At 42.7% G+C, this 60,347-nt stretch overlaps 3 protein-coding genes and 1 pseudogene across 3 annotated transcripts; 3 read left to right on the forward strand and 1 right to left on the reverse strand.

The window, feature by feature from the left end:
- Positions 1-17,032: 17,032 nt before the first annotated feature.
- LOC136176364 (small EDRK-rich factor 2-like) lies at positions 17,033-18,690 on the reverse strand (annotated as a pseudogene).
- Positions 18,691-20,066: 1,376 nt separating this feature from the next.
- Positions 20,067-22,602, forward strand: LOC136176366 (protein FAM90A5-like). The gene is made up of 4 exons (XM_065946527.1): positions 20,067-20,186; positions 20,632-20,831; positions 21,256-21,361; positions 21,895-22,602. Exons 1-4 carry the CDS (start codon positions 20,067-20,069, stop codon positions 22,600-22,602), a joined length of 1,134 nt encoding a protein of 377 aa, XP_065802599.1.
- Positions 22,603-25,363: 2,761 nt separating this feature from the next.
- Positions 25,364-30,351, forward strand: DEFB108B (defensin beta 108B). Its single transcript, XM_065946528.1, has 3 exons — positions 25,364-25,373; positions 25,655-26,047; positions 28,931-30,351. Exons 1-3 carry the CDS (start codon positions 25,364-25,366, stop codon positions 29,092-29,094), a joined length of 567 nt encoding a protein of 188 aa, XP_065802600.1. The 3' UTR covers positions 29,095-30,351.
- Positions 30,352-35,209: 4,858 nt separating this feature from the next.
- LOC136176412 (beta-defensin 109-like) lies at positions 35,210-39,614 on the forward strand. The gene is made up of 2 exons (XM_065946595.1): positions 35,210-35,300; positions 39,409-39,614. The coding sequence occupies exons 1-2, from the start codon at positions 35,210-35,212 to the stop codon at positions 39,612-39,614; spliced, it is 297 nt and encodes a 98-aa protein (XP_065802667.1).
- The last annotated feature ends 20,733 nt before the right edge of the window (positions 39,615-60,347 follow it).

Genomic DNA, 60,347 nt, shown 5'->3' on the forward strand with positions numbered 1-60,347 from the left:
TAGGGGCCTGCAGCAGCCCAGTTCTGTTATTTGAGTCTTTTTTTTTAATCCTATAGAAGGACTTGACAAAGGATTTTCACCCCTCACCTTTTCTGGTTTATTTCCAAATCGCACTGTGATATGAACCTAGTGTCCACATGCTTTCACCCGACGTGGGAGGGGAGGCCTTGGAGTGCAGAGATCCAGGGCAGGCCCGGGGGCCAACCTAGCCCACCTGCAGCCATGCCCCGCTATGGTCCACACATCAGACCTGACCAGAAACATGCTTTGCTGCTTAGAGGAAACTTATCTACAAATCTACAAGCTCACTAAGAGACTTTCTAGCAGATTCCAGGGAGCCAGAGGCAGAGGTCTGAACACAGACCTACCCAGACTTCTCCCTCCTGCATTTATCCTTCACCCTCATAGAGGTGAGTCATTCTTCTCTGGATCCAGGAGCACCTGCTTCCTCACACGTGGAGACACCTGACCTGAGCCAGGTGAGGCCCCACAAAAGTGCCCAAAGGAAGTGACTTGGGCCCTTTGCCTGCTGCAGCAGTTTTGAGCTGCTCCTCTTAGTGGGGCAAAGTGGCCCCATTCTTGCTGGGGTGGAGACTTAAGGGCAGAAATCCCAGGTGTGAGGATGACTGTCATTCCATACAGCAAGCCTGCTACCTTATTATATGAAATGCGAAATTGCAAAGCATGTAAAAAACATGCTCTTGGCCTTCAGTGACCTTGCTCTGCCCTTGACAATATAATCCTCCTCTGTGAGCCTGGGCTGAAATCACTTTTTACTTCACTTTAAAACTTGTGCTACCATAATTATCCACCCAAGAAACAGACCTTTCATTCACACATGGTCAAAGGGGAAAAAATACAGTTGCTGGTATCCCTGGAGGCTATTTAACAATGAATGTAATAGAGAGCTCATCTTCCTCCAGCTCTTTGGAGCTAATAGGTCTGTTTGGCTATATGACTGTGGGAAAAGCCGACTGTCAGTCTCCTCTGTCACTGTTACCTGTGCCTCCTTGGGACACGAGTTCTCCTGGGAAGGAGAGGCCAGTGAGAACCAGATCGTTCTGGGTCAGAGAAATGGAAGATATATCCTGAGGGGTTTTGATGTGAAACTGCACCTTCCCCCAGGCTGAATTTAGAGGTGCACGCTCTAGTTTCATCTAAATAAAGTGGATCTCCCAGGAGGCACTAGTGGTAAAGAACCCGCCTGCCAATGCAGGTGACATAGGACACCCGGGTTTGATCTTTGGGTTCAGAAGATCCCCTGGAGAAGGGCATGGCAACCCACTCCAGCGTTCTTGCCTGGAGAATCCCCATGGACAGAGGAGCCTGGCGGGCTACAGTCCATGGGGTCCAAAAGAGTTGGACATGACTGAAGTGACTTAGCATGAAAAAGTTTCCAACTGCTGCCAGAGGCTTGGTCCTGGAGGCAGGAAGTTTCCAGATGAAGGTGTAGGTGGGTTTGTTTTCTCCTGAGGCCGCCATCCTTAGAGTGTAGACACCACTCACCTGCTGCGTCCTTCTTGGCCTGCCCCTCCTCAGGCTCTGGTGTGTCCTGCTTTTCTTCTAAGGTCACCAGTCTGCTGGGACGAGGGACCCACCCTCAGGGGAAAACTTTAACCTAGTCAATGTTTTATCTGCCCCTTCCCCATAGACAGCCCCATTCTGGGCTCTTCAATTTTTATTTATTTATTTTTAATTTTTGGCCACACCCTGCAGCATGTGAGATCTTAATTCCCTGACCAGGGATCAAACCTGCTGTCTCTGCATGGGAAAGTGAAATCTTAACCACTAGAACCCCCATCAGGGATGTCGCATTCTGTCTCTTCAACGTGAGGGATTCAACATACGAATTTGGGGGAGGGGACACAATCCAGTTTATAAAGTTCATTCATTTTTTGTGTTTTTTTGGTTTGTTTTTAAACCTGCTCTTATTTTTTTATTGATTTTTTTAAAAATAGAAGTACAGTTGACTTACAGGATATTACTTTCAGGTGTACAATTTACTACTTTGATATTTGGATGATGATAATAGATCATGTTGTTGTTCAGTTGCCCAGTCATGTCCGACTCTTTGTGATCCAATGGACTGTAGCACACCAGGCCTCTCTGTCCCTCACCATCTCCCGAAGTTTGCTCAAGTTCAGGTCCGTTGCATTGGTGATGCCATCCAACTGTCCCATCCTCTGACACCCTCTTTTCCTCCTGTCCTCAGTCTTTCCCAGTATCAGGGACTTTTCCAATGAGTCAGCTATTCGAATCAGATGACCAGAATACTGGAGTTGCAACTTCAGCATTAGTCCTTCCAATGAGTATTCAGGGTGATTTCCCTTAAATTTGACTCGTTTGATTTCCTTGCTGTTCAAGGGACTCTCAGGAGTCCATAATGGATCATACTCCATATAAAGTAATTATAAAATATTGGCTATATTCCCTATGCTGTGCATTGCATCCCTGTTAGTTATCTGTTTCATACCAGTTTCATACCTTGATTATCTGTTAGTAGAATCAAGTGTTAATTCTGCTCCTGGAGGCCAGTTTGGAATATTTCAGGAAGCTCCTCAGGAGAGAAATACCATGTGGTACAGCTGGAAACACTTCCCCAGAGAGCATGTCCCCTCAGTGTTGTATATTAACAACCACAATATAATAGTAATAGGAATAATGGGAATAATGAAGATTAACAACAATAACAGTAATGACGATGATGAATGTGTGGAGGGAGATGTGCTTATTATATTAATGATGGTGATAAACCTATAGCAAAGAGGATTAAGGGACAGGCTTCCCCAAGTGCGTGACAAGGTCATGATATCAGTCCTCGGGGGCAGCAGAGGTCTAGACTTAACAGGGAAATATGTTCTGGGGGAAAAGCCTAGGACCAGGAAGAGAAAGGAATCCACGTCCACAAGAGGGCATGGGGGCTCTAACCCTGTTGCCAGTCATGGAAGGAGGGGCTTCTGGGCACAGAGAGGCCTGGTCTGGGACCCCCACAGGACACCACCAGCTCTCTGGAGTGAGGACAGCTGGCTGGCAGGGCGGCTGCCTCCTGGGACGTGCAGTTCCCAGTTTTGTTTCCCCCTACCCCCACCCCCCCAATCGCAGCTGAATTCCGGCCATCTGCCCTGACTGGGCCTGCGAGGGTCTGACATCAAGACTGCCCACTCTGGCCACAGAGAACGGAGGATGTTGTCCTCAAAACTCTCTGAGCTGCAAGGTGATAGGGACTGTGGGACCCACACTCCCTGGGGGATTTTACCAGTCAGCACACGCAGGGGGTGACTCATCAGCAAAGAGCCACCAGTCTCAAGGTGACACCCTCCCTCGCGGGGCTGACCACAGGGATGGAGGTCCGGCCCTGGACATTTTGGTCCGAATAAGGACACACACGAAGGGCCATGTAGGCGCAGTGGTCACTGTGCTTGGCCAGCGCTTGCTGTCGGGCTGAGGTGAAGCCAGGCTTCCTGACTGCATGGATTTCTTCCTCCTCATCCTTTCCCAACATGTTCATCTTGAGATCACTCCCTAATAAATACCCAGCACACGAAGCTCCATCTCCTCTGCTCTCTGGTATCCAAAACTGTGACAAAAGTGATAAGATTCCAGGGAAAATCAGGCTCACAACAGAAGGAATCAACTTCTGCTCAGGATGGAAATAACATGAAGACTGATGGCATCTCATGAGACTTGAATTTTGATCGGACATTAGCTTTGCTGGCAAGAATCATATCTATGAATTAACGGGGACAAAACACAAGATTGTTTGAGGTGGGGAGAAATGCTAATAAGCTCTACCCTCAACCTGGATTAAAGAGGGGATGAGAGGGAAACCATTAGAAATAAATGGAATCCAAATTGTTTGCTTATCTTTTTTTATTTCATTTAAAATTTTAGGTTGGGTGATGCCATAACATATTTAAATGCTAAGAGGAGGGTTCAGAGAGAAGGAGCAGTTTAAAGTGTATATGGTTGGTTTGCAACTCATACAACTCAATATCAAAAAAACCAAACCAAATAACAATTGAGCAGAAGTCTAAACATTTTTATAAAGAAGAAATATGCTTGGCCACAGGCACATGAAAAGATGCTCAACAATGTTAATCAAAGAAATGGAAGTCCACTCCACAATGAGATTTCACCTCACACGTGTCATGGCTATCATCGAAATTCTATGTCTAGCAGGTGTTGGCTAGAATAAGGAGAGAAGGGAATCCTCCTACACTGTTGGTGGGAATGCAAATTGGTGTAGCCACTGTGGAGAACAGTATGGAGGCTCTTCAGAATACTAAACAGAACTACTGTATGATCCAAAATCCCTCTCCTGAGTAAAATCTGAGAAAAGGAAAACGTGAATTCTGATAGATACATGCACCTCTCATGTTCACATTAGTATTGTTTACAAGAGCCCAGATATGGAAGCAGCTAAGTGTCCATCCACAGATGAACCAATAATACTCTCCAGTCCACCCTTGTTGCTGCAAATGGCAAATTGCTTTTATTTTTATGACTAATATTGCACTGTATATTATGCCAAGTGAAATAACTCAGAGAAAGACAAATACTGTGTGTTATCATTTATGTGTGTAATTTGAAATAAAATAAAACAGAAACACACAGATAGAGACTACAAAGTAGTGGTTACCACTGGGGAAGGGGAGCTAGGAGGGGAAAGTTAGGGGTTGGAAATTAAGAGGAATATGAACTGCCATGTATAGAATAAATGAGCTGCTGGTATATATTACAAAACACAGTGAATACAGATAATATTTTACAATAACTTTGGTGGGGCATAATCTATAAAATACTGCATCACCATACTACATCTGAAATGAATATCATACTTTACATCAACTATCTTTAAAAACTAGATGAAAATAAAATACAGTGCGTACATTTTAATAACATACATTGTGATTGCCAGGAGAAAATAGGGGAAAACACAGGTAGAGAAATAAATTCCCGAGTGAGATGAAAGGCAGTTCCTTTCCTTTTATGTGGGAGATGGCATAAAAAACGAATGACCCTACAAGAGTTCTTTAAATCTTGTGGTGGAAAGTGTCCACTCTTAAAATGATCTATTTCATTTAGGAAATGGTCTACACAGAATCTGATGACCATAAGGGAAAAGGATGAGCCCTTTGGAGATTGAGTGGTAATGGTAAAAGTTTAAAATATTCTTTTTTTTTAAATTATAGTGGATTTACCTCAGTATACTAGCTTCAGATGAAATTTCTTTAATGAACATGGGAGATGGAATTGAAATGCATGAAATAATAGGATTCCCAGGCATTATATGAGGTATAAGCAAAATGTCCTCAGATACAATGAAATACTATGTCCTCCGGTTTAATTTTTTCCATTTGGGAACCAGGAACTTTTAGCTTAAAGAACCATTGCCACACCAGTAATATTTCTACTCCAATATAGAAATCAACTGTGCATGGCATGGAAGTAAAATAAATTACAATAGTTTACTATGTAGAAACATTTTTTGTTGATTTCCCCACTAACCAAGAAATAGAGTATAAAATTGTCTTCCCATTTTCTGTGCACAGTTAATAAATTTTTAACATGGTTTTGAAGGCCCTGTGTGACCAGTACTTTAATGAGTCATGCTCTGCAGTCCAGCAGTAGGTTTTATACGGTCACCTCGTTATTTATCTTTCAAGTGTTCATCGTTCTTCATCTTGCATTTTATTTTTAATTTCCCCCAGAGAATCCCAGCTTCATTTCCTCAGAATCCCAGTGTGTCTGATATCCTGTTTGTTTTGAAGACACAGTATGGTTCCTGGTGCAGAAAATGCACTCAAAATATTTATGGATGAAGAAGGAAATGATGGATCTTCTCACTGTCCCTGGACAATGTCATTACATCCTTGCTCTTCAACATACCTGAGGGTTATACTTTCCTATTAGTATGGAAAACCTAATCAAATTGAAGAGGGTTCCTGATAGGTGATTGGATTATAGCCTTGATTGGATTATAGGCTGTTATTCAGGTATAAAAGGAAGTCAAACAGGCAGATGGATGCATTTGTTCAGAGAAGAAGCTGGACTGCTTGGGACCGTGAAGAAAGAGAAATCAGCTGCTTGCTGTGGAGTCCTCAGAATCCACTTGGCTTCACCGGCTCATCCCATCTGGGGTTTTGGTGAGTCCTCCAAACTGAGATAGAAGTGTTTCTTTCCCTAAAATGTTATGTTTTAACTGTTTCTAGACACTGGTGTCAAAGCAGCCTCTTATGGTCTCTGAATCATACTGTATCAAAATTTTCTTTGCCACTCTCTTTTTCAACCTTTGACTGTTCACATCCCTGTTTTTCAGCTCTAACACTGTTGTCTTAAACCTATGTAATTATTTCATCTGCCTAACTGAAGATCCTAACCATGTGCTCTCCAATACAGCCCTGTGTGGCTGCAACATTTAAATTCATGTAACTGAATAGCTAAATTTCACATCGTTGGTAGTGCCATCCAGATTTCAAGTCTTCTGTCATGATACATGTGTGGCACGGCAGTTTCTGTATCATACAACGCTGGTATGGAGCATGCCCTCCGTCTTGGAAAGTTCTACTGGCTGTTGATCTCCATCTGATGTTTTTAGTAATTTGTTTCTAATTACTTCATTTTCTGCCTCTCTGAATTACTCTCCTTTTATGGGTTTCATCAAGCGATTTTCTTCATTTCAATTCTTATGTGACTTGAGATAGATTTTTATGTTGAAATAATTATTTCAAGATGGAATATCTCTTGAAATGTCTCCACTGGTGTGGCTGCCCTTTTGCATATGACTGGGGTTTCCTTCGATATCACAGGAATTTACCTGTTCCTCTTATCAGTAGAAGGAAAATTCTAGGAGTGAGAAAGAACATGTCACTTCACTCTGAAATTGTCTTTAAGTCAAAATGAAAGGCAAATCTTGATTAGTTTTCCTGGACGGCCCCTTATGATCCATGGGGTTGCAGAGTTGGACATGACTAAAGTGACTTAGCAAGACGCAAAGACAGTTCATCCCACCTGGTTTCCCCAGGTGGTCCGGATAATCCAATCAGTGATTCAGTCACTCTCTTGAGTGAATTTGGGGGCTTGTGCTTTGTCCTAGACACTTGATTCCTCTCCACAGTTCGCAGAGGCATGGATCCAGGAATTCATTTCTGATAGGAAATGATCCCTAGGCTTTCACTTTGATTGTGAAGGGAGGACTGGAGAGCAGGAGCCTGAGAGTAAATATCTTTAGGGAGATTTCTGTTTCAAAACAGAGGGGATGTGATGAAGGGATCGACTGGATATATGGAGAGGTTCCCCCCGTGGGTGAAAAACATGAAGAGAGGTTACAGGGAGCTTCTTCTGATTGTTAATGTTAGAGGTCATATGACAGGTAAAACCAGGGAGACCTTTGTTACCCTAAAGGAATTTGATCACAGGACACTGAGCAAAATTAAATGACTCCTTCCTCTAGTGTAACTCTGTCATATTAAAGTGTTTGGAATCTCTGGTTGTCATTTGTAAGTTGGTAAATAAAGCAATTTCTTCCTAAACCTCAGTTTTCCCATATTTTTGAACATCCTTTATCTAGAGAACTGCAACACTCTATGACAGTAACACTGTGACTCTTGGATTCCGGCTACATTCTGGTTCAGAGGATGTTAAGGACGAGGCTGGCAGGGTGCCATGATTTCTCCAGATGGAATAAGTCCTTGATTTAACTCCATCTAAAATAGGTCCTTGGGTAACTGATATTCATATGCATGGGGGACAGAACTAATGTCAGGGTTGAGGGGGAGCTAGAAGGCAGTGTGTTTCCGGAGGACTGCCAGGGCTGTTGGAGAAGCACTGTGGGCGCATAAGGCAGGAGATGACCTGGGGGCTTCCGGAGTGCTCACCTACAGCAGTGAACCACCACCTACTCTTCGAGAGTCGGGGTCCCCAAGGGCTGGGGTCAGGGAGGACACTGAGTGACTCCAGGTGCCGCGGGTTGATGAACACAGTCAGCGCCGAGCACGTTCTTTTCTGCGGACTCTCTGAACTCTGACTTTCTGTGTTAGCAACTGCAGCTCTAGCTCTTCACATGGGATCTGGGAGAGAAGAAGCTGCACAGTATTCCCTAGATGCACCACTGGTTTCCGAGTGCTGGGCTGGGGCTACACCCAGGTGAAGGTTGGGGACTTGAATTCAGGTGGGTCTGGAAGCACAGGAGTAGGGTTTTGTGGCTTCTCCATCCTCAGATTGGCCTGCCTAGTGCTTGGATCGGCTGTGAGTGAGATCCCGAGAAAGACTCCCAGTGACTGAGCTGTTGAGCATGGAGCCCCTGGTGAGTGGTGACACTTCCTTCTCCTGAAGCTGCACCCAGTCCCCATCCTTCCTCAGCTCAGCCGCCCACTCTGGACAGCACTAGGGCTCTGTCTAAACCAGAATATCCATAGTGTTTTAGGAATTGGTGACATTTAAAGATGTAGCAGTCAACTTCACCCAGGAAGAGTGGAGCTTGCTAGACAAGTCCCAGAAAAACCTGTTCCAAAATGTGATGATGGAAACTGTCACCCACTGGTCTCTGTAGGTGAGTCTGTCAACAGGGATGTACCGGCACCTGTATCCATTCTGCTCACTCACTCACTGAACAAGCATTTAGAACAACTTCCCTGTGTCCCACTCCAGCTGCTACCTGATTCTCCGATAGTCCTCATAATTGCTTAAGAGGAAGACATTCCTTTTCATGGCACTTGTCATTACCACACTGAAAGGTTATCTTGGCTAGGTTTCATATCTTTATTGATACTCAGTCTCAACATTCAGAACAGGACTGGGGATTCAATGGATATTTTAATGCATAAATAAAAGGATCAAATATTAAAAAAAATAATTCTTTTGGTCCAATCACTTCATGAAGGCTTAAGACCAGAGCCCTGTATATACATAATTTTCATTCTTCCTGTAAGATGAGTCATTACTGGATCCTGTTTGACAGAAATATTCAGCCCACTGTAGAGTCTTTTGATCTTTCCCATTTGGAAAAGACTGACGATTCTGTGGCCTCTCTCTGAACTGGTGCACGGGCATCAGCCCCTAGACAGCTTCACTGTTCTTGCTGCTGCTCTGGGTTTCCTCCTGGTCTGCTGAAGGACCTTCACTGTTCTGTCTGGTGAAGATGTTACCTGCACCGACCTTCAGTTATCTCTTTACTGTCTTCACTACCTTACCCATGACTTGAGCACAGCAAAGGGTAATTAGCCCACACTCAAAATCCACGTTTTGTTTTGTTTTTTAATCAAACAAGCTATCAAATTAGCAAATCAGATGTGATTTCATAGCTGGAACAAGGAAAAGAGCTGTGGAGTGAAGCAGCAGAAGGCCTCCAAGGTCAGCGTCCAGGTGAGCGTCAGGGGCCTGAGCTTCAGGGTAAAACAACTTCAGCCGGTGTGTTAAGTCCATGGAGACACCAAATGAAAGTCTGATGAAGGCAGGGATATATTCCAAAGTGGAAGTGAGGACACTGGGGCATATTCCTCGTGTTGTTATCATTCTGGGCCCCTATCATCACAATTCATATTACTTCCTGCCATTTTCTCTTTAAGGAAAAGGGTTCTTGTGGAGTTATTGCACTTAAATTTTCACATAGTGATTCTTGTCCTGATCCTGCCATTTCATGTTTTTTCCACCATTTTCTGACCCAATGTCTTCTGACCACATTACATTTTTATATTTTAATCCTGTTTTTCTTTTCTAATAGGCAATGACTTTTAAAACATTTCTTTCAAATACTACATTGAGTATTTCTTTGCTATATACAGTTTCTCCAACTGAGTGCCAATTTTTGAAACATACTCACATGGACCATGGTGGTTGTCTACATTTTATTTCCCTAATGCCATTCTAAAATCTATGTTTTTTCCATTCTTTAGGCAGTGAAAGATCCCTTAAGCAATAAGAAATTATATTCTTGCAAAGTGTCTACAGAAAGAACATATCCTCTACTATGTCAGTAGTAAGTTTCAGGGGTGGGAACCTCAGTCATCCAAATGAAAGACCCAGTGGTGTGATAAGTTGGTAATTGAGCACAGTTGCCTGTGTGTAAGTTGCGATAAAGTTCTTTCAGAGCAAATTTTTGGATAGCCTGAAATTGGTTAAGTTAATATGAGCTTAAAGCTGTAATGTAAGGAAAAAAGTCAATAGCACAAACATTGTTCATCTCCTAGTCTTTAGAACACACTGAAGTTTAAAAAATTAATCTGGTATCTGGGGTTTGGAAACTATAAAAGAGAATATTTGTGCTTGAAGGGGAGTAACACAACATGTTTGCAACTAACACAGGAGACATATTACCAGGAGAACTATTACTGGCTGATGCTCTAGGGTGAACATGTAGATGATTAAGTGTCTGCCTGGACATGGGCAAACCAGTAACAGCCTCATATCTCTTTTCCCAAAACAGGTTTCTCACCATCAAGGGGATCCTGGTGGATGCACTAATTTGAGAGATGAATTAGCTTCTAGATCTTCACCTCAACATTCATCAATTCACTTAAGGAAACATGTTAGCAAACAGTGTGGAATATCATGTAGTCAAGGACCATTTCTTAATGCACAGGGTCCTATTCACACTAGAGGAAAATCATGTGAATGTCCTCTGTGTAGAAAAGTCTTTAATAATTACTTTAACCTCAGATGACACAGGATGATTCACACTGGAGAGAAACCATACAAATGCAGTCTCTGTGGAAATGGCTATTTTCTAAGTTATGACCTTAGAAACCACAACCGGGTCCACACTGGAGAGAAACGATTCAAATGTCATGTGTGTGGGAAACTCTTCAAAGTTCCTACCTGAAACATGAAAAAACACACAGGAGAGAAGCCCTATAAATGTCATCTGTGTGAGAAAAGTTTTCATCGAATCTCTTACCTTAGAAATCACGAGACAATCCATCCCAAAGAGAAGCACTATGAATGTTGTCAGCGTGGGAGTCTTTAGCCAAAGCCCTGGCGTTAGTCAGCACAAGAGAATCCACACTGGAGAGAAACCTCACGTGTGTCTTGTGTGTGGGAAGGCCTTCAGTCAGAGTTCTGAATTGACTCGGCACAAAAGACCCACACAGGAGAGAAACCCTATAAATGTCAGCGGTGTGGGAATGCCTTCAGTCAATATGCCAACCTGAGAAGGCATGAGAGAACACACACCAGAGAGCAGCCCTACGAGTGTCAGCTCTGTGGGAAGTGCTTTAGTCGTGGCTCTTCCCTAAGATGACACGAGAGAACCCAGGACCAGAGAGAAAATCAGGAAGGCCCTCAGTAGACTTTCTCACCTGACATGACACGCTGTTCCTTCCACCTTCCACACATGAGGAATGTGGGAGGAAAAGTAGCCATAGGTTAGCATTTAAACTCACCAAGTTCACACTTACTAAATAACTGTCTGTAATCAATATGGAGGCTCCTTCAGGCATCACACTCCCCGGTCCAGACAGGAATCACCTATGGACATGGATCCACATGTGCACTAACTCTGTGGCAAAGCCTTTAGTGATTGGCCTGACTTCAGGTAACTTAGCTGCTGCTGCTGCTAAGTTGCTTCAGTCGTGTCCGACTGTGTGACCCCATGGACTGTAGCCCACCAGGCTCCTTTGTCCATGGAATTCTGCAGGCAAGAATAGTGGGGTGGGTTGCCATTCCCTTCTTCAGAGGATCTTCCTAACCCAGGGATCAAACCCAGGTCTCCTGCACTACAGGCAGATTCTTTGTGTAGCAGGGCAAGCCCCTAAAAGATTCTTTGGGCAAGCCCCCAAAAAATCCTGTAACACACAGTCAGGTCTCCCTGGTGGCTGAGTGGTAAAAAATCCACCTGCAAATTCAGGACACATGGGTTTGATCCCTGGGTCCAAGAAGATGCCCTGGAGAAGGAAATGGCAACCCACTCCAATATTCTTGCCTAGAGAACTCCATGGAAAAAAGAGCCTGGGCGGGGGGTGGGGGGGGGTGGGGGGGGGGCAGGTACAGTCCATGGGGTTGCAAAGAGTTAGTCACAACCTAGCACCTAAACAACAACAACAGCAAACATGAGTAGATTATAATTTGGGGAAATACCTATTCATGAAAACGCAGCATAAAATGGAGAATGAAGAGAACTGGCAACATGGAATGTAGAGTTTTGTAAGAAGTTAAAATTTGTGTGTACAATAATAGTTGTAAATATCCAAACAATCGTTTGTGGCTAAAGGGGCTCAATGTTGCTGTCTGGTTTCTCTGGGCCCCTGTAAACACAGGGACGCAGGTCTGCACTCTGGGAGAGTGGGCAGAGACTCAGCCTCACTCTCTGAGTCCCCCTTTCTCCACTGTTCTTTCCACACAACTCAGCTCCACTCATTCCAACATCCCTCCACCCCATCCACCCCTTCAGGCCCTGGGGGTGACACAGCTCTGATCTTCAGCTCCACTGGCCGGGTTTCCCAGAATGTCATGACCCTGCTCAGGCAAGGTCCTGGGGGGAGTCTCAGAGACATCTGGCCCGACATTATTTGAGGCTCTTCAACCTATGTCTGCAGACAGAAACCACCTGGGGCTCAAGAGACAGACATCTGATCTTTGCCATCCCAGACCTCAGAAATCTTTGCTATTTTGTCCCCAGACCTCTGAACTGAGCCAAGTGGATGAAGAGTTCCTTCCATGATCATACTGTCTATCTTACTCAGCTGATTCCTGAATTATGCACACAGCAGTCTCAACAGAAACCCAGTCTTGTTACCCTCACATAAGCTCATGGGAAAAATCTGCAAGAATATAAAATACCTAAAACTATCAGCCATCACACAAGCAGGTTTTAAAATAATTAATGCGACGTCTTTTTCCAAAGAAAGAAATGAATGTCATCACAAAGCAAATCTCCCCTCTTGTCTGTAGGACCTGGACAGTTATACTCTGACACACATCCATATTGAACCCATATCTCCATGGAGAGTTTTCCTGGATATCCACTTGGATGAGGTGTGTTCCTGCCAAAGCAGGACAATTCCCCCAAGAAGGCCTGAGTCCACTCACAGAAACACACACAAGGATGGTACTGATACCTCACTACTTTTCTTTTTTTCCCCTTACTTATTTACTTAATTTTGGCTATGCTGGGTCTTTTTTGCTAGGAGGGCTTTTTCTCTAGTTGCAGCGGGCCAGGGCCACTCTCTGGTTGCAGTGTGCAGCGCACAGGCTCTATGCTTTATGGACTCAGTAGTTGTGTCTCCCAGGCTCTAGAACGTAGGCTCAATAGTGGCACAAGGGCTTTGTTGCTCCGTAGCATGTGGGATCTCCCCAGACCAGGGATCGAACCCATGTCTCCTGCATTGACAGGTGGATTCTTATCCACTGAACTACCAGGGAAACTCCATCATTAGCTTTCAAAACCTCCACAAGGAATTCTGGGAACAGTCAGGTGGTAAAACTGAGTAAGCGTAAGGAGCAACCAATTCTGTTGTCTGTCTATTGTCATGCATTTCATTTCTTTGGTATGGAAGGCTCAACAAGGTCATGTGACCTTGGAGTAGCGTGAAGGTCAGTTTGCAAAGACAACTTTCCCCATGGGCACACCCTCGGCCTCCTGAGTAGCTTCATGTCATCCAGTGAAATTTGTCCAGCACCCATTTTTCTGAGATTCTACTGACAGATAGGAGGAGTGCAGCTGGATTTCAGGTTGGTTTGAAATATATGTGGTGTTCAGCTAAACCCCCAGAGAAATGGAACAGCAGTCAAAATATGGAGTGATGTGGCTTTAGACAATGGGGTTAAGATTCTTTAATTTTTTTTTAATTTTCATGTCTATTTTTCTGAGGTATTCTGTTATAATATTAGATGAGTTTTACGTTTACAAGTGGATTTCAGCTCCTGCATACCATACGCCTGCTCAGCAGGAACATGTTATTTTCCCTCCTTTACTCTCCCGTGACTGTTTACCCTTGGGCCCTCCCGCCTGCCAATTCCCCCCTGTATCCGCCACTCAGTTCTGTGTGTCTGTGTGTGTGTTCTTGTGTCATTTGTTTAGTTCCTTAATTTTTTTCACTTGTTTTCTGTTTGTTGGTTTCTTCATACTTCACACATGAGTAGAGTCAATAGGTGTTTCTCTTCTCTTAATCTGTCTTCAGACATGGAGGGAACAAAGTTGATATACGACTCGGATTGGTCAGGAAAATCTTAACAAGGTCACATGACCTTGGAGCAGTAACAAGTCAGCTAAGAAAGGGAAATTCCACCACAGACCCTCAGCCACCTCCGAGGCTGCATCTCCTCCAGTGAAGGGTGTCCAGCATCCAACATTCTGAGCATCTACTGATAGATGGGAGGTATCCACCTGGACTTCAGGTTGTTTCTTTTTATTTGGTGTTCAGTGTATCCCCCAGAGAAACAGGGCATAGACAAAATATGTACTCATGTGGCTTTATGCACTGTTAAAGTCGCTCAGTCATGTCAGTCACTGTACAGTCCACGGAATTCTCCAGGCCAGAATACTGGAGTAGGTAGCCTTTCTCTTCTCCAGGGGATCTTCCCAACCCAGGGATTGAACTCAGGTCTCCTGCATTGCAGGCAGATTCTTTACCAGCTGAGTCACAAGGGATGCGCTGAGGCATGGATAATTTAATTTTTAAGTATTTATTTTTCTAGGGTATCACTGGGTTACAATATCACATATTTTATTTGTATAAAAATAGATTTCAACTCTGGTATGCCATAAAACTGACCAGCACCAAAAACTGAGAAGTTTTTTCTTTTACCATCCTGTGGACCTATTTTACTGCTACCCTCTAATACCTACTTCTCTGTTCTGTGAATGTATGTTTATTTTTGGGTCATTTGCTGTCTCTTAATTTTTTTTAGTTATTCACTCTTTTTCTTTGTATTTAGTGTTCCATATTTGAGTGAATTTATAAGAAAAGACACTCTTTTCTGAAAGTGTCTAAAAGATGTTATTAGATCAAAGGTGATACTTAACCTTGATTGGATTAATAAAACCTCATCAAGGTCAGGTGATGTTGGAGTAGAATCAAAGGCAGCAGGAAAGGGAAATTACCCCACTGACCCTCCTTAGCCACCTTCAAAGGTGCACAAAGTGTCCAGCACCTAACATTCTGAGCATTTACTGATAGGTAAGAGGTATGTGGCTGAGATTAAGGTTGATTTAAATTTGGTGGTGTGTATCAATCAGAGAAATGGGACAGTAGACAAAATAGGTACCAGTGTGGTCTAGGCAATGGGATATGGATACTTTAATTTTTAAATTGAATTATTTTTGTAGGGTATTATTCAGTGAAAATGTTAGAATAACCTTTATGTGTGCAAAAAATATATTTCAATTCCAGTATACCATAAAATTGGTTAGCACCAACAACTTAGGTGTTTTTGTTACCATCCTGTGGACCCATTTTACGCATCAGCCATCCGCTTGCCACTGTCCTGACATGCCCTGCTCTGTTCTGGGTGTGCCCTGAGAATGTTTGCGTTTGTGTCATTTGCTTTCCTTTCTTTTTGTTTTTACTTATTTGCTTTTGAAATTTGTGTTTAGTGTTCTACATCCAAGCGAATTCACAAGATATTTCTCTTTTCTAAATGGGTCTTCAAGACACTGATAGATACAGGGTGATTTTTGTTGTTCAGTCCCTAAGTTGTGTCTGACTCTTTGTGACCCCCTGGACTGTAGCCTACGTAACGTTGATTGGTTAAGAAAACCTCATCAAAAAAAAAAAAAAAAAGGAGAGAAAACCTCATCAAGGTCATGTGACCTTAGGGTAGTATAAAGTCAGCGGGATAGGGAAATTTCCCCACTGACCCTCCTCGGCCACCCTGGAAGCTGCATCTCCTCAGCTGGAGCGTCCAGCACTCCTGATTCTGAGCATCTTCTGAGAGACTAGAGGCTCACAGCTGAATTTCAGGTTGGTGTGGTTTAAATTTGGTTTTCGGCTAGTCCCTCAGGGAAATGGGACAAGAGTAAAATCATGTAGTGATGTGGCTTTAGGTAGCTGGGGATCGATTCTCTAATTTCTTTTGAATTTAGTTTGAATTTTTTCTAATTTTGGTATTATCCCATTATAATTTTAGTGAAGTTTTAGGTGCATAGCCATACATTTCAGCTCCTGTGAACCACACACCTCCCTCACACCAAAGGATGCAGTTTTCCTCTGTTACTATTTGCTGCCCCATTTTGTTTGAGGCTTCTCTTCTGGTTTCCTCTACTCATGTCTGTGTATCTTTGTATTTGCTATCATGTCAACTTTGTCTTCTTTAAAATTCTCTTTACCTGTTTCCTTTTTGTTTGTCTTTTGTGTTCCACACATGAGTGAAATTGTGAATTATTTCTTCCTCTTAACATGTCTTCAGATGTGGTTAGACCAAAGGTAATAGATGATATCACTTGGCTAGGAAACTCTCGACAAGGTCATGCGACCTTGGAGCAGCCTCAGGTCAGCTGGGAAAGGAAAATTCCTCCTTGACTGGTCCTCAGCCACCTTCAAAGCTGCATCTCCCTCAGTGAGGGCATAACTCCCCCACCTCTCTGATCATCTCCTACAGAGAGGAGGAGCACGACTGGATTTTAGAATGGTTTGCTTTTTAAATCTGGTGTTCAGCATATCGCTTAGAAAAAAAGTTCATAGTAAACTTAGGTAGTGATTTGGCCTGGCAATAGGGTAAGGTGTCTTTAACTTTATAATTTTATTTTCTAAATTGAGTTAACGTTGATGTTAATATTAGATGTTTTATCTGTACTTTTTTTTTTGCAATTATAAAGCTAATTTTAAAACTTCGGGGTGAACCCCACAGGAATAGAAAAGACTGGGAAAGGATAACCCCTCACCCTCTGGGAGTGGCCCAAAGGGAGAGGGGTTACCTGAGGGGAAGGAAGCGCAAAAGGGACCCGCTGCAGACGCAGGGCAAGGGGAGCATCGTCGGTCCCGGGGCCTGTGAGCACGCCTGCAGTCCTGGGAGCATTGCAGCAGGAATCGCCAGCGTGGGGGCGCTGGCTTCAGGCACACAGGCAGAGGGCAAGAGGCTTGCACACGAAGCCACAAAGCTACCTGGGTTCCTGCTTCCCTTTTGCCTTTTTCAGCTTCTGCTGCATGATCTGCATGTCCTCTGTGTGGGGGACAATCGCCCCATCAGCTCAGTGCTTTCCCTTACCCGAGTTGCTCTGCTTTTTCATGTTCTTCTGGCGGGCAAGCTCCTGCTGCTTACCTCTCGTGATGATGACTGCAGTGACTCTGCCCTTTTGCACATTATTACATTTCAGCTTTTTGAACCTTTTTCATGCTCACCACCCAGATTTTCCTCTTTCACTGTCACTACACATTTGACCACCGTTACTATCCTGCCTTCTCCCCTGAAGCTTCCTCCCTCAGTTCAGTTTAGTCGCTCTGTTGTGTCTGACTCTTTGCAACCCCATGGGCTGTAGCACGGCAGGCCTCCCTGTCCATCATCAACTCCCGGAGTTTACTCAAACTCATGTCCATTGAGTTGGTGATGCCATCCAGCCATCTCATGCTCTGTCATCCCCTTCTCCTCCTGCCTTCAGTCTTCCCCAGCATCAGGGTCTTTTCACGTGAGTCAGTTCTTCCCATCAGGTCGCCAAAGTATTGGAGTTTCAGCTTCAACATCAGTCCTTCCAATGAACACCTAGGACTGATTTCCTTTAGGAGGGACTGGTTGGATCTCCTTGCAGTCCAAGGGACTCTTGAGAGTCCAAATCCACAGCTCAAAAGCATCAATTCTTGTGTGCTCAGCTTTCTTTATAGTCTAAATCTTTTATCCATACATGACTACTGGAAAAGCCATAGCTTTGACTAGATGGACTTTTGTTGGCAAAGTAATGTCTCTGTTTTTTAATATGCTGTCTAGGTTGGTCATAACTTTTCTTCCAAGGAGCAAGTGTCCTTTAATTTCATGGTTGCAGTCACCATCTGCAGTGATTTTGGAGCCCAAGAAAATAAAGTCTGCCACTATTTCCATTGTTTCCCCATCTATTTGCCATGAAGTGATGGGACCAGATGCCATGATCTTAGTTTTCTGAATGTTGAGTTTTAAGCCAACTTTTTCACCCTCCTCTTTCTCTTTCATCAAGAGGCTCTTTAGTTCTTCACTTTCTGCCATAAGGGTGGTGTCATCTGCATATACGAGGTTATTCATATTTCTCCTGGCAGCCTTGATTCCAGCTTGTACTTCATCTAGTTCAGTGTTTCTCATGATGTACTCTTTATATAAGTTAAATAAGCAGGGTGACAATATACAGCCTTAACATACTCCTTTTCCTATTTGGAACCAGTCTATTGTTCATGTCCAATTCTAACTGTTGCTTCCTGACCTGCATATAGATTTCTCAAGAGGCAGGACAGGTGGCCTGGTATTCCCATCTCTTTAAGAATTTTCCACAGTTTGTTGTGATCCACACAGTCAAAGGCTTTGGCATAGGCAATGAAGCAGAAGTGGATGTTTTTTTTTTCTGGAACTCTCTTCCTTTTACGATGATCCAATTGTTGTTGGAAGCTTCCTCCCTATTGCCTGCTAACTGTTCTGTGTATCTGTGTGTTTGTTTCTGCCTTCTGGTCTGTTCATTGATTTGTTGATTTGTTACTTTTTTGTTTGTTCTCACTGTTCTACCCAGGAGTGAAGTCCTTTTGTGTTTGCCTTCAGGCTCTGACTTAATTCATTAGGACCATAACAATAATGTCTCTCCATGTTCTGGAAAATAATAACATCTCAACTTTTTTCTTTTTTCTGGCTGATTAGATTTCCATTGAATATGCATACTATTGAAAGCCAAAAACATTATTTGTTCATCCTTTGTTGAAACATGTATTTCACATTAGCTAGGTAAAAATGAGACGCTGAGGATAAAAGTTTCAGAAAACAGACCCTCAGCCGTGAATCATCTAATCTAGTAGAGAGAAAGATAATTTTAAGTGAATTTGTACTTGAAAATTGCCTTCTCTGATGTCAAATGGGAGAGTCCAGTTTTCAAAATTAATCACACTTATTTTTGAATTTCAAATGCCTATTCCTCAAAATTAAATGTAGCTTTCCCCAAATATTTGTGTACATGTGGGGAGATCTTTTATATCCTAGACTGTGATACATGTAACCCAAGTCTCTAAACTTAGTCTTCTGAGGATGCAAATCCAAATGCATGCTAGTCTGGGTCCTAATCTGTGTCAGTAATCAGGGGAGAATATAGAAATGTCTGGGCAGTTCAGTTCAGCCGCTCAGTCATGTCTGACTCTTTGGGACCCCATGGACTGCAGCACACCAGGCCTCCCTGTCCATCACCAACTCCTGGAGCTTGCTCAAACTCATGTCCATCGAGTCAGTGATGCCATCCAACCATCTCATCCTCTGTCATCCCCTTCTTCTCCTGCCATCAATCTTTCTCAGCATCAAGTCATTTCCAATGAGTCAGGCCAAAGTACTGGAGTTTCAGCTTCAGCATCAGTCCCTCCAGTGAATATTCAGACTGATTTCCTTTAGGATGGACTGGTTGAATCTCCTAGCAGTCCAAGGGACTCTCAAGAGTCTTCTCCAACACCACAGCTCAAAACCATCAGTTCTTTGGCATTCACTTTTGTTTATACATGACTACTGGAAAAATCATAGCCTTGACTAGATGGACTTTTGTCAGCAAAGTAATGTCTCTACTTTTTAATATGCTGTCTAGATTGACCATAGCTTTTCTTCCTGAAACAAGTGTCTTTTAATTTCATGGCTGCAGTTACCATCTGCAGTGATTTTGAAGCCCAAAAAAATAAAGTCTGTTACTGTTTCCCCATCTATTTGCCATGATCTTAGTTTTCTGAATGTTGAGTTTTAAGCCAACTTTTTCAGTTTCATCTTTCACTTTCATCAAGAGGCTCTTTAGTTCTTCACTTTCTGTGAAGAGAAATATCTGGGCAGGAGAAGTCAAATTGTCAGAAACCTGGTCACAATGTCATGATCTCCATTTAGGGTCGATAGGGCAGGGATGTCTCTGTGTCTCTGCATCAATATGACAATTTTTTCTTTCTTTTCACAGAGGAAATCCAAAAATTAAGATTGAGGAGAATCTCCAGTAGGTGTGGAAGATGGCTGGTCATCACGGATGGCTGAGAGCCTGCCGACTCTTTCAAGACCAGAAAGTGAGGAAGCAAAACCCAGGACCTGGGAGGCAGATGGCTCTCCCACTGCAGGAGAAGGACTCCACGGTGAGTGGGGGCTTGGACTGCAGGGAATCTGTGGGTGGCATGGACTGCGGAGACAGGGTGTAGACCTGGAATATTCTGGGTCCATAACTCACTGGTGCATTCCCATCCAAAGATAACTGCCATGGGACCATGCATTCCCCAGCAGATCGGGCCATTCAGAGGCTGGGAGGAAATACCTGGGCTCCTTGGGGTTACGTCTGGCCTGGCTTCATCCAGATCTTTCAATGGGGCTTTTACTGTTCACCTTAGACTGCCAGCCCCTCCTCCTCTGACGGTCCTGATGAAGGCTTTGGGGACCACAGTATTGTAAATATCCCATCCCCTGAGGGACCATGTCCTTTCTCTAGAACCAGCACTCAGCCCTCTCCATCTGTCCTGGGATTCACTTTGGGCTCGTGCCTGTGGTTTCTGCTGACTCGCTGACCTGGTTCTCCTCCACCCACAGGTGAAGTGTAAGGACTGTGGAGCCTTTGGACACACAGCAAGGAGCCTCAGGTGCCCCATGAAGCGCTGGCAAGGGGCGCTGGCCCCCCTGCCCTTGGGGTCCAGACTCGGTAAGGAGAACCTGGAAGCACAGAAGCTGCAGGACCCACCGACCCCAGGGACCCCTAACACGGCTGAGAGAGAGGAGGAGGAAAGGCAGAGGTGAGTGACGGGGAGGTGAGACCCAAGGTCTGGGCTGAAATCTGGAGGCGGTTCCTCTCCTTGTCGACACTGTGCTGGGCCATCTCTAGAAAGGACAGGGAAGCTGGGGAGACAGAGACAGGGGCCTCGTCCTCAGGGGCCACACTCGGGCTCACGCTATGCCTGAAGTCACTAAGGAGTGTGGGGAACACACACAACTTTGCACCTGACCAGCCCTGAAGCCATAGAGATGAAGAGACGGGACTTCCTGGGAGACCCTGGAGGGGTCTCAGGAGTCGGGGAAGGACATGGGGGTCTGCACAAAGGCAGAGGGGTTCAGGTCTGGTGTCACCCCCAAACTAGGAAAGGGGCTGGGCCACAGCACTGTTGTCCCAACTGTGCCAAGGACACTGGGTTTCTGACACTTGACGTGCTTGTGTTGCAGGAAAGAGGAGCAGCAGAGGAAGCTCCTGCAGCGATTTCCCAGGAGGCCCCGCAATCAGCATCCGCAGAGCTGGAAGGAGGAGCTGGAGCCCGGCCACTGCCTGAGGGTCAGTCTCTGCTGGGCCCCCTCTTTAACTGACTGTCCTCAGTCCTTTCTGTGGGAGGAAACGGTTCACATTCTTTCTTGACCAATGTTATCATTTATTTTTCAGATACCATTTTTTGTGGTGCCTTTGATTTTGCATTCTTACTTGCATATCTGGGAAGAAGCTGGCAGGGACATGGAAGTGATTTTATCAATAGCTTCCATAGCAAAATCCTTTAAGTTAGAACGGGAATCTGTAAATTGTGATTCATCCTCCAAAACTGGACATGAAAATTCATTTTGCCATCAAGGCGCCTGCAAAACACCAATCTGTGTACAGTCTCGAGAAGAAGGTATACCAAAAGCTTGCTTCCCCTTACTAAACAAGAGACATTGTTAGAACATTTCCATTTGCCATTTGATGTATAAATGTATTAAGGTCACATGAGCACCCTGATGTTGAGTATCTTAGCATATAAAATTAATTTCTATGAGGTGTTTTACTGGATGGAGAGATTCTCACACCTGACCTCTCTCTGTGGTCTTCTCCTACAGCACCCACACATGCCCGTGCTTATCCATACATCCAAGAGGAAATCCCTTCAGGATCCAGGTCACCCAAGAGGGTCACCGACCAGGAAAGATGATGTGAGATCCACCCTCCCCGCAGTGCCTCTCATCAGCAGGAATTTGGCCCAGGCCTCCAAGGGCAGCATCCAGGCTCCAGGCAAGAGATCCGTCCAGACCCCCACCCCGACATGTGTGAACCCCCCAAAGAAACCTAGACTCAGCCCCGTCCAAACCCCCCCAGAGAGCACTCCGACAGCAGATCTGGGGGCCTTCCTGAATCTCCCTCCTCCACCCAGCACAGCTGGACGTGGACCTAGAGTGGCAGCCCGTGTATCCAGGAAGACACCTGCCCAGGGGCAACGCTTTGACCTCCAGCCTCCACCGGACAGATCTCCCACTAGGAGCGTCCGCGCCGTCTCCGCAGCCCACCCCCCGCCCATCATCCTCGTCCCGGGCCAGCCTCTCAAGATGCTCTTCCTGAGAGATGGCGAAGGCCGGTGGAGCTGCCGGTACACGGTGCCCCCCTCTCCACGGCCTGCGGAGCGGTCAGCCCCTCCTGCTCAGAGCCCGTCGGTCGACCAGGAGCCCGAGGGACACGCTGTCCCCGGGCCCCAGAGCGTCCTCCACGATGACCTCCAGGTGTCTTCTTCCTCTGAAGAGAGCGACTGGGACGAAGACACCAGGGGCAACTGAGACTCGTCCTCCAGCCCCAGATGCCCTGACATGACTGTGACTCTGGCGGGTGGGGTGGGTGTTACAGGGAGCGGCGGTTCCCGGTGAAGCAGGACTCCCCACCCTGGTGGGCGAAACAGCAGGGGGACCGGAGCACCCTGGGGACACAGCTGCCCACACTGCACTGTCTGCTCATGGAATCCGTGTCTGTCACAGGGCACTTATCAAACTGAGTGTCAAGCTGTCAGCCTAAATCTGTTATAAGCAATTGAGGCAAATTCTAGGGGTAACTTTTAACCATTGTGTAAATAGTAAGTGATGGCAGTATCTGTAGTTGATGGTAGTACCTGTAGTTGATGGCAGTACCTGTAGTTGATGGTAGTAGTTGTATCTGAACATTTGGAACCTGACTAAAGGGCCCGATTCTGCTCTGCAGAAGGTCATGGCTGTTCTTACTATGTTTCATTAAATGTTACTATAAAGCTTTGTTTTAAAAAATTTCTTTCTGTGTTTACTTGTTTTCTTTCTGTGTTTCTGTGTTTTCTTGTTTACAGAACAAATAAGAAAAATTACACAATCATCTCAAGAGATGTATAAAGATCATTTGGTCATATTCAACATCCTTGTCAGGCAGACCCTGTACCCAGCCCCAGCAGGGCCTTCCTTCTGCCCTAAATCAAATCACCAATAGGTCAAGATCCATTTTATATGTATATATAATTACATACCGTTGAATTTAATATGCTAATAGTTTATTAAGATCTTTTTAATTTATGCTCATAAGGAAATTTTTGATTTTGTTATTATGCATTATTTGACTTTGTTATCATGTAATGCTAAGCTTAGTTGCTCAGTCATGTGTAACTCTTTTGGACGCCAGGGACTGCAGTCCGCCAGGCTCCTCTGTCCATGGGGATTCTCCAGGCAAAAACACTGGAGTGGGTTGTCATGCCCTCCTCCAGGGTATCTGCCCAAACTAGGGATTGAACCCAGGTCTCCTGCACTGCAGGCGAATTCTTTATAGACTGAGCCACTAGGGAAGCCCTATTATGTAATACTGGTATGAAAAACTAGTTGGAATAAATTGCCGCCTTGCTTTTTAATGATAATTTTGGTAGGATTGATATAATGTCTCCCACAAATTTTATAAAATTTACCAATGAAAAAATTTCAATTTTAATAAAATTTTACTATATAAAACATTTTGTTTGTGGTTTTTATCTCTAAGCCTTGAAGATCATCTTATTATTATTTTTCCTCAAGATAGATCTTGTAATTGGGGGGAAAGAGGAGCATGGGAGGACTTTATTAAAAACACAGTATCAGGACCTCCCAGATCCCCAGGGCCACTTATGCAATTTAAAAATCCACCAGTGTCAGTCCCCTGCATGGAAAATGTGGTCAGCCTGTGTACTGCCTACAGCCACAGGAAGCCCCAGAATCGCCTCAGCCCTCATACTTAGGTGCCCTCTGCCAGTTCTTCCTCCAGAACCCTGGGAGTCCAGACAGCAGGCTTCTGAGTATCTCAGCAAAGGACAAGAAAGTGTCAGTGACTGATGTTCCTGGACCAATAGGGGGCAGCAAAGGCCACAACGAGTGGTTGTAGAAACTCCCTGACCAACCAGGCACTTATCTACACTTGCTCAGGCTGAGGGTCACCACCCCCTTGCCTCTCAGTGAAGTAAGCGAAAGTCGCTCAGTTGTGTCCATCTCTTTGCGACCCCATGGACTGTATTGTCCATGGAATTCTCCAGGCCAGAATACTGGAGTGGGTAGCCTTTCCTTTCTCCAGGGGATCTTCCCAATCCAGGGATCGAACCCAGGTCTCTTGCATTGCAGGAGGATTCTTTACCAGCTGAGCCACAAGGGAAGCCCAAGAATACTGAAGAGGGTAGCCCATCCCTTCTCCAGTGGACCTTTCTGACTCAGGAATCGAACTGGGGTCTCCTGCATTGCAGGCAGATTCTTTACCAACTGAGCTATCAGGAAGCCAGCTTGCCTCTCAGCACAGTTCTATTTCCAGGTAAGTGTTCTTACCATTTTCTTACGCACTGAGGTTAAAATTATCGGCTACTCATGTGTACCCACTTTCATTATAAATGTCATCATGGCCCCATGCTTCGTCTCTCAAACATTCTTGCTCCTCCCTCTCTATACACACACATTGTTTTAGTCTGGAACCTCAATTAGCCTCTATTACTGCAAGAGCCTTCTTCCAAATAGATTGCTCTGTCAATTTCATTATTCCCCTGGCCAGTTGTCTTTAAAAAATGGACTCTAACTTGGCACAGATTAAGGTGTGCAATTTACACAGATTAAGGTGTGCTGCCTACAGGCATGCACACACACATACACACCTAGATACACACAGAATGTTGATGTCAGTCATAAAAACCAACCACAAGATTTACTCAGACAAGAGCACTTGGAATACTCTAATGTAAGAGCTAGAAAGGAGCTGAGAGATGATCTAAGGTGACATTTTCCACTGAGTATTCCAGAATATACTCCAGAATTGGTACCTGGGAACTGTGTTAAAAATGCAGACATCCAGGCTCCACTGCACCCTACCAAACTAGAACTTCCTGGAGTGGGTCTAGGTGTCTGCATCTTGCAGCAGCTTTCCCAGTTGTTTTGATGCATGATCGAGTGTCTCCTGATCAAGGTGTAGCAGATCTGAATCTATGCTGAGACTCCAGGAAGACGGCTTTCTGCCGATGTCTGGACCTCTAGTGAGGGGCTGGCCTAGAGACTTGGACCTGAACCCTGACCTCCCGCCTCCATGTTCAGAGGTATGTCCACTTCCCTGCCCCACCAGCGTCTGACCTGCTGAGGTTCTGAGAGTGAATGACCACAGGATTCAACTTCCTCCTCAGCCCTGAGGAGCAAAGCCTGGTCTCAGCAACAAGCTCACAGCTCACTGGAGGCAAGTGTCTGGGAAGCAAACTCACATGCGTGTCCTGAGTACACTGTGAGCAGAGCACCGGGGGCGTCCGACCCGGAGGGAGAAGGGGACTGACCGTGAGGGTGGCCCGTAAAGCCTGGAAGGGCTCACTAATGTCTAGTCACTGAGGAAGCCAGCCCCGCCCATTGGACCTGAACACAGACGGCTCCTCGCTCAGCCCTTTCATCCGGGGCCAAAGCATTTGTAGCTCGTGTTCCCATTTAACACGGTTTTCTGGTCCAAAGTGCGCGCCCACAGGCTCCCAAAGCTCTGAGCGTCCCACGAAAGGAGGATTCTCCGGCTTCCGGCGAAGGCCGCTCTGGGCTCAGAGCAGCTCTGCGCGGAGCCCTAATGAGGCGGAGGAGCGCGGACATCCGGCCCCGCCGTCCCGCAGGCGCCGGGGCCGCGGGCGGAAGTGGCCTCTGCCTCTTGGAGACGAAGCCAGGCCGTGTCCTCTCTCCAGCATGGCCGCTGCTGTCCCCGTGTTCACCGTTCTCTTCTTTATGAGCCACGTTCCACCAGGTAACAACAATAAAACCTTGCTGACGCCTTGGTAAGGTAGAGCGCCTGAGACCTTGAGCGGATCCAGGGATCAGAGCAACGTCGCCATCACCTCTGCCTGAGGAGGTGGGAAACTTCCTGGGAAACCTGGAAAGACCCGCAGCCTCCCGACTCAGTCATTCCCCACAGACTCTCAGTTAGACAACACGAGGTCGGGGCGTTTCAAGGGTGTTTCAAGGGCTTGAAAGAAACCCTCCTGGCTCCAGCACTGAAGATGAATTATTTAGGCAAGTTTATTAGCAGTTTCTAGATCTACGTGGCAAAAATGGGGGCATTATTCTACTAAATTTTGGTCTCCAAAACGCCACTACTTCCAGCAAAAATTAGAATCCTAAGATACTTAATATGAGAGCTATTCCAAAGCTACAGGGGCCTGGCAGGTGGATAGGTGAAGGGTCTTGAAAGGCCACTCTGAGTCTGTGTGTGTGTGTGTGTGTTATGTGTGTGTGTGTGTGTTGTGTGTGTGTGTGTGTATGTGCGTGCTTAGTCTGTGTCTGACTCCTGAGAGACCACTAACCCATTGCCCCTTAACACTGCTGGTCTCCTGGCTTGATGATGTCCCCGAAGGCTCCATCCCAACCCTGGGCTTCCTCTTCCTTTTCGACATCTGTTCTCCTGGAATAGAACTTAAACACAGGGATGAAGATGGCACTGCGGTGGAGTCTATCCACCTGCATGCTGTGTGGTGTGCCAACACCCATCACAGGGGCAGGCACAGATGTTTATCTCCAGGACATGTTGATCTAAGGAGGCATGAGTGACTCACTGCTTTACGTCAACAGGAATGTCTTATCTTTTCCTGAGAATTCAGGGTCTCAGCGCTGGGAAGGAGTCCGAAGGTACACAGATGGGTGGATGTGGACAGTCCTCGTATAAGGAGCTGTAATCCCAGCTTTCTCATTCGTCTCAGATCCCTTGTGGAGTGTGGGGCAGTGGGTATGTTTCACAGATAGGCAAAATGCATGTTGTGTACACACACACATACAGAGAATGTTACTATTCTGGGAATAGGGGGAAATGCAGATGAAAACTGCGAATACACAGCCTTACTTAGCACTAATCTGATCCCATAATTTTCCTTCCAAAGCCTGCTCCAACCATCAGATTCTTTGAGGCTTTCGTGCTTTGAGTTCTCATCCCCTGGGACACTTAATGCTCTCTTTATTTCAGTCATGTTTTATTTACCTCTGGCTCTCACTTACCAAACCTCTTCATCCTCGGGCCAATGTTCTACTTTGAGAGCTAGTTGACTCTTCCCTGGACTGTCTAGCCACGAAGATGACTGGACCATTATATCTCAGAAGTCAAGGGCCATCATATTTTTTTTTCCTTTGGAAGCCTGCTCCCCAGTAAAGGCCTCCCATTCAGTGGATGCATAACATATATCAATTAGTTATTGTTTTGTGAACAGTAAAGAGTTAAATTCAATTTAATCCATTTGACTTTCCTTTGAATTCAGTGGACTTTTGTTGAATTGCCACAAATGCCCTACACTGATTTGAAGCTATTCAAGAGTTGGCTTTTGTGTTCTGGAATAGAAAAATTTAGAAGTGCTGGTTTTGAGACCTTTTTTAATGCCAGCAAAGAGTTTCAGAAACTGTCTTAGGAAAGGTGCTATTTGTTACATATGGAGACTGCTGAAATGAAGCCGCTTTCAAAACTGAGCCCCTCATCGTGTGTGACCCATTTCCAGAACACTAATATATTAGGACGTAAGTCAAATACAAATCAATGTTTTTAACAAGCATATGTGTTCAGTCCTTGAAAGTGAAAGTTGCTTAGTTGTGTCTGACTCTTTGTGACCCTATAAACTGTAGCCCGCCAGGCTCCTCTGTCCATGGAATTCTCCAGGAAAGAACACTGGAGTGGGTAGCCAGTCCCTTCTCCAGGGGATCTTCCCAACCCAGGGACTGAACCCAGGTCTCCTGCATTGCAGGCAGATTCTTTACCATCTGAGCTATTAGGGAAGCCCAAGAATAATGGAGTGGGTAGCCTATCCCTTAAGAACTCAATGTACACAATGATTCCTGCAGCAGTTTGCAATCTGGAAGAGCAGCACCAGAGAGAGAAGCAGTGAGTGCCCCCTCATGATGCAAGACATGCTGATGTGGGCGCTATCTGCACATTACATAGGTAGGAATATCGTTCCCTTCCCCTACAAGTATATCCTATCTAATAATTTCCTTGTGTACATTATCTTTTGGATCTGTATTTCAGTTCCACTTTTGAAAGATACACAAACACACAGAAAGACAGCTGTCTCTAAAAAGTTTTTTCTACTTTAGAAAAATGAGCAGCATAAGACTCATAACAAATAAAGACTGACTTCTGCCATCAGTGTCAGGAGATGACAGGCAGTGAGAAAGACGGGAGGAGCTTTGATGTGTGTGAGCCCCAGACCAAGGGCAGGGTTGCCCTTGAGCAGTCTTTCCTTTCCAAGATGCACTTAATCTTGCCAGATATTACAAGAATGCCCCCAATCCAAATTTTTTGTGTGAAAGCAGATTTTTAAGGGACTCTCCCAGGTACTCAGTGGTAAAAAATCTGTCTGCAAAACCCTGGGTTTGGAAGATCCCTTGGAGAAGGAAATGGCAACCCACTGCAGTACTCTTGCCCGGGAAATCCCATGGACGGAGGAGCCTAGCAGGCTGTAGTCCATGGGGTCGCAAAGAACTGGACACAACTTAGCAAGTAAACAACAAACAGATTTTTAAGAAAATCGAGTAACAATGAAAAATCCATACAAGCTTGTTTCCAGATATCCCTGCATGTAATTACTGCATGTAATTCAATAAAATGTAAGGAAACCAGTAAACAGTAACCATCACCCTCTTCTCTGTGCAGGCAGCGCCAGTTTCAGGGAGGTCTGTGAGCGTCCAAATGGGTCCTGCCAGGAATTCTGCCTCGACTCCGAAATCCATTCTGGGCGATGTCTGGATGGCCGCCCATGCTGCTTGCCCTTGGTGAACGTCCCTGAAGTCGAGCCCACCACACCCAGGGTGCACTGAAGGCCTCCTGAAACTTTTTGTTTGTTTGGATGTTTTATTCTTACTCTCCTGACCTTTCACTCTTGCCTCTCTGTCTTTTGTTCTCACAGGGATTCTTAGTGAGTTCTCAATAAATAAAGAATCAAAATTTGCAAACACAGAGAACCTGTTCTAAGAATCCTGTGATGTATCCTCACTTGGCTGTGGTTTGGTTTCCATTTTTTTATCTGGCCTGGATGAGCTCTGGTTGGGGGCAGGAATTTTGTCTCACCTCCTGTTTTCACCTGGCCCTGCAGCCCTCTGCCCTTCATCTGGGGAGACGAATCCCTTTTCCAACCTGGAGAATGCACCACTTCACTCCATGCAGCCTCATGGGGTCTCCCTTCCTGACAAAAGGGCACCTCACAGGAAATCTTCCCAGACGTCACCAGCAAGCTGAATCACAGACAGAATGACACCCAGATAAAAGACAAGTTCTTCTCACACCCTCTTCACAGCCAGTGCTCTGGGTCCCCCTTTTCCCACATTCTCAACAACACTTTTTCTCTTTTATTTTTTGACAATAGCCATCCTAACAGATGGAGAGGAGCCTGGCGGGCTACAGTCCATGGGGTCACAAAAGTTGGACACGACTTAGCGACTAAACTACCACTACCATCCTAACATATAGTTCGAATTTTTTTGCATACATGGTGCAAACTTTTAAGATCTACTCCCTTATCAATTTTCAATTATACACTAAAATGTTGTTAACTATACACAGCAGGCTGTCTATTAGCTCTCCAGAACTTATTTACCTTATAACTGGAAGCTTGTACACTTTGACCACCCTCACCCATTCATCCCACCCCCAACAACCATCAATCTATTTGTGGTTTCTATGAGTTTGGATTTTTTTTAATTCCACATATAAATGAGATCATATGGTATTTGTCTTTCTCTGACTTACTTCAGTTAGCATACATTCTCAAAGTTCTTCCATGAAAATTTCCTTCTTATTTTTTATGACCAAACAAATTTCCATTCTGGGACACCTTTTCATTTATTTCTGCCTTCTTCAATTTCCTTTATTATTGTCTTATATTTTCAGTGTATAGATGGTTCAATTCTTTGGCTAAATTTGTTTCTAAGTATTTTATTGTTTTTGATGCTATCACAAATAAAATTGATTTCTTAATTTTTCAGATAGTTCATTTTTAGCATATAGAAATGCAACTAAGTTTTGTATGTTGATTTTGTATCCTGAAACTTTAATTCATTTATTAGTTCTAACAGTCATTTATGGAGTCTTTTTTTTTATGGAGTCTTTAGGGTTTTTATATTTAAGATCATTTCACCTTAATGAAAAGAGGCTATTTTAAAAATAAAACTACCATATGATGCAACAAATTTTCTTCTGAGTTTTTTTTTGAAGAAAACAGAAACACTAACTCAAAAAGATATCTGTACTCCAATGTTCATTGCAGCATTATTCACAATAACCAAGATATGGAAAACTTAAGTGTCCTTGATAGATGAATGAATAAATGTGATATATATTAATATATAATGAAATATTATTAAGCTATAAAAAGAAGGAAGTCCTGGATTTTGTGACAACATGAATGGACCTTGATGGCATTATGCTATGTGAAATAAGTTAAATATTGTATGATCTCATTTATACATGGACTCCAAAAGAAAAAACAAGCCAAAAAAACAATGAACTCATAGAAACAGAGAAGAGATTGGTGTCATTGGAGTGAGGGTGTTGGAAGTGGGTAAAAGGGGTAAAATGGTTAAAAGGTACAAAGCTTCATTATAAAATAAATCCTAGGGATCCAGTGTACAGCATGGTGAATATAGTTAATAATACTGTATTGCACACTTGTCCTGCCAGGCATTCTGCCTTGACTCAGAAATTCATTCTGGGTGATGTTCAACACTTCAACACTTGAAAGTTGCTAAGAGACTCAATCTTAAAGTTCTCATTACAAGGAAGCAATTTGTAACCATGCTTTGTTGTTTCATGCCTAAGTCATGTCCAACTCTTTGTGACCCTGTGGACTGCAGTACACCAAGCTTCCCTGTCTTTCACTATCTCCCGGAGCTTGCTCACCATGCTTTTTGATGGATGTTAATTAGACTTATGGTGGTGATCACTTCAAAATACATGTGTATATTAAATCATTATGTTGTACACCCAAAATGAATATAATATTGTATGTCAATTATACCTCAATAAAATAATCATTTCTTTTTCAGTAACAACTAAAATATGAGGACCAAAATTCAGTAAGTATATAAAAGTCCTGGACAATACTAACAACCAGCTTAATCTAATTAATATTGTTTAAAACCTTCCCACAACAACAATAGAATAAACACTCTAAGTGTGTATTTAGAGATGTAAACTGTATTCTGAGCCACAAAATAGTCTTGATAAACACAAAATTATCGAGATCATACAAAATATGCTCAATAACCTTACTAGAATTAAACCAGAAATCAATATTCAGTACTTGGAAAGTTCCCATATATTTGAAAATCAAACAACAAATTCTAGATAAAAATGAATAAGCATGCAACTTGAGTAAAAATAAAAATATGATATAACAAAATGTGTGGAATAAAGCTTACAGTAGCATTTTGAAATACATTTATAGTATCCAAATGCTTATATAGTCAAAGAAGAGCATACTAAATCTTTACTATTTAAAGCATATTTAATATTTATTTAAATAAATAAAGGAGGAGATGGATGTAAATAACAAAAGAAATTAAACAGAAAATCAATAGAAAATAAAATGAAATCAGAAGCTGGTTCTTTGAAAAGATGAATAAAATTTATGTGTCTTACCATTCTGATCTGAGAGAAAGAGTGCACACAGTTTACCAATGCCAGCCATGAAAGAAAGCACATTAGATCCTACAGATAGAAGCTGAACAATCAGACATTATTAGGCATAGCTTTACGTACATAAATCCAACAAGATCAATGAAAATGGGTGAATTCTTTGAAAGAAACAAACTACCAAAACCTCACTTAAGCAGAAACAGATAAAAAAGAAGACAAAACAGACTATAGGGACAGAAAGATAAGATGTTGTCAGGGGCTGGGAACAGGAGACGCTGGACACAGAAGAATATGACGGGGATTTTGTAGGTGATAGAACTGGTCTAGGTATTGATTGTGGTGGTGTTTATACAGCTATATGCACGTTTAAAAACTCATAGAAATGAGCTAAATTTTAATGAAAATAATTCTATTGTGTAAGACACGTCTCAATATATCTGACTTAAAAGACAACACAAACGTCAGTTCTGTTCCTTTCTTCAGCTTTTATAGCTCCCTTTGACCCCTAACAGCTGTGGCTTCTTTTCCTCAGGCTTTAATGTCGGGATAGAATTCACTTACGAGAACCTGCTGCATTCCTCCACACAGAACACGGCCTTCCAGAGTGACCACGGCTTCCACCCCCAGAACCTTCCTGTACTTTTGAGACCTGGCACCACCATGGGGTCAGGTGAAAATCTGGAGGAGTTCCAGTCATGCAGAGAAGTCCTCATCATCATCTCTTACAGCCTGAATTATAAAACGGTGGGTCCTGATACTGAGTGATGGAAAAAACCCTGTCTGGCTCTGCTCCTGATGAGTTCATATAACCCCAATTTTACCTGGGTTCATTCAAAGTCAGCTCCCATCTGATAACCCTATAGCCAAACCTTGGCCCTAAGGAGTGGTCCAAAAGTAGAAGAGAAACAACCCGCATGAGGACTTAGATCCTATAAACCAGACCTCTCACCTGGAGATGCTTTTCTCCCCAGCACACAGTTGCCAATGTCTAGAGATACCTTCAGTTGTGACAACCAGAAAGATGCTACCAGCATCTATTAATGGTAACCAAGAGGCTACCAGCCAAGGATGCTACTAGACATCTTACAATGACAGAAATGACCTTCAAGACAAAGAATTATCTGACCCAAAATATCAACAGTGCTGAGGTTGAAAAACTCTGCTACAGGCTTTGACACAATGATAAGAACCAGAAACCAGAGGGGGCTAAATATATTGCCTCAAGAGCATGTTGTAGCCTCCCTACAAAAACCCTAAATAGGTATGAGGCACCCACTCCCATAACTATCCTTCAGAATGGTGAGCCTTTATTTCATGAACAAGCAGCATAGGAAAGTGGTTCTTAGATACTCCAGCATAACTGATAGCATTTTTCATTCTTCCGTATTGATTCTCTCATTTTTGCTTCTAAGTCTTTTTCAGGGTCTAACCACCTTCTGGCCCAGTTATCATCAGATCCCATTGCCAGAGTGAATCTGATTTAGTTCATCCCCAGTTCAATATCCCTCCTTGTATTTCACTCTGGAACATTGTTTCCCTAGGTGACTTAAAATCTAAGAAATGCAGAATGAGTTTATAGCATAATCACTTGAAACATCTGCATGTTGAAAAAAAAATCTGACTGCTCGAAATTTCTAACATTGCATCCACTGTGGCGTCACTTCCCCAGAGTCTCTTTGTTCCAGATGCCCTCTTTGACACCATGCTTCACAGGAACTCGGGGACCAGGAAGGTGCAGATCGCATTTCCCAGACTCCTTTGCCAATTGGCTTCAAGGACGCACTCTCCAGGGAGAGTTAGAGCTTGGAGAAGGGGGTGGGCTTCCTCCTTCACTTCTGTTCCTGTCACTGTTGCTATAGCAACAATGGCTTGCATCCAGGAGCAACAGTGGCCTCCTGGGTCCACATCTCATGGGGCTACAGAAGCCATCTCACAGTGTCCTCAAACAGGTGTCCGCAACAGCTAGTCGATGCCCCTCTTCACAGACCTGAGGACTGACTCTGAAAGGCCTCCGCTCACGTCTGCAGACGCACCAGCATGGCTGGGCAGCATGCCCCCTCCTCTGAGGCCTGAGGACCACGGGAGTCTGCCCCTGGCTCCTGGCTCCTTCCATTTTGTTGTCTCACTGAGGGGTGATGTCCACTGCCTGCAGTTGCTTCTGGGTTCCCTCGGCATTCTCTTTGAACAAATCCTGATGTAAGTCCCCTCTGTAAACCAAAGCCCTACTCTGTTCTAATTGGCTGGATCCTGACTGATAGAACCGCTACCACTATTATTTCTCCTGCTGCTGTTACTGATACTATTGCTGTATCACCCTAGAAATCTACGTAACAGGTCTCGTTGCCTGTCTCTTCAGTCATGCCCAACTCTTTGCAACGCTATGGACTGTAGCCCACCAGGCTCCTCTGTCCATGGAGTTCTCTGGGTCTAGTTACTTTACAATAAATGGACCAAAGGTAATACAGGCAACATTTTCTCACTGACAATTGGTACATCAAGTAGGTGAAAAATACATTAAGACTGTAGAGCGGGCTTCCCTGCTGGTTCAGTGGTAAAGAATCTGCCTGCCAACACAGGAGACACAGGTTCAATCCCTGATACAGGAAGATCCCACATGCTGCAGAGCAACTAAGCTAGCGCGCCACAATTACTGAGCCTGTGCTCTAAAGCCTGGGAGCCAAAACTGCTGAGTCCATTTGCCGCGACTGCTGACCTGAGCACACTAGAGCCCGTGCACCTCCAAAATTAAGAGAAACCACTGCAATGAGTAGCCTGCGCGTTGCAACTAGAGAGTAGCCCCTGTTTGCCACAACTAGGGAAAAGCCCACACAGCAACAAAGACTCAGCAAAGTCAAAAATTAAAAATAAAAATTAAGAAAGACTATGGAGCAACTAAAACAGCAACTTTAAAGGCAAAATGTGCAAACACTTTCAATTCTAGACATTATAAATGTGAAACAGAACTCAATTTCTATTTTCCATGTAACATAAAGAGGAACTGACTAAGTCTTCATCGACTGACTGCTAAAGTCATCAATCCCCTGCTGGGAGGGTCTCCCCATAAAGGAACACAGCAGACAGCTTGGATATCCTGAATCTGGGAAACCCATGGCATCAGCTTCTGCTTTCTCATCCATTGAGTTTTCACCACACCATGTACTTTTTTCCCTTGAGATTTCCTGTGAAAGACTGTGTTAACTCTCTTTTGGATAGGCTCTACTAACCATGGAAAAACCGCAGGCCCGGGGGACACCATAAAAGGCCACGGACCTGCCCGCCCAGCGATTACCAGCTCGAGCCATGCTGACGCTCCTTCCCTCCAGCTGCTGTTCACCCTTGAGGCTCCACCTGCTGCTCTCTGCACTCTTCTTCTTGATCCTCTTATCCCCGGGTAAGGTGGTGACTGGTTACCTGGGTCCACAGTTCAGAAAGCTGTTGGGAGGGTCAGACAAGACCCTGGAATCAGTCTTGCAGATTCATAAACCTCATAGGATGACAATAGGGGAGGACAGTAGAGAGATCATTCCTTCGCTGTTAACCGAATGCTCGATGACATCACATTTGGCTTTATCCTTACTTTGTAGCTTGGGATGTCTAGGTGAGGCACAGTGACCCATTGGTAGGCAGGTAGATCGGAAAGGATTGAATTCCATCAGCATCTATCATTATATCTATTCAGTAGGTCAGAAAAAGATGGACAGAGACCTAGCGACAGGATTTGGTGCAGAGGGTGCGTCCTGGGGACTCTGTCCTGTAGGTTTGCCTCCTGAGGGAACTGACAAATCAGCATTATGATGAGCACAACTCTCATTGTGGGAGAGGTGTAGCCATGATTATAGACGTAGGATGAACATTTAAAGAATCGGAACTAGACATCTTTGGAAAGTGAAAGAAGCACTTATCACTGTATCAGGACTAAGGCATAACCCAGACCTGTCTCATTTAAACTGGCCACTGGGCTGCGCTATGTAAATGGCACAGACCCAGGAGAGGGTTTCAGAAAGAGAACTAGAGTCCCCAGTAAGGGGTTACTGAGAAGATTGCGCGCTGGTGCACATTTTAGGAAGGACTTCTTATGTTAAACAGTATCGCACAGAATAGGTACCTCAACATAAATCTGGAGGCAATTAGAAGGATAATAGAGTTTGGAATACTAATGCATATGCGATGTGGGAAGAAAATGATTGGGCTGGGAACTGGCGAGACCCTGTGACCTTAGATCCTTAGGGCAAAGAATAAATATAAGACCTTTGAGAGGAGCCCGAAAGACTGTAAGACAAACCACCCACACTGCTATCTCTGTGTCCTCACTGCCCCTCCCTTGTGGCAGGTCAAGGGAGTTTGGATTTTAGTTAATTAGCTTTCTTTGAGAACCCAGATCTCTGAGGGGCTCTTAAAAATGTGATCTATAAATTCCCGGATGGCTCAGATCGTAAAGAATCTGCAATGTGGGAGACTTGGGTTTGATCCTTGGGTTGGGAAGATCCCCTGGAGGAGAGGATGACAACCCACTCCAGTGTTCTTGCCTGGAGAATCCCATGGACAGAAGAGCCTGGCCGGCTACAGGCCATGGGGTCGCAAAGAGTCAGACACGACTGAGTGACTAAGCACGCAAACATAAATTACTCAGCTTGCTTTCTTTGTCAAGGCAAGAATATATTTATTTGCTCATAAGGGTGATTCCCATACCTTTAGTCTGTGAAGGTCCAAATGTGTTATTTTTCCATTAACTAGTACTCACAGTGTCTTACCTTCCTGATCATTCATAATAAATTCATTGCTTGTACTCGGGTTGCCATGTTCTTATAGTCTCAATTGAGAATGTGTTTCTGCAGCCATCCAAAGCTACCGCTGTAAACCTCTCCCCTTCTTTATCTCAGTTCCTGGCTTCCAGTCTTAACCAAACTGCAATGTGCAAAACCCAGGAGTCAGTCCCCATGTTAGGACTGGTGATCACAGCATTGAACTTCCAGGAAACCCTCCACCTACCCAGATGACCAATACAGAGGGCCCACTGCTCAAGTTTCAGTTCACAGACTGTTTTCCTTCAAGAAGGAAGTATTTTAGGAAATCGACCTATCATTTTCAAGAATAGAAATATTTCAAAGATATTCTTCAGGGTCCGTTTATTTCTACAATAGCAGTCACTTGAGAGCACTGAACCTATAATCTCGGCCAGAGTTTAAATCTTTCTTTCAACCTGATCATATTTGGTTTGTGCCTTTCAGTTATTTCTCAGTTTCTGATGCATTGATGGTACCCTGTGATTTCTGGCACCCCTACAGTTTCTGTCAAAATGTTACTTATATCGTTCCCATGGCAGCTGGGGAGATACAGAAGGAGGGGAAAAAACAGTAGGCTCAAGTCATCACAGAGTTTCCTTCTTACGACTTATGGCATGGCTCAAAAATTTCAGAACTATATTCATATAGTATTGACTAGACAGTCTTCTCTTTATGATTTTCATGGGATTGAAGCTAGTATTTTACTATGAGACATTATCTGGATTTTTGTGTGCAGACAAACTTTAACTTGGTTAAGGCAATACTCTTCCTATTTAAAAAAATGTTTATCAGATGTCAATGTTGATTTTCTTTTCATTCTCCCCTTCAAATACATAATTAACTTACTTTATCAAGTGGGTATGTTGTCTATGTAATTCTGTTACAGTAAACAGGAACATCACCACCAAATTTTAATCAGAAAATATTGACATCATTCTTAGCTAGGAATGGCTTCGACAGGCAAGTATAAAACAATTACCTTGATGATACTAAAAACTGTCTTATTTAATAGACTCCATCCACTATTAAATGGACCTTGCATTATTTCTTGAGTGGTAAAATCTTGATACTATGAAAATTCTCAACACACAAGTGAGTCCAAGTGAAGCTATTAACTGTCTGTTTCCTAACTCCAGCTCTAGGTGGATTTCCCACTAGAAGACCAGTTTATTTAGCTCTGCCACTAGAGAGCTACTTAGTAAAATAACTTTTCTTCTGTATAAGTCACCAGGAGGAAATAATGGTCTGGACACAATGACCAATTTTCAGTTTTCTAATACCCTCTACTTTTTAAAGATATAATTGAAAGGATCATTTAGCATGTCCACAAATTTAAATTTCCTCTGATACACTCCATGATGAAAATTTCTTTGCCCTCTAGTTAGGCAGATCATATCTAACTTGGAAAGAAAAAATAAATTCTACTTTCTGAGCTGATTGAAACATGAAGAGATTGAGAGGTTTTCTATTAGTTTAGAATAAACTGGTACTACATCTGAGTGGTACCAGATGCAGTACCAGATGTGGTACCACTGGGCTTCCCAGGTGGTGCTAGTGGTAAAGAACCTGCCAGCCAATGCAGGAGATATAAGAAACATAGGTTTGATCCCTGGGTCAGGAAGATCCCCTGGAGAAGGGAATGGCAACCACTCCAGTATTCTTGCCTGAAGAATCCCATGGACAGAGGAGCCTGGCCCTCCCATAGGGTCACAAAGAATCAGACACGACTGAAATGACTTAGCACATAGCACATCTGAGTAGCCGCAGAGTTGTTTTTCCTGAAACTTCCCCCCTCCCTTATCTAAATGGATTGGAGGAAATAGGAGGTGAAAATGCCAAACATTTTAAAAGAAGAATAAGCACAGAGAAGTTGACGGAAGAAAACTGCAATATTAACTATATGAGTCTGCAAGCTTCCTATGACCTACAACCCCAGAATGATCTTGATCCCATTTAATCAAGGTCATCTCATTTCTCATCAAACTTATTTTTTCCCAGTATGTTCCATCCACATAGGTCGTTTTGTTCTTCAAGTAAACTAAGCAAAAGACCTTGCTCCCTATACACCTACCATACCTTCACGTGGATAACTACTTGCCTGTTTCATTTTCATCATTCAAATCTCAGTTCAAATGCTATATCCTGGGAAAGCCTTTCTTGGTCCATCTTATCAGCTCCATCTTCCAGATTATATCTGGCTTATTAATGTATTCTAACCACTTAACACTTTGTGAAATTATCTCGTCATTATATTTTTGTATGGTAAACTTTTCCTCACTGAATATAAGTTGCTGCAAGGATAAGAAACATTTCTGCCATTTTCACTGTTTTATTGCTAGTACAAAGAAAAATGCCTAGTGAATAGAAGACACTCAGCAAATACTGGTTGAAGATCCATATAAAGAAGTAAAATAATAAGAACATTGTGTATTTAGAACATACATTTTGTCCATCCCTTTGTTGTTTCACTTCAACATTTACCAAAGTTATTTTTGAAGCTTAAAGATATAAGGAAAGGAGGGGAGTTTGTCAGTATTTTGGCTCTTGGGTAAAAAGGAGATAGTGAATGTGATGGAGCAATTGGATGGACACTTTGTCCAGTTTCTTTCCTCCATGTAGAAATGCTCATGCTAGATCTCGTCTAATCTCACACCTAGATTTACAGGTTTATATTCCCTTCATGGACTAATGATTTTAATGGCTCTTCTTCTGCAGTAAGAAGTGGTATGAGTTCTGCACGAAACAACTGTCTCAATCTGCAAGGCAATTGCAAAAGAGACACCTGCAGAACAACAGAGGATATAATTGGCTACTGCCAAAGAAGGTGGAAATGCTGTCGCTCATGGTGGATTCTTTTGCCAGTTCCAACACCAGCTATCTATTCAGATTATGTAGAACCTATCAAGCCTAAGATAAAATGAAACTTGGAAAAGCATCCAAAATGAAACATGTTTGTGTCTAAAAATTTTAGAATATACACATTAAATACTGCTGGCTTTATTATCAACTTCTATCATCCCTTGTCAATAAAAATAAATAACTATATGCTGATTTCAAATCAATCCAAATACTACTTCTTTGAAACTCACTTCAATCCAGAAAAATCCTCTTTGAAAGTAAGAAAGATTGATATTGACATACATACTCAACAGTGTGTAAATTAGCCAGTGGAAAGTTATTATAAAACACAGGAAGCTCAACTGGGTGCTCTGCGATAACCCTAGATGGGTAAGATGGGGGTGGGGGCGGAGGCCCAAGAAGAAGGGGATGTGTGTGTACATAGAACTGAGTCACTTCATTGTATCACAGAAACTAACACAACATTGTAAAGCAATTATACTCCAAACAAAGCATAATAAGAAAAAGTAAAGTCTATTTATGTAACAAATTTTCCCAAAAAATTATCTTAGAAAGATAAAAAATTTAACCAACAGTTTGCAAAAATGAAGACATCATTATATATGCAACATAACTAAATAGACACACAGAGAATTCAAAGGAAATTCAAAAGTCGAATATAGAGGAAATCTAGAAACTATCTGGGAGTGGAGGAGATATAAATAGGAAAATGGGAGAAAACTGGAACGAGGCAAGAGAAAATAATTTGGGGTGATAACATAAGGATTGTAACTGCATGGCAGATAACTCGAAAGAGATGAAACCAAAAAGGAGGGAACAAAAAGTTGAAGACCAACAGAAATAAGTATACTAACACATAAAAGCTCAATTAACAACTCCCCCCAAAAGATATTTATGTCCTACTGCAATGAGAAAATATTGTGATCATACAGATTCTCAATTATTTTACTCCTCTACACAAATAACTTGCTTTTCTAGAACCTAAACATTTTACTGTAGAAAACATAGTAACCTCTCTCAGGGTATGCTGTCAATACCCCCTTTTAAATAGACTTTTGATGTGTCACAACTTCTGACTACAACTTCATCTTCCTCCCTAGAGTCATACGGTCTCACTTTCCTTTCTTGAATGCCCTTAGGACTTGAGTTCAACAACATACCTCAAAGTTATTCTTAGAAGGAGCCAGTTTTCAGTCATATGGAACACTTTGATGATTAAGGAAGTGTGATTTGGTAAGTGAAGACTCCCCGTCTCTCATCCTATAATGCAGTATTTATGAAATCAACTAATGTTTGACATGGGAGATAAGAATACTCAATGGGGAAACGACAATCTTTCAAACAAATGGTGTTGAAAAAACTGGATAATCACATGGAAAACACTGAAATTGTACCCCTGTCTTATACTACAAATAAAAAAATTAACCTGAAATGAATTAAAGACTTAAACATAAGACCCTATATCATAAAACTCCTAAAAGAAAACAGAGCAAAACTCCTTCACATTTGCCTTGGCAACAAGATTTTTTGGGATATGACACCAAAAGCACCAAGCAAAAATTAACAAGTGAGACTTGACACATCAAACTAAAAAGCTCTGCACTGCAAAAGAAAGAATCTACAAAAATGGAAAGGCAATCTACAGAATGAGAGAAAATATTTGCAAACTATATATCAGATATGGATTAATATATATAAATACATAGGGAACTCATACAACTCAAAAACAGAAACCAAACAACCCAATTTTTAAAAAAAGGACAGAGGAACTGAACAGAAATTTTCCCAAAAAAACATACAAATGACCAACAGGTACATGAAAAGGGTCTCAACATCACTAATTATCAGGAAATGCAAACAAAAACCATAATGAAATATTACCGCACACTTATTACAATGGCTAGCATCAAGAAGACAAGAGCTAACAAGTGTTGGCAAGGATGTGGAAAAAACAGAACATCTGTGCACTGCTGGTGAAATGTAAAATGATTTAGTCACTATGGGAAACAGTGTGGAGGTTCCTCAATAAAGGAAAAATAGGGGGAAAGGCTGGGGGATGGTCCTCTTAAGCTTTTGGCACAGAGTCTTTAGACAATACGTGGTGACTGAGGAAATACTGTGCTCTTTGACTCTCCTCTTCTCACCAACCTTGTCATATGAGACAATTATACAAAGGGTTATAATGGATGAGAAAATTTTAGTTTTCAATGTGAACTCAGTGTATTTACCTTTCAGATTCTAGTAAGAACATAGTACATTTGTGATATTGGCCTCTCTTTTAAAGAAATAACTTAAATACAGCTTCTTTTTTCCAGAAATGGACCTTAGGCAATTATTTTCTCCCTCATGTGGAAAAAGAGTCCCCTTGCAACACAGAGGACTTTGGTAACAAGGACTTTACACTCAATGACCCTTCAAAAGATGCTGGCCAGAGATACTGACTTCTGAGAAACATGAGAGCCCACAGAAAAAGTACAGGATTAGCAATCTGGTTTCCAGTGGTTAGGTTAATTTGTCACCAAATTTAGAGACCCCAGGGTTTGGAAACATTCCAGTGGAAGCTGTTTTATTTTCTTACTTGCTAAATTTCACTGACTAAAAGGACCCTTGGTCTACAGAAGTAAATAAAAGGTGCTCTATCCTGCTGTTCCTGATTACTCACTGCTCTACCAGGCATTCAACCATGAGACTCCATTTATTGCTTTCTGTTCTCCTTCTCTCTTTGGCTCTAATACCAAAAGGTAGGTGGTGAACAACTGTAGAGCTGGGTTTCTTAGGAGACCTACTCGGACACTGAGTTATACCATGGCCATCTTGACTCAGACCCTAACGCACAGTCTCAGGGATACAGATGTCCAACATGAGCATCCTCCTTAGAACTGATGGGGTCCAAATTGGGAAGAAAGACAAGGATTTCCACCAACAGAAAGCAAGTTCCAAGAGCTCCATGATTACAAAAGGGGACTCAAATATAGGGGGGAGGGGGAGAAGCCTTGACATCTGACACAAGGATACAAATCAAGTAGCTTTCACAAGGGCCCCCATCTCCAAAAGAGACAGTGGAAATGGCAGCTATTGGGTCAGCCTCTGTTAGTGAATCAAAGGGACCTGGAATCTATTGGCAAAGGAATATTTGTGAAGGGTGCAAGTTAGGTGTGTAAGACAACTCAACAACAACCACACAAAAAAAGAATTCTATCAAACTATTAAAAACCAACAGGAAGCAAGGGAATTTGGAAAAAGCATGGAAATTTGGGATGAGCTTCAGTGGCAAAATTTTAAGTATAATGCAAAATAGGAAGGAAGCATTTTACCAGTCTGAGATACATCCTTGGTGCTCATGATTGAGAAGCTGGAATATTAAAGTGTAGATAAAGGAGAAAGGGAGTGTGGTCATTTTCAGGCCAGTTTGTTCAGATCCTTGTAAAACTGATAAGACTGTTTTCTCCACTGTTCATGACAGGATGTTCCAATCCTTCATAATGACATCTGTGTTCATTTGGGTAACTCTCCCTCTTCCTTGAATCATCTATTCAGCTCAGTTCAGTTCAGCCACTCAGTCGTGTCCAACTCTTTGTGACCCCATGGACTGCAGCACATCAGGCCTCTCTGTCCATCACCAACTCCTGGAGTTTGATCAAACTCTCGTTCATTGAACTGGTGATGCCATCCAACCATCTCATCCTCTGTTGTCCCCTTCTCCTCCTGCCCTCAATCTTTCCCAGCATCAGGGTCTTTCCCAATGAGTCAGTTGTTCGTATCAGATGGCCAAAGTATTGGAGTTTCAGCTTCAGCATCAGTCCTTCCAATGAATATTCAGGACTGATTTCCTTTAGGAGGGACTGGTTGGATCTCCTTGCAGTCCAAGGGACTCTCAAGAGTCTTTTCCAACACCACAGTTCAAAAGAATCAGTTCTTCAGTGTTCAGCCTTCTTTATGGTCCAACTCTCACATCCATAAATGACTACTGGAAAAACTACAGCTTTGACTAGACAAACTTTGTTGGCAAAGTAATGTCTCTGCTTTTTAATATGCTGTCTAGGTTGGTCATAGCTTTTCTTTCAAGGAGCAAGTGTCTTTTAATTTCATGACTTCAGTCATCATCTGCATTGTTTGGAGCCCCCCAAAATAAAGTCTCTCACTGTTTCCATTGTTTCCCCCTCTATTTGTCATGAAGTAATGGGAAGAGTCTTCAAATACAATCGAAGATATCCCCTTGTTTGATCTTTGCCTGATCTATGAATATCTTAGAATCTCTGACATACAGTTGTCCCCTCTTGAGGGAGTTCACATCATTCTCATCTTGGCCTCAGTTCTGTCGGAAGATGACACACTTGCAGTGATAGCCACTGTAAAATTATATGATGTTAAGGACTTAAAATTAGAAGGCAATTTAATGCTTAATTCTTTAATTTTACAGATAAGAGAATTTACATCAACCAAAAGAAAAATATTTCACTAAGGTCATGTAGGTAGTGGCAATTGCAGCTGGAAACAAATATTTTTAAAAATTTTTTATTTTGAATTAGAGTGTAGCTGATTCTTTCTACTACTTTCTGTTAAAGGGCCTTCTTTCTGTCAGATCTCCCTCAGAAAATCACCTACTTTCTGTCAGAAAGTGTCTTCTTTCAGTCGACTTTCCTCATAAATCACCTCATTTTTGCAGGAAAGCACATTCATTCTGTCAAGGTACCCCAGAAATTGCCTCACTTCTGTAAAAAAGAACATTCTTTCCATCAGGTTGCCCTCAGAAAACTGCCTTCTTTCTGTCAGGTATCCCTCAGAAATTGCCTCCCTTCTATCTGAAAGCTCCTTCTTTCTGTCAGGTTTTCCCTCAGAAAATCACCTCCTTTCTGTCACATTTCCCTCAGAAATCACCTCCTTTCTGTCAGAAAGCGTCTTGTTTCTTTCAGGCTTTCTTCAGAAAATGACCTCCTTTCTGTGAGAAAGTGTCTTCTTTCTGTCATCTTTCCCTCAGAAATCACCTCCTTTCTGTCAGAAAGCATCTTCTTTCTGTCAGACTTTCATCAGAAAATCACCTCCTTTCTGTCAGCAAGGGTCTTTTTTCTGTCAGGTTTCCCTCAGAAATCATCTCCTTTCTGTCACAAAATGCCTTCTTTCCATCAGGTTTCCCTCAGAAATCAACTCCTTTCTTTCAGTAAGCGCTTTCTTTCTGTTAGGCTTTCCTCAGAAAATCTCTTCCTTTCTTTCAGAAAGTGTCTTCTTGTTATCAGGTTTCCCTCAAACATCTCCTTTCTGTCACAAAGTGCTTTTTTCTGTTACATTTTCCTTTGAAATTGCCTCCTTTTTGTCATAAAACGCCTCCCCCCACCCCCCCGCCCAGGTTTTCCTCAGAAAATCGCCTCCCTTCTGTCAGAAAGTGCAGAAAGTGTCTTCTTTTTGTCAGTTTTCCTTCAGAAATCACCTCCTGTTTGTCACCAAATGCCTTCTTTCTGTCAGGTTTCTTTATGAAATCTCCTCCTTTCTGTCATGATATGCTTTCTTCTGTCAGGTTTCCCTCTTAAATTGCCTCCTTTCTGTCATGAAATACCTTCTTGTTGTCACATTTTCCTCAGAATTCACCTCCTTTCTTTCAGACTGCCACCTTTTTCTGTCTGTTTCCCTAAGAAATCTGGTTATAACTGATGGAGATGAAACTACATTGTGTATAAGGAACAGCATGAAGGCCCCTAGAAGGGAGTAGTAGTTTGTTTCAAAAAATGTGCATGGGAAATCTGTAATTATGTCAAAGTAAAAGCTGCAGGATGCAATGCTAAATCTGTAGGAATACTTCAAGAATGAGGTAACTTCTTCCAATGGTGTTCCAATGGATAACAACCTGCCTACCAATGTAGGGGACATGGGTTCAATTGTAGTCCAGGTTGATTCCACATTCCACAGGGAAACTAAGCCTGTGTGCCCAAGTACTGAGCATGGTACCCTAGAGCCCATGATCCACAAAGAAGAATCCATTGCAATGAGAAATCCGGCACAGCAATGAAGAGTAGTCCCCGCTCCTCATATTATAGAAAGTGCAGGCACAGCAACATAGACCCAGTGCCACCAAAATCAAATAAAATAAAATGAGAACAACAAGGACAAGGCCTCTAGACTTTATACTTGGAAGTAGTAATCACCTGCATTGCTATCACCCAGGGGTTTCAGTTTACCCTCAAAGTAGGATCAACTAAGAGTTAAACAGCCTAGAAGAACTATACAGAAAAAAGATCTCAATGACCCAGATAACCACGATGGTGTGATCACTCACCTAGAGCCAGACATCTTAGAGTGCAAAGTCAAGTGGACCTTAGGAAGCATCACTAGGAACAAAGCTAGTGGAGGTGATCAAATTCCAGCTGACCTATTTCAAATCCTAAAAGATGATGCTGTGAAAGTGCTACACTCAATATGCCAACAAATCTGGAAAACTCAGCAGTGGCCACAGGACCAGAAAAGCAGTCTTCATTCCAATCCCAAAAAAAGGCAATGCCAAAGAATGTTCAAACTACTGTACAATTTCACTCATCTCGCATGCTAGCAAAGTAATTCTCAAAATTCTCCAAGTTAGGCTTCAATAGTTTGTAAACCGAGAACTTCCAGATGTTCAAGCTAGATTTAGAAAAGGCAGAGAAACAAGAGATCAAATTGCCAACATCTGTTGGATCATCGAAAAAGCAAAAGAATTCCAGAAAAACATCTACTTCTGCTTCATTGACTAGACTAAAGCCTTTGACTGTGTGGATCACAACAAACTGTGGAAAATTCTTCAAGAGATGGGAATACCAGACCACCTGACCTGCCTCTTGAGAAACCTGTATGCAGGTCAAGAAGCAATAGTTAGAACTGGGCATGGAACAACAGACTGGTTCCAAATTTAATTACAAACTTTTATGGCATGCAAAGTTCAGAATGCAACCCTTCTTTCTAAATAAAGATGCAACCCCATACTCATCAACAAAAAAGGCACCTATTTTGAGTGATTTACTTAGGGTTACAGTAAATCTATATTCAAGTATACCTCCCCCCGGGCTCCATTTAGAGTGTACGACCGGCATTTGCAGCTCAGTTACCACATTTAGAAGTCATAAAACATAACTATGCCTAGAATTTGAGGCTTTTGAGTAATGTCACTTCAGAGCTATGCTAATTTTGTAGTGGTTCTACACCAAGTTGCCACCAATACCATAGCTTAAAACAGCAAAGTGTATTATCTTAGACTTCTGTTGGTTTGAAATCCAATGTGAGTCTCACTGGGCTAAAGTCAAGGTGTTGCCAAAGCCACATTCCTTCTGGAGGCTCCTAGATACCACCCTCATGCCTTCCCAAATGGCATTATCTGAGCCTCCTCCATGGTTGCATCTCCCTCTGGCTCTCTTCTGACTCCATCCCATTTTCCACTTAAGGACCCTTGTCCTGACACTGGACCCATCAGGATAATCCAGGATAATCTCTCTATTTTAAGGTCATCTGATGAGTAACCTTAATTTCATCAGCAACCATAATTTCTCTTCCCACAAAACCTAACATATTCACAGGTTCCACAGACTGCACATGGACATCCTCATGGGTCTCTGCTCTGCCCACTCAGAGCTTTGACTTATGCCTCATTCTATAGAGAAAGAGGAGCCCAGCATTGCCATGCACTCATCACACACACAGTTAACATACAGTCCTTTAATCTCTAACTCATCAATGAATGTATCTTTATTGGCAATCCATGGTAGGTGCCGTCAGGATATAAGACACTTGAACAAACCACAGACCCTGACTTCCGAGGACTTACATGCTAGTGTTCACCAAGTGTGAACTCGGTATATGAGGAAAGGATGTCAAAGTCAAACAAGAACATTTCTCAAATCTTTACTTGGCAACCCAGCAGGAGAGAATAAAAGCAATCATGGCCATTGTAATAAAGACGTATAAGAACACATCAGCAAATTATGACTATATAAATAAAGCACAATCATATATTTTGGAGGCATGATTACATAGCTATTAAGAACAAGGTGTTTAGTCTTTAAATAGAGCTGGTTTCAAGTCTTGACTAAAACTTTGGAATCAAGTAGTTATAAAAATCAAGTGTTATAAAATCCTCAGTTTCCTCTTTAATAAAATGCAAATAATACCTATTATGATGAGTCTTGTATAAAGCATATGTACAGAGCTTAGAGCATAATGTGGCTCCTAAAATGTGTTCAATAATTACAGTAATTACAATCACTAAAAGTTGGAATTTACGGGAGATTATACACCACAAAAACTTATCACTGAACCTGAGTCATAAAAAGAAAGTGCAAGAAAGGAATGAATTGTTTTAAAAATGTCTCAATAACCTAAACTCACCCATCTAAAGAGAATCTAACTGAAAAACTTAACTCCCTGATATTTACGCAAATTACATTAAAGACTCTGGTAATAAAAAGGGACTTCTTTCCCCCTATTCTCCACAAAAGAAAATGACAAAAAATGATTTTCTCAATCAGAAGTCAATCTTTCCAGATGCTAATGGAGGACATCTTGATATATACAGAATAGCCTTAGCTGGTAAATCATAAAAATAAAGTTATAAGAATGGAATTTCTCCAAGTAACTTTCTGTTCAAATGTATAAACTCATATTTGACCCCAGAGAGTGTGTGTATGTGTGTGTGTCTCTCAAGAAATACGATTTCGTGATATGTAATAAATCAACAGAAAATTAGGATTTTGCCCTCACTGTCACTTCGTTCTAGTTCTTTCTTCGTAAAAGGTTCATAGCTATAAAATTGCTGCTTACATTTTATATGCCCATCCTCATGAAATTACACAATGCAAGGATTCTATCGTGCATGGTCAAGTAAATGATGTTTAGAGAATAATCAAATCACTTGGTGCTGACAGGTAGAGCTCTTCCTCACTGATAGTTTTGTATTGCATTGCAATACAAAATTCTTCTAAACACACTCGAGGGACTTCCAATGCAGGGGGCTCAGGTTCAATCCCTGGTCAGGAAACTAAGATCTATGCAGCATGACCAAAAAATTTTAAAAAATAGTAGTAAAAAAATTAAACATACTTGAGTGGAATGTTTGATCCCTCAGACAAGCACAATCTGCTTTCTTTGTATCCTATTAGAAAGTGAATCTAGCCCATTAAAAGAGTATAATGGCAGGTCATTCAGGATAAAGCAGCTTTAAAATTATTACCTAATCCAACACAGATATGTTTTAAAGATTGGGGCAGGTGGGCCAGGAGAAAGGAACTGGGATTGTGGGAAAAGACCTGATGAATAACCCAATGTGAGAAGGACTCAGTGTGTCTCTGTCAGCTTAGGAGACAGAGGACAGGAGCATCAAGCCAAGGAATGTGGTGGTGGTGGTGTGTGTGTGTGTGTGTGTGTGTGTGTGTGTGTTTGTGTGCACGCGCGTGTGCGTGCGTGAGCGCTTAGCCACTCAGTCATGTTCAACTCTTTGTGACCCCATAGACCGCAGTGTGCCAGGCTCCTCTGTCCATGGGATTCACCAGGCAAGAAATACTGGAGTGGGCTGCCATTTCCTTCTCCAGGGGATCTTCCTGATCCAGGGATCAAACCCGTGTCTTCTGCATTGGGAGCCAGGTTCTTTACCACTGAGCCACCTGGGAAGGCCTATGGTGGCCTCTAAAAGATGGTAAAAGGAAGTGGATTTCCTGCCAGAAATCTTTAGGAGGAGCACAGCTCTGGCAATACCTTGATTTTAGCCCACGGGACCCGTGTTGGACTTCTAAACCACACAACACTTAGAGAACAAATGTGTGTTGTTGTTAAGCCCCTAAGTTTGTGGTCATTTGTGAAGGCAGCAACAGAAAACCAAGACAAATATTAACTGAGAGGCTTATGATATCCTGAGGTGAACCATAGAGACAGGGAGATTCAACCCAGTTTATCTAAGCTTTTCAGCAAATATTCATGTCTAGTGAGGGTTGCCAGATAAAATACAAGACTCACAGTTAAATATAAGCTTCATATAATCAGTGACTATTTTTTAGTAAGAGAATATGCAGTATTTGGTACATATATACAACAAATTGCCCATTATGTCTGCAATTAAAATTTAACCATGTCCTGTAATTTTACTTGCTCAATCTGGCAACCTTATTTTTAATTCACATATGTGGGACATTCCAGCGATTACCTCCCTTCAACAGAACTGTTTCCTGCCAGCCACACTGAAACCCACTTCTTAACAATTCTCCCCCTGTATTTCAGGTCTAATTTATCATGCACAGCCTGTCTTTCTCTGTGATAATAGGGTTGCTGGCTTCCATCTCTAGTGATGGGATTACTGTCATGAATTGCAAATAAAGGTCTGTGGAGTTTTTGCTAAATGTGACAGTCCTAGAATCATCTGGAGCCTCATACGCTTTGTCCTTCTTGCATTTCACCCAATTTGAATTTCTCCTCTGCCAAAATACATGACAACTATCAGAATACTGCTTAGAGAGTGATATTCAGGCTCCGACTCTGGGCATAAACAATCTCCCTCTGCTTGTTTTAAATAATTTCATCCCCACTGCAGCTGTTGACTCTGCTTTGCTGATCTGATCCGTTGATAAAGCCATTCAGTTTGAACAAATTAGTGTGTCTTTTCCCATGGCACCTTCCTCTGGCTGATAACTTACACTCAAGAAAATTATGGCTCATGCAAAACCATACATGTAATAGTCTAATGTGTTCCAAAAGAATCACATATTTCCTTTCAGTGGGTTCTTATATTACCAAAGAATGGGAGGACAGGTTTTCTGTTTCTGTAGTCAGAAAGTTTACATGCTCACTTATTACAAATTGATGAGTTTCTATTCTTATAGAAGTTATTGATGGAAATAATTTGCTCTTCTTTTGAAAGTTAGTCACTCAGTCATGTCCAACTCTGCGACCCCATTGACTGTGGTCCTCCAGGTTCCTCTGTTTATAGAAGTCTCCAGGCAAAAATACTAGAGGGGGTAGCCATTCCCTTATCCAGGGGATCTTCCTGACCCAGGGACTGAATCCATGTCTCCTGCACTGCAGGTGGATTCTTTATAGTCTGAGTCATGAGGGAAGCCTGTAACTTTTTTAGCAGGATATAATGAGGAAGGTAGGATGTTAATTCTAAACAAGACTTAGGGGATAATTAATTGTACATTTATGTTAGAGTTACAGCTTTCTATTAATACACTTGGGGTTTAGTCTAAGATGTGTGCTCTTTTAATGGTATAAGATATTTAATATAGATTCCTCAGGTAGCCTTATGATTTGTAATAAAATTATTTTTTAATAAATGAATAATGTTCAACCATGAATAATGTCCATTTCTGTTCCATGAGTTTTTGAATGAAAGTGTCGTTGCCTTTTTAGAGTTTGGGGACAGGGTCTAAATAATACTTGATAAAACTTTCACTCAACACAGTATAAGTTTTTACTATATTGCCTATAAAAGAAGTATTATATGCAGCATAATTATAATTCTTACTATATTATGTTTTTATTTTAAACAATACTAAGGTAAATGATTAGAGAAGGGCATATCAACCCACTCCAGTATTCTTGCCTGGAAAAACCCATGGACAGAGGAGCCTGGTGGTTACAGTCCATAGGTTAGACATGACTGAAGCAATTTAGCACAAGCTTAATGATGGCGATATTATTGTAAAAGATAAATCTCTTGCAAACATAAACTGTTCTAAATGTCATTTTGACAAGTGAAGGAAAAAGATTCTAAGACTTTAAGGATCTTGCCTGTGGATTTATGGTGGATGATAAGGTTAAGGGTTTATTATAGATAACAAAGATGTAAGCTGTATTGATAAAACATAAAACAAAAATAGAAACAATGCAGATTGTACAGCAAGAGAAGAATCATAAAAGGTTGAGAAATGAGAGTAAAGACTTAAATACCATAAAGATAAATATCTTGTTTGAAGTGCCCCACAACCTTGGCCTGATGCTTTCTAGAAGCCAAATAGCAAAGTGAAATACTGCCACTTGTATTTTTTTTTAAATAAGAATCAATTGATTGCTAAATTGCTTGCTTAGGGGAAGCACAGATACTACTGATAGTAATATAAGACACAAATTCCTGCTTGAGCTCTTCATAAAGACAATACCAAATAACACACAAGCCAAATATCTTATAAACTCCAGACAAGAATCAAGTCTAAAACCCAGATCTGTAGATTTTCCACCTCAGTATGTAAGTATGTTAGTTTCTGATTCTTCTCAGCAAAACTATAGATTCCCGTTACATCATCAGTTTCTTCCACCCTTCACTCAAGATAATATACATGGTTTTTCTAAGAATGACAATTCCTTCAGATCATATCTCAAGGTAACTTTTTATTATATGTTAATATAATAAACACATTTAAAAAATGTTTAATGTTAAAAAAAAGTTTTTTTAATGTTAACCTAGACTGAAAGCTCCCAGATGATGATGTGTTCCAAGGATGGAATGTAATATAGACAGAAGTCAATCACTTTGATGGATGAGTTATAGACCACTGTTTTAGCTTTAGTATAAATGGAAAGAGGCTTCCCTGGTGGCTCAGATGGTAAAGCATCTGCCTACAATGCGGGAGACCCGGGTTCAATCCCTGGGTTGGGAAGATCTCCTGGAGAAGGAAATGGCAACCCACTCCAGTACTTTTGCCTGGAAAATCCCATGGAAGGAGGAGCCTGGTAGGCTACAGTCCATGGGGTCGCTAAGAGTTGGACATGACTGAGCGACTTCACTTTCATAAATGGAAAGATCTATACTGAGATCCTGGTCTCAGGTTTTTGCATAGATACACATGAAAAGCTGCTGTAATTTGGCAAATGTACTCATTAAGTTTTGGTAAGGATTGCATTTTTAGACAAAAGTGAAGCTGGACAGGTCGTAGCACATAGATTCTGTGAATGAGCTTAAATGGGATCCTGCAAAGCTGCCTTGGACAGTGTCCCGCATCTTTATACCAACAGCCTGGTTATCAATCTGCCATACCTCCACGATGGAATTGAATAAGCAGGAAGATACATCATTCCCAAGTGTGAATAAAATGCTTATTATCTTGATCCCAGTTGAGTCATTTTTAAATGCAAAAATTAAATACTTGAAAATACAGGATTCCTTCTAAGCATGCTATTAGTTGAAATAAAAATCCAATGTCTCACATCAACCTAGGATTTTCCTCTGCTGCTTCACATAATTTTCCTGCTTTGTACCAAGGAGATCAAACCAGTCAATCCTAAAGGAAATCAGTCCTGAATATTCATTGGAAGGACTGACGCTGAAGCTGAAACGCCAATACTCTGGCCACCTGACGTGAAGAACTGACTCATTGGAAAAGACCCTGATACTAGGAAAGACTGAAGGCAGGAGGAGAAAGTGATGACAGAGGATGAGATGGTTGGATGGCATCACTGACTCAATGGACATGAGTTTGATCAGGCTCCAGGAGTTGGTGATGGACAGGGAGGCCTGGTGTGCTGCAGTCCATGGGGTCGCAAAGAGTCAGACAGGACTGAGCAACTGAACTGAACTGAACCTATGTTCATGCACAGAGTTAAAATAGGGTTCATACTCTGAGGTATGAATTTTCTGAATAGTCAATGATGGACTAAATTTTATACTATCAAGAACATCACTTGTATTCATTCATTCTATCAGAAAGTGGGTGATTTATTTTAATATCTACAGCCTTTTATTATTTTTTTAATTTTGAAAAGTATCAACGATCCACAAAAGTAGAGGGAACAGTACAATGAAATGCATGTATCCAACATCAAGTGACAACCATTAGCAATCTGTGGGCACACTTGTCTCTGCTAAAGCTTTACCTGCTTTCCTTCCCCCACACAATTACTCTGAAGCAAATCTTAAAGATTATGTCTTTCCATTAAGTATTTCAGTATATTTTTTCAAAAAGGTAAGCACTCTTTTCTTAAACACCAAAACAATCAATCCGGTTATGGCACTAAAATATTTCACAGTAATTCCTTAATACTTTCAGATACTCTGTCAGACTCAAACCATCACACCAGTATACAATCTCATTAACGATTTCTCACATGTGCTTTGTTTCAGGGCTTTTAACAAATATTTACTACAAGCTAGTTTGGTTCCAGGTGATGTGTGGCACATTCTAATGTGTTTTATTATATTTATTCCTTCATTGTAATAATCTATCAAGTGCCTAATATATGTCGGGGGAAGTTGAGGATCCTTGGAACACATCAGTAAATAAAACAGACCGAGTCCCCACCTTCTTGGAGCTCATGCTGTAGGACAGTGAGGCAGGAAATAATGAATAAAAATAATAAAAGTAAATCTGCCCTTTGTTAAAAGGGGACAAGTGATTCTGGGGGGAAAAATTACAGCTGGCTAAGGGTTATTTGCAAATCGTGGGCAGAGATGCAATTTTAAAAAGATAAGCAGGGTAAGGCTGATTGGAAAGGTGTTTTTTGAGGAAAGGCTTAAAGGAGGAAAGAGAATTAACCCTGCAGATATCTGGAGGAAAAGTGTCTAAATCAGAACTAGCTCAAAATCTCTAAGACAGGATAAGATTGGTGTGTTCCAGAAACAAGAAGACTAAAATCTTTGACATTTAATAAAAATAAACAATAACCTGAGGAAAAGGAAAGAGCCACAGGAATGCATGAACAGAATAAACATGACCCACTCTGCTCAGTGACTACGACCAGATATATTTAGGAAAGCAGAAACAGCGGAATGTTATCTTTTATAGAAAGCTTGAATTACAAACATTCAAAGATGGACACTCAATGTTTAACCGGCTCAGTCTATCAAATCTCTAAAAATGTCAAGTTATTTTTAAAAGGTGGTCTCAGTTTTATATATATTTAGAATGCATATCACCTTATTTACTGCTGCCTATGTGACATTTTCCTGAACAATCCCATTCACTTGGATAGGTTTGCCTACTTTTTCTATAATACAATGACCACCCAATGTCTATTTTCAGAGGCCCAGATCTTACTCTAGTGCTGTTAGCTTACGGTGTGCACCATGGACTGAATACCTTCATCTGGGCATACTTGGTATCACCAAACATCACCATGACTGTCCCCAATATCAAAGGCAGAAATCTGGTCTTCATCTGGCTTCCCTCCTTTTAGCCTCTTGCCAAGTCCAGGAGGTCTCTAAACCCTGCTGACTTCAAGTCCACACACTCCTAGGATATATATATATATTCAAACATTTCAACCACTGAGACCCATGTGGAAGGAAGCAAATTTCCTTTAGCCACATATGGTGTATTACTGTACTGAATATTTGGCTTCCCTGATGGCTCAATGGTAAAGGATCTGCCTGACAATGCAGGAGACACGGGTTTGATCCCTGGGTGGGGAAGATCCCTTGGAGAAGGATCTTCAGGAGAATACTCCAGTATTCTTGCCTGGGAGATCCCATGGACAGAGGAGCCTGACTGGCTGCAGTCCATGGGGGTCACAAAAGAGTTGGACATGATTTAGAGACTAAACAACAAATATTTGTTTAGTTTTTATTCAATATTTTATTCAATAAATATTGAGTATTTATATATGGTAATATAGACATAATAAATGTTATATGTGTATATGTAGTCATATTATTACATAATGTATTATGATATTGAATATTTATAAATAAGGTAATTTATGTAATATAAGGTAATTTATGTAATATAAGGTAATACGTGCATAATAATGTTCATATGAGGTATGTTCATACCATAAGTATATATATATAATATTTCACACGCTGCTGCTGCTCAGTCACTTCAGTGGTGTCTGACTCTTTGCGACCCTATGAACTGTAGCCTGCCAGGCTCCTCTGTCCATGAAATTATCCAGGCTAAAATACCGGAGTGGGTTGTCATGCCTTCCTCCAGGGGATCTTTTCCACTCAAAGGATTTATGTCTTCTGCTTTGCAGGCGGATTCTTTATTGCTGAGCCACCAGGGAAGCGAAATATTTCACATTTGCTGCCCCAATATATTGGCATCAGGAACGCTGCTCTATTTGTATAATGACACGTGCACCAGGCTCGAACAAAACACGCATCCGAACTGTCTGCAGAGGAGGCTCTGCCCAGCGAGGCGTCGGTCAAACGCCTGCAGGGTCTTCCGCTGGGCCTTCCCCAGAGCGGCGCGCCCGGCGCAGGGCGGCTCCCCACGCGCCGCCGGCACATGCTGGGCGAACCTGCGCACCTGGACACCGCAGTCGTGGATGCTGACCCCGGCCTGTCCGCCTGACACCGCCCTTAGCTTCCAGGTCATCAGCCTTCAGCTTCCGGGTCATCAGCCCGCACACCTCCGGAAACACTTTGAGCCAGGTCCTCTGAGATCACTGACACTGCCCGTGGTCAGGTCCCCTTGTTTTCAATGCTGCAAGGCAAACCTGCTCAAGGACAGGTGCTGGGATGGAGGCTGTGGGGGCCTGGCTGGAACCTGCCCACTGGGGTTAGGGGACGGCGAAGGGCCTACCTCGAGAGCCGGGCCGGCTCTGCAGGCGCGACTCGGTCATCAGCCCCCCCGGGAGCAGCCAGGTGCCCACAAAGCAGGAGGAGCTTGGCGCTGCCCTGGACCGACCTGGGCTGACCTCGGACCGGGCTGGCTGCGTTGGATCGGTCCCCAGGCTGTGGCGGCCGCGCTGCCCCTCAGACAGATGGGCTAAGCTCCCTGGACCGCATGAACTCCCTTTGAGGCCCGAGGCAGGGGCTTCCAGGGCCCAGCGGCCCGGTGGGGGCTGGTCCTGGAGACCCGTGGACCGTTGATCCCCGGGCGCCTACCTGGGCGGGCCTGAGTTCCCCATGCTGGGCAGCCTGTGCAGTGCGCGCCACCTCGCGGCCGTTCCTGGGCGTGCACCTTCAGCACTTGGCTTCAAGACCCTCTCTCTGGCCGGAACTCACAGCCGGCCTCTTCTCCTGGCCAGGCCCATCACAGGGTTATTGTAGCAACTAAAATGACATCCCACGGCAAAGAAAGAACAAGGGAGGAAAAAAAGGACTGGGTAGCTTAAAACAACACAACATACACTTATTTCTCACAGTTCTAGAAGCTGGGAAGTCCAAGATCAAGGCGCTGGCAGATTCTGGGTCCGATGAGAGCCAACTTGCTGGTTTGTAGAGGGCCATCTTCTTGTGTCCCCACCTAGTGGAGAAGGAGGGAACTGGCTCTCTGGCTGATTGTTAAAGGGTTCCACCCTCATGAAGGAATTACCTCCCAAAGGCCCCACCTCCAAACACCGCCACATTAGGGATCCAGATCAGTTTAGTTGCTCAGTCGTGTCCTACTCTTTGCAACCCCATGAACCGCAGTACACCAGGCCTCCCTGTCCATCACCAACTCCCAGAGTCCACCCAAACCCATGTCCATTGTGTCAGTGATGCGATCCAACTATCTCATCCTCTGTCGTCCCCTTCTCCTCCTGCCCTCAATCTTTCCCAGCATCAGGGTCTTTTCAAATGAGTCAGCTCTCCTCATCAGGTAGCCAAAGTATTGGAGTTTCAGCTTCAACATCAATCCTTCCAACCAACACCCAGGACTGATCTCCTTTAGGATGGACTGGTTGGATCTCCTTGCAGTCCAAGGGACTCTCAAGAGTCTTCAGCACCACAGTTCAAAAGCATCAATTCTTCTGCACTCAGCTTTCTTTATAGTCCGACTCTCACATCCATACATGACTACTGGAAAAACCATCTAGCCTTGACTAGATGGACCTTTGTTGACAAAGTAATGTCTCTGCTTTTCAATATGCTGTCTAAGTTGGTCATAACTTTACTTCCAAGGAGCAAGTGTCTTTTAATTTCATGACTGCAGTCACCATCTGCAGTGATTTTGGAGCCCCCCGAAATAAAGTCTGATACTGTTTCCACTGTTTCCCCATCTATTTCCCATGAAGTGATGGGACTGGATGCCATGATCTTAGTTTTCTGAATGGTGAGCTTTAAGCCAATTTTTTCACTCTCCTCTTTCACTTTCATCAAGAGGCTTTTTAGTTCCTCTTCACTTTCTGCCATAAGGGTGGTGTCATCTGCATAGCTGAGATTATTGATGTTTCTCCTGGCAATCTTGGTTCCAGCTTGTGCTTCTTACAGCCCAGCATTTCTCATGATGTACACTGCATATAAGTTAAATAGGCAGGGTGACAATGTACAGCCTTGACGTGCCCCCTTTCCTATTTGGAACCAGTCTGTTGTTCCATGTTCAGTTCTATCTGTTGCTTCCTGACCTGCATACAGGTTTCTCAAGAGGCAGGTCAGGTGGTCTGATATTCCCATCTCTTTCAGAATTTTCCACAGTTTATTGTGATCCACACAGTCAAAGGTTTTGGCATAGTCAATAAAGCAGAAATAGATGGTTTTTTGGAACTCTCTTGTTTTTTTGATGATCCACCAGATGTTGGCAATTTGATCTCTGGCTCCTCTGCCTTTTCTAAAACCAGCTTGAACATCTGGAAGTTCACGGTTCACATATTGCTGAAGACTGGCTTGGAGAATTTTGAGAATTACTTTACTAGCGTGTGAGATGAGTGCAATTGTGCAGTAGTTTGAGCATTCTTTGGCATTAACTTTCTTTGGGATTGGAATGAAAACTGACCTTTTCCAGTCCTGTGGCCCCTGCTGAGTTTTCCAAATTTGCTGACATATTGAGTGCAGCACTTTCACAGCATCAAATTCATCTTTTAGAATTTGAAATAGCTCAACTGGAATTCTATCACCTCCACTAGCTTTGTTCGTAGTGATGCTTCCTAAGGCCCACCTGACTTCACATTCCAGGATGTCCAGCTCTAGGTGGGAGCTTACCTTCGTGATTATCTGGGTTGTGAAAATCTTTTTTGTACAGTTCTGTGTATTCTTGCCACCTCTTCTTAATATCTTCTGCTTCTGTTAGGTCCCTACCATTTCTGTCCTTTATTGAGCCCATTTTTGCATGAAATATTCCCTTGGTATCTCTAATTTTCTTGAGATCTCTAGTCTTTCTCATTCTATTGTTTTCCTCTATTTCTTTGCATTGATCGTTGAGGAAGGCTTTTTAGCTCTCCTTGATATTCTTTGGAACTCTGCATTCAAATGGGAATATCTTTCCTTTTCTCCTTGGCTTTTTGCTTCTCTTCTTTCACAGCAATTTGTAAGGCCTCCTCAGACAACCATCTTGCTTTTTTGCATTTCTTTTCCATGGGGGTGGTCTTGCTCCCTGTCTCCTGTACAATGTCAAGAACCTTCGTCCATAGTTCATCAGGCACTCTGTCTATCAGATCTAGTCCCTTAAATTTATTTCTCACTTCCACTGTATAGTCATAAGGGATTTGATTTAGGTAATACCTGAATGGTCTGGTAGTTTCCCCCACTTTCTTCAATTTAAGTCTGAATTTGACAATAAGGAGTTCATGATCTGAGCTACAGTCAGCTCCCACTCTTGTTTTTGCTGACTGTATAGAGCTTCTCCATCTTTGGCTGCAAAGGATATAATCAATCTGATTTTGGCATTGACAATCTGGTGATGTCCATGTGTAGAGTCTTCTCCTGTGTTGTTGGAAGAGGGTGTTTGCTATGACCAGTGAGTTCTCTTGGCAGAACTCTGTTAGCCTTTGCCCTGCTTCATTCTTTATTCCAAGGCCAAATTTGCCTGTTACTCCAGGTGGTTCTTGACTTCCTACTTTTGGAGTCCAGTCCCCTATAATGAAAAGGACATCTTTTTTCGGTGTTAGTTCTAGCAGGTCTTGTAGGTCTTCATAGAACCGTTCAACTTCAGCTTCTTCAGCCATACTTGTTGGGGCATAGACTTGGATTACCGTGATATTGAATGGTTTGCCTTGGAAATGAACAGAGATCATTTTGTCGTTTTTGAGATTGCATCCAAATACTGCACTTTGGACTCTTTTGTTGAATATGATGGCTACTCCATCCAATGGAGAAAATGATATTAGGGATTAGATTTCATTATATGAATTTTGGGGGCACACGGACTTTCAGCCTATAACACTACCAAAGGAAGAACAGCACTGTGGGGCCTGGAGAGGAGGAAGAAAATGTGAAAGTAATTATAGCGTGTACCCTAACTTGGTTTAGGGCTTCCCAGGTGGTGCTAGTGGTAAAGAACTTACCTGTCAATACAGGAGATGCAAAAGACGAAGGTTCCATCCTTGGGCTGGGAAGACCCTCTGGAGAATGAAATGGCAACCCACTCCAGTATTCTTGCCTGGAGAATCCCATGGACAGAGGAGCCTGGCGGGCTACCGTCTGTGGGGTCACAAAGAGTGGGACTGACTGAAGTGACTTACCGCGCACGCTCTAACTTGGTGTATCATGGCAAACCAGGGAAGGCAAAATGACAATGAGTTGGGTAAAACAAGCAAGTTTAGAGTCAAGGAGGATGGGCTTGCCACTGCATTTGAAAAGTGGGAGACCAGGAGCTTTAGAAGTGAAGAGTTCAGTTAGTTTCTGAACACAGATAAGAAACAGCTGAAGCTGGCATTTCAGCACATCTTGTGGTAAGAAAATGCAAGAGAGAAAATGATAGGTGGATCCCTGACTCCAAGAATATCTACAGAGATGTGTGAACACAGTTGCTATGGTTCAGGTAAGAGGTGAACTAAGTGTGTGTTCCAACTGCTGCCTGTGTCTTCTTCCTTCTTCCTTGAAATCTGGTTTTTGCCTCCACGAATGACATTGGTCTGGAAAAGATATTTCTTTTGATTTCTGTGCTTGAGTGCTATTAAATCATTTGGGCTATCTGTTACCCCAGATATGAATGAAAGCTATAGGTATCAAAAATTAAAGGCATAACAAAGATGTTCCATCATATTTATGTAAACGT

The sequence above is a fragment of the Muntiacus reevesi genome, chromosome 10, assembly GCF_963930625.1.
Source record: "Muntiacus reevesi chromosome 10, mMunRee1.1, whole genome shotgun sequence".
Taxonomy (NCBI): Eukaryota; Metazoa; Chordata; class Mammalia; order Artiodactyla; family Cervidae; genus Muntiacus; species Muntiacus reevesi.

Coding starts and splice junctions, on each gene's coding strand:
- LOC136176366 (XM_065946527.1), top strand. CDS start 20,067: ATGGCTGGTCATCACGGATGGCTGAGAGCCTGCCGACTCTTTCAAGAC. Junction 20,187..20,631: donor TGCAGGAGAAGGACTCCACG/GTGAGTGGGGGC, acceptor CTCCACCCACAG/GTGAAGTGTAAGGACTGTGG. Junction 21,362..21,894: donor AGCCCGGCCACTGCCTGAGG/GTCAGTCTCTGC, acceptor CTTCTCCTACAG/CACCCACACATGCCCGTGCT.
- DEFB108B (XM_065946528.1), top strand. Junction 26,048..28,930: donor TATGAGCCACGTTCCACCAG/GTAACAACAATA, acceptor TTCTCTGTGCAG/GCAGCGCCAGTTTCAGGGAG.
- LOC136176412 (XM_065946595.1), top strand. CDS start 35,210: ATGCTGACGCTCCTTCCCTCCAGCTGCTGTTCACCCTTGAGGCTCCAC. Junction 35,301..39,408: donor CTTGATCCTCTTATCCCCGG/GTAAGGTGGTGA, acceptor CTTCTTCTGCAG/TAAGAAGTGGTATGAGTTCT.